The 72,089-nt window shown below is 33.5% G+C and overlaps 3 protein-coding genes across 3 annotated transcripts; all 3 read right to left on the bottom strand.

The window, feature by feature from the left end:
- Window positions 1-12,249: 12,249 nt before the first annotated feature.
- Window positions 12,250-16,769, bottom strand: LOC131036873 (potassium transporter 26). The gene is made up of 9 exons (XM_057968880.1): window positions 16,684-16,769; window positions 16,287-16,531; window positions 15,635-15,857; window positions 15,278-15,532; window positions 14,449-14,499; window positions 14,073-14,333; window positions 13,863-13,915; window positions 13,402-13,771; window positions 12,250-13,233 (listed from the first exon to the last, which is right to left on the bottom strand). Exons 2-9 carry the CDS (start codon window positions 16,470-16,472, stop codon window positions 12,317-12,319), a joined length of 2,316 nt encoding a protein of 771 aa, XP_057824863.1. The 5' UTR covers window positions 16,473-16,531; window positions 16,684-16,769; the 3' UTR covers window positions 12,250-12,316.
- An 11,089-nt stretch (window positions 16,770-27,858) lies between these two features.
- On the bottom strand, window positions 27,859-31,265 carry LOC131036848 (potassium transporter 26-like). The gene is made up of 8 exons (XM_057968838.2): window positions 31,092-31,265; window positions 30,656-30,878; window positions 30,283-30,540; window positions 29,935-29,985; window positions 29,516-29,776; window positions 29,312-29,364; window positions 28,851-29,220; window positions 27,859-28,757 (listed from the first exon to the last, which is right to left on the bottom strand). Exons 1-8 carry the CDS (start codon window positions 31,263-31,265, stop codon window positions 27,859-27,861), a joined length of 2,289 nt encoding a protein of 762 aa, XP_057824821.2.
- Window positions 31,266-56,049: 24,784 nt separating this feature from the next.
- On the bottom strand, window positions 56,050-59,413 carry LOC131036876 (potassium transporter 26). The gene is made up of 8 exons (XM_057968883.2): window positions 59,206-59,413; window positions 58,899-59,121; window positions 58,504-58,761; window positions 58,264-58,314; window positions 57,852-58,112; window positions 57,648-57,700; window positions 57,187-57,556; window positions 56,050-57,096 (listed from the first exon to the last, which is right to left on the bottom strand). The coding sequence occupies exons 1-8, from the start codon at window positions 59,377-59,379 to the stop codon at window positions 56,198-56,200; spliced, it is 2,289 nt and encodes a 762-aa protein (XP_057824866.2). The 5' UTR covers window positions 59,380-59,413; the 3' UTR covers window positions 56,050-56,197.
- Between the last annotated feature and the right edge of the window lie 12,676 nt (window positions 59,414-72,089).

Here is a 72,089-nt window from a genome sequence, read left to right on the forward strand (position 1 = left end):
CAACAACAAAACAGTTCAACTTTAATGGCACAAAAGTGATATTTCTACTTGGTATTTGTAGATGATGTAAATTGATGAAATGTGTAAATCTAGATGAAGTTTATGCCTATTATTTTTTTAAAAAAATTGGAACAAGAATTGATATGTTTTTTTAATTATTAAAGTCAATTTTTCAATTATTGAAAAATACTACAAATTACGGGTCTCACCTCCCACCACAAAACTATATGTAAATAATCTTGTTTTCCTCTAATTATGAAATACTTTTTAGATGACATCCATAGCCAGTACAAAAAAAAAATTCTGATTTTGATGTATATTTTCACTGTTATAACAATTCAAAGTCGAAGTTTCCCGAAATTGACAGTTTTCGTCTCCCACCAAGTTTCCCCTATCAAAATTATAGCAATCCCCAAAAAGATAATATATTCTTGAAGAGGACTCTCTCCTCTAGTGTTATATATAATTTTTAAATTTTTTTTATATGATTTACTATTTTTTTTGTTTTTCTGAATCAGAGTCTTCTTGAATGTTAATATACCTACTTGTAGTATTTTGTAATTTTAATATACTAATTCTGATTGAAATTCTATAAAAATTATATGTCAACGTTCCTCACTCCGAGCTCTCAAAAAGGGTATTTTTAGTTTAAAAATAAAAATAAAAAATTGATGGTCTAATTCTTAGCAGAACTTGAAATTTCTATAAATTGGGGGGAGGCGCGGGGGGGGGGGGGTGTTGCTGAGTAGGTTGCCATGTGGGATGCCACATAGGCAGCCTCGACTGAGTCTTACTTAGCCAAGTAGGGCTCGACCGAGTCCCTCAAGCGGCGAGACCCTCCTCGTGAGCGGTCGCGTGGGGAAGTGACCACTCACTTCCCCACCCTTTCCCTCATATATTAATGAGGTGATTTTTTAATTTTTAAAAAACAAAAAACAAAAAACAATTCATGAAATCTTCAAATTTTTTTCTAAGAAGTTGATTTGTTTCAAGGAAGGAGGCGATTTTTTCGAAGGAGGTGATTTTTTCTCGAGGAGGTGATTTTTTCCAAAGGAGTTGATTTTTTTTTGAAGAAGTATTCACTTGCAATTTTAGGAAAGCAAATTTAAATACTTTGTGTAATGGGGAATAAAAGAAATAGAGCAAAAAAATATGATCGTATAAGGGATGATTCAATGAAAGGTCATACAAAACGTAATCAAGAGCAACCTATTGGTGCTGAAGAAGATCTTGTTGATGTTGAAGATGATGCAACTGAAGTAGCAGAAGAAATTGGTACTAGTCAAGGTACTGATTTTTCTTCTGTCATGAGAAATTTGATGGAGATGAATGAGGATTCTCTTTTTAGTCAAACTTCATCTGAACACATGGTACCTGAGAGCACAATTAAATTTCATTGCAAAAACATGTGGGAGAAATATTTTGAAAAAAAATCTATGGTCGGGAGAGCACAATTATTTGTAAAGTTATTCAGGAAAAGAGAAATGATTCCTGTTTTGGAGTTGTTGGGTGTTGATAATAGGAAAAGCTCAGGAGGCCATGTAAAAGAAACACTAGTTGAAAATTTGCAAGATGCATTGAACCTTATTAATACCACAAGTCGAGGAGCTGATTCAAGTGCTGCATGCAGAGCATTGATGACTACGATTTCTAGTAAGAGGTTGTTACACAAAAGACAAGTTACAACAATTTTTGAATTTCTGCATATATCTAGAAAAACTGGTCAAAGATATATTGGGAGGAGAAATATGTTAGATGAAAACATTGAAATGAATTGGGTAAATATTTGTAGACTTCCTCGAAAAGACAAAATTTCTAAAGATGTAAGAAGACTGGTCATTGAATATTGGACTAGCCACTCCCGTGTTTCTTCTAATAGAAGGGACACTATACATATGAAAGATGAAGAGACCTATATGAAGATTTCACATCCTAAATATTTTGTAGATACAACACAAAGTGAACTATTTGAAGAATTCAAGGAAGAATTTTCAGATGTGAAAATATGTCAAAGAATGTTTGAGAGGTTGTGCCCTTGCTTTGTATGCATAAATAAGGTACATGAAACTTGTTGCTGTCAAAATCATGTTGAGTTTCATCTATACTTAGAGTCATATAAAAAATCTATGGCAGTACTTAATCCAGATATGGCCATCCTTGGAAGTACGACACAATTTGTGAAATCAATTTTATGTGATAAATTAGAAGATTTAGATGACTTCAATGTACAGTGTATAAAAAGTACATGCATTGATTGTGGAGATTTGCAAAAATTTCCATTACAAAATGAGAATATTGATGTTTTATGGAAGAGATTTCAATATGAGACATATCAAACTAAGACAGGAGATGAATCCAAAAAAATTGCATTGAAGGAGAGTGAATTGCCCTACCTTGAATTTATGAACAAATTTCGTACTATGATTTATCCACATATCCAACATTGTCATGGTGCACGATGACAATCTAAAAAATTTCGTGATTCCAAAAATTGTTTTCAACCTAGTTGTATTCTTTCAATTGTAGATTTCTCTGAGAACTATACATTTTCCCCTCAATTGCAGATTCAAGCTCAATATTATCATTTTGATCAAGTTGTAATATTTGTGCAAGTGACCTATAGACACACACAATTTGATGTGGATGGGGTAGAAAATTGTACTGATCCAAATGAATGCATTATCATCAAGGAGGCTCATTTCTATATCAACGATAATAATGTTCATGATAGGAGCTATGTAGCTCATTTTTTTGCAATATTTTTTGAAGATCTTGCAAATCGCGAGATAAATGTTTCACAACAATGGATCTGGTCAGATGGTTGTGCAGGTGAGTACATAAGTTTCAATTCATTTTCATTTATATGTAAATTTGTATTTGATTTCAATTTGATAAATTTTATTTTAAATGTTCAATTGTACATGTACATGACGTACAACTTTACATGGAGCAGGACAATTTAAATATGCAAAAGCCTTTAATTGGCTATCCATGCAACATGCTAGACACAATGTTAAGTTTATGTGGAACTTCTTTGAAAGTGGACATGGAAAAGGAGAGCACGATGGAGCAGGAGCACGTGTGAAGCGTGCACTTCACCAACATGAACTTGCAGAAACTGTTAATTTTGTTTTCAATTTGTTTGTATCTATTTCTTAATATAATTTCATTTAAAAAGAAGTGCACATAACAACATATCTAAGTTCTTTTATGTAGCTAATAGCATAGAGAATTCAAACAAAATTGTTGAATGGTGTCAAAGTCATTTTGCTAGTCGGGACACGCCATACAACAAGCATATTTTTTGGGAAGTGAAAGGTAAAATATTTTTGTTCTCAAGAATTCTTAAAAAATTTCATCAGCTTTGCATTTCACTTTTATCCTAAAGTAGTTGATCTAAAAATGTGCAAATTTCATTTCATATTTGTAACATGTATTGATCGATCTAATCCTTACAATTGTCAAATAATTGTTGGTATTATAAGTTTACATCAAGTAATGACTACAGGACACCACAAGCCTCCATTGATTCAAGTAAGAGAAAAACCATGCTTTTGTGCTGACTGTGTTGAGGACAATCCAATGAGTCAATTCGAGAATATTGCAAATGGATATGTCTCATAATGGGATATGAAAGAGTTAATCAAAATGCCTCCTTATGAAGATGATGAAAATGACATAGACATTCATGATCCTATATATCCAACTGATTATGAATGTGTTTTCGATTTAGTCATTATAGGTGCGTGTGCGCATACATGTTCTTTTATTTAGTTTTAATTTAGATCATTTAGTGATGTTCAAATTTTGTCTACATCTTACTTTTGTTTCAAATTTATATGGTGTCATCTAGATGTACATACATAGGTGATATTTATGCTGTGGTTGCGGATCCTGACAATGTGGAAGGTGTAGATTATTATCTACTAAGATGTACGAAAACAAAATTCAAATTGCCAGAAGTAACTGTAGACGGTGATGGACAACCATATCCAACTGGTTTAGTTGTTATAGAAGGAACCGATTATCAACAAACTAAGATAGACAAAAATGGCATTCAATTTATTGAATACATGCTTGGAAAAACAATTCTACATTATAGTCACTTGGTTATAGTGACAAAGCTGCAATTTGAGACATTGCCAAAAAAAGGACGTGGCAACCAAAAGTGAAGGTTACCTTTTGAAGAACATGAAATTGTTTTGGAGATAATAAAAGATAGAGAGGATCCAGACTATATGTATCAGGAGCTAACTTAGGCTGTCTAACTTGTTTTTGTAGCTCATACTTTTATATTTGAACTAGGATTGGATATATATATGGACCATATTAAAACTTAGAGATGATTTTTTAATATTGGATCATATCTAGGATTTTTTTTTTGACATGGTGAACAATGGTTTTATAAACATGTAACACAACTAAGTAGACAAATTAAATAATAACGAGTTCGAAGAAATTGAATACTAATTTAGCATGTATTATGATCCCCTTTAGACATCCTCTTAAGACATCCCTTTTCGACTAAATTATGCACTAAATAATACATTATAAATATTAAGGAAAGGTGTTGATGAATTAGGAGAGTGAGAGAGCACCTAATTTAGAGTGAGAGCACATTGTAACACACAAAATAAACATGTACAACACATGAAATGTCTATAAACATGTAACACATGAAATGTCTACATAGATATGTAACATGTATGAAATGTCCAGGTATAATATCTAAAATAAGGATACAAATGCAATGTCCAGAGTTCATGTATAATATCTAAATGTCCACAACATGTATAATAGAAATTGAGTGCATAATAGAAATTGAATGTTCACAACATGTATAATAGAAATGTCCACAACATGTATAAGTATCAGATATATCCAGATAATAGAAATGTCCACAACATATACATAATAGATATGTTAGATATATCCAAAATAAAAGAAGCAAGCATGTATATAAAAATAATGAGCTATGTCGCGCCTTGTCCCAATCCCCGATCTGATCTGTCACCTACTCCAGGGGCCTACATTGTGTACATAATTTTCATGTTAAAAAAATAATATATAGTGGATCCTGATGAATAGGAAAAAAATAAGACACATCAATTTAAATTTAAATTTAAATATAAATTTACCTGTGTATCCTGATGAATAGGATCACCAGGTGCCTGCAAATCTCCATATCTCGCGGCCATCATAATCTCCTGTAATATATATTTAAAATTAAAAAAACATGTCAGTGGTAGTGGATACATAGAAACTTTATATATACAACTAAGTTAAAATCAAAATTTGGTTTCTTACCTTATTCCTCTCCTCAAATGCACACCTGATGCCAAACATCTCTAAAGAGTGTAATGACATAGCATCTAGATCAATAAAGTCATCCATAAGAAGAGATGAAAAGCCTCATCGCCGAATTCCTGGAGTCTGTGGTGTAGGATACACTGTAGTCTCGGGAGTTGTAGGAGGTATCAAAATATCCTCCTGCCTGGAACTACCAGGCTCTAAATCTCCTCCGCCATTGCTGGTACTAGTCGAGGATCTTTGAAGTACTCGTCCAATGAACTCAGGTAGCTGCTGAGGAGTGATCCCATGTAATGTAGAGAGAGCCTAATAAGCATCCACAAGATCACTCACTAAATAGGAGCTCATCAGGTGCAAACGATCCTCCAGTAACTATGTGATCTTTGCAGGCGACGGTAGCTCATAACGAATATATGGGTCATAAAATGGATCCGTCTCATCAAGAATAGGGGTAGTACGAGAACACAACATATATTTCCCCACACGATCAGAAGTCATCTCATCAACCTGAGTAGCAATGTTGGCAATGCTATAATACATATCAACGTGGGCCTCCTCAGTTGCCATATCACTAGCACCACCTGTGACCAAATCCAAACCTTTTGGAAAAACCAAAAGGTTATGACCCACCATTTCCCTCTTACTAGGGGGTTGTGTATCACAGTGTCTAAATCTGTCTGCAAATCTGCCCCTACCTTGCTCAACATGTCATGAAAAGTCTGTGTAATCAACATCATATCCTAGATGAAGTTTTGCATACAATTGCTTTCAAAAATACTGTAGCAGCTCATCCTTTTGCGACCACCTATGATGTTTCGCTAACCATCTAGGATATATGAATGGCGCGACAATAGGATCCTCACATCTAGTGACCCGATATCCTCTAACCACAACCATTTCCATGTAAAATGGGAACATGGAATTCACATTCACTACAAAAACATCTCTATCTATTGTTTTCCATTTAATTGTGCCATAGACAGTGTGAGATAAAGTCCTTTAAAAATGCTCAATGTGAGGGTCATTATATGGGTTGTATGATCAACGCATCAACTCATCTATAATATGTTCTAATTTATCCCTATTGGCTAGCACAAGAGTGTTATTTAAAGTCCGTTGTAACTGCACTAGAGAGGACTGCATTCTCAAAATAGTCTGAGTACGAGCAATCTTTGAATTCTTAGGAGTACTCTCAGGATTCTCAGACCTACGTGAGGTCTGCTGAGGATCACGATGCACACTCTGCTCAGAAGAAAAATGTTGTGAACCACTAGAAGCCATATCTAGATGTGATGTGAAATATATATATATATATATATATATATATATATATATATATCTGTGTGTGTGTGTGTGTGTGTGTGTGTGTGTGTGTGTGTGTGTGTGTGTGTGTTAATCCACATGTATACATTAAGTTGAATTAAAAACAAGTTCATATACAATGTATTCCACAAACAAGATGAAACATTGTACAAATATGCTTTAAACATTTTAAACAAAATGAATCAAATGAACTGGGACCTATAGACATTGAAACTTAAAGATTTCATTGAAAAACAAATTACATGAACATACACATTAACTTATTTAACATAAAAATTATAATATGCATATGCGACTACTCCATTATAGATAATGATTATGATCATTTTATTAAACTAGAAAGTTACGCCAAATATCAATAATAATAATCATTCTAGCATAATTGTACTTCAAATATAAAATTTCATAATAGGTATATAATGTTGGAGTAAAATAGACAATCACCTGATTTATTAATAAATCATTAATTAGGTCTCCTTTTACTTTATCTAGGGTTTTCATTTTGCTTTTATAAGCATTCATTAGTGTACAATGTAATCTAGTTAATCTAGTTCAATTCATATTCATTTCAATATCAAATGTTTTACTAGACCAAATCTCAAAGTTGGATAACCTACATTCATAGCTTTTTCTCTCTAGATGTGATTGGTGTTTTTATTGTAAGTGATTCTCTGGAGTTGTGAGGCTCAATATCAACTCCAACATTCAAATAGGGGGTTGTCATGACAACCTCCCACATAGAGGTTGTGTCCTCATGATGCTTGGTAACCAAATAAGGAAACATTACTGAAGTATTAGCTACATCTACTCATGTTGCACTTCACTCAACATACTAGTCCTATTATACCTTATACTAGGAGATCTCACTATTGCACAATGGAATTGATGCGTCTCAAGCATGTTCAATATTTTTACAACCAAAACAATTTTTGGATCTTAAAATTGAAAAGCATGTTATTCAAGAACATAGAACTCATGAACATCATGTTTCTTGAAGAGCGATACATGAAATATATTATAAATTCAAATTAGGGTTAGTGGCGATGTTAACCTATAGGTGACAAGCAAAGTAACTTCTAGATTTCATATCTAACTATATAGTAGTTATTGCACAAAAGGGTTCTAGGATCTCAAAAGGTTCCACAAAGTGAGATGCAAGTTTGGAAGACAAAAAATAATCAACCTTGCCAATGACTAATTTATTAGAAACACTCTCTGATACATGACTATTTTGACATATTTTTTTGTCATTTATAAATTTTCTAAAAATCCTCTACATTTCCCAATTGCTAATCAATAGAAGTTTGGTCTTTCATCTTTCCTAGTTCATTTGGATCCACAACTACCATGTCCTCCTATTTGTTAAGCATACAATACTTGCTTACGAACCTCCAATGAAGAAATGAGAAGTGTGTTTATGGTTAGTGTTATCATATGCAAACTCAATTAATGGTAAGTAAGTTCCCACCTTTAATAATGAATCCTAGATTCTACATCAATAACAAGTCCTCAAGAATTTGGTTCACTCTCTTTTTGTTGATCAATCTTAAGGTGATGGGTTGATCTATAGTCCAGTTTACTTCCCAATTCTGTGTAAGGTTTTCCAAAACCTTGACATTATCCAGGTGTCTCAAATATGATCTTATCAAACTTACCTTTATTAAATATGACATTCTTTGGTACTCCATGAAACTAAAAGATCTCCTAAACAAACCACCATTTCAAACCAACAAAGTACTTAAGGTTCTTGAAATAATTTTGTTAGGATTAAGGCACCATTGACTATACAAATCTTTATGTATATGTTATGTATCTCCAACACTCTTGGAAGGTATACATGGATGCCTGAACATAATTAGATAGATTGTTTGTAAATTATATTCTCTTATATTAATGGTAATTGCATTCATAAGGGAGATGGATCTCACTATAGTGGCACATTTATATTTAACTTTGGACCCACAAAAGATATATTCTCAATTTTGGCTAGTAGAAAATAAAATGGAGAATGTTGTCATAAAGGATGAGGCTTACATATTTGGTTGACTCCAAAACGAAGCATTGTACTTGAGGATCTATGAGTTGTCAGGAAGTTATAGATCAAATATGTTTTTTGGTTGTATTTTGCATTTGAGGATACATTGATTGAGCCATTTAGAATCACTGATTGTATTTACTATTGTTGAAAGATGCTTTTGAAATGCCTCCAACCTTAATTTAAAAAAATTAAAATTATATATATATATATATATATATATATATATATATATATATATATATATATATATATATATATATATATACATATATTAAATTATTAAAGCAATTAAAAAAATTAAAAATGTATACATATATTATTAAAACAATTAAAAACAAAAAAAATATTAAAAAAAGAAAAAAAAGCCTTTCGGCCCTGCCTTGCTCGGCCGAAGGACTTCTTAGCCCCCCTCCCGCTCCAGCTATTTCAGACTGTGGAAATGGGGGGCTAAGTGTAGTCGGCAGGTATATGTAGGGCCAAGCCCTACTCGACCGAGTAGGACTTGGCCGAGTATACCCCGCCACTCGTCCTCCACGTAGGCGCCATGGCGCCACACAGACTCGGTCGAGTAGAATTTTTTTTCTTCCGTCGCACTTAACCTAAAGTGCGACACAACACTATACTTTCACCCGTACAAATATGCAGATCAAAGACTTAAGCGGATTGGATGATTGATGAGAAAAGAGCGTTAGATTATACTAGGGGAGAGTTGATTAGTCTGAGCATTGATAGCAAAATATTGAAGTGATTGAGTGTTAGAAGAAGAACCAGCAAGAAGGGTTTAACTGGAAAGGTTTAAGGTAATTGGTAAACTGTTACAGAGCATAACAGTCTATCAAACCGACAAAGATTGAACCAATAAGATAGCCGTTGAGAGTGAAGGAGAGTAGAGAGAGTGTGAGAGGATATCTGGCTAGGCAGAAGCTGAGTTAAAGAGGATTCAGACAGAGAGAATTGAGATCCGATAGAGAAGAAGCAGTGTGACAGAAAATAGTTCAACCGACAAAGTGAATAGTTTGCAAAGGTTACAAAACTCATTTGTAACAAGGTGTTTAAATCATTTTCTTCGGATGCCAGTGAGGATGGCTCAGTGATTAAAAATGCTTGATTACAGGATGTTGTTGTCTCTTCTGCTGAAATTGGTTTGCTGTCTCTTACCCCACCAGCAGCTTCATAGGGTGCTGTTTCTTCTCCTGCCCCATCTGCTGATGGTGGCCATGTACCTGCGACGGTCATAGCTCCCTCTCTTCTCGCTCTTTCCTCCAATTTGGATAGATCGGTGTTGGGCTCCTTGGATTGGTCTATGTCGACTGCTAGAGTTGAAGAGGGTTGGATTACTATAAAGGGGAAACATTCAAAGACGTCCAAGTCTTCCTTCGAAATGACTCTTTGATCCCACAAGGCTAGTTGTAAATCTTGAGGGCCCTCGTTGTGGGCTTCTTGGGCTAGTTTTTCTAGCCCTGTCTTAGGTTGGGTTACTTGCTGTCTTTCGCAGCAAACTCTGTTTTTTGGTTGTGGCTCTCTCCTCTTTGTTGAGAAGTCAAGTTCTTTCCCTAGTTTGATTTTTATGGGTAACCTCTTGTCTTTCAGAGTAGTCCTTGTTTTTTTTGGTTGTTCTATCTTGTTGGGCTTTCAATGCTATATCTATTTTATATTATGATGTAAAGGGTTTCAGGGGCCCTTCAAAACATGTTTTCCTTTAATAAAAAACAAGGTGCTTATCATTGTATTGATTTTATATCTCATTGTATTTCACTGAGTGGGTGCTCAGTGTAGGGGTTGGTGCTCCTTGAGTTGGTGCTTAGAATAGATCAGGGGTTGGTGCTCCTTTGGATAGGTGCCCATAAATTGTTAGGGGTTGGTGCTCCTTGGTTGGTGCCCTAAACATTGTAAAACTATTATTTCATTGTGAGGTTGGATTGGAGCAGTAGATCTCCAACAACATTTCTCACCGAGGTTTTTCCTACATTGGGTTTTCCTCGTATATCCATTTTTATGTGATGTGCTCTTGTGTGTGATTGCTTGTTACTGTTTTCATTATTCTACTAGTTGCACACACTATTTGAAATTGTTTATAATCACTGATTCACCCCCCTCTCAGTGATATATTGTGTTCTACAACTTGTTGGATCAGACATGAGAAACCATCAAACACACCATACAACAAAAACTATGCCCCAATGAACACCAACCCAAAACATACCAAGATATAGAATGATCAAGGCAACCATGAATAGGTATAGTCCTATGACAAAAAAAATTCAAAGCAAAAAGATCATTCTAGCAAACAACTCGTTTGGACAACAAACATCTCTTGCCAAGAGTTGGACATGGATTTGGATAAGCTGTCAGGCATGGGATGGATGTATCTCAATGGGCATTGATGAGGATAAAGTGATGATAGGAAATAGATTAAGCTGACTGGGAGATATGCTAGTCAAGAGGATCTCTACTTGGATTTGGTTAAAGCATCATGGATGGGTGTTTGGATTACGTGCAAGTCAAGGTAAGCTTAGATGGATGGGAAAAACTCAAATTCGATGGGAAAACTCAGTGTACTGGGGGAAAGCTCAGTTTGATGGGGATATCCTTATTCACAATAGTGGATTAGCTCATCATCCCATTCAAAATGAGGTAGTGATAGGATGAAGGTGGTGTGTGCTGAAAGTGCATGACCAGGGCGAAGAGTGCTTGCACAAATGGGTAGGACGAGAGTTGTGATAGAATATGGGATGACGGGCTAAAATGGAATGGGAGTGAATGAGTGAGGATGTGATAAGTGTCCAAATAGATGGTGGATTTGGTTTGAACCTATGTACATACAAGTTGATTAAGAAGTTGGGATTCTCTAAAGACCTTGTGGACCCTACAGGAAAAATTACTATCAAGGCATATGATGATGCTCAAAGAGTCTCCACAGGCACCATTAAACTTCCACTTCAGGTTGGCGCAACAATATTGGATACAACTTGTCAAGTATAAGACCTTGATCTCCCATACAACATCCTTCTTGGTTGCCCATGGATCCATTCCATCCAAGCCGTCCCCTCCACCTACCATCAACGCTTAAAGTTTCCCTATAATGGACGGGAGCTCACCATCCTCGTAGATTCCCAACCTTTCCAATATTGTAAACTGTTAGAGGGGAAACACATCCATCATTGCCCACTAAATTCCCCTGCTTCCACATCATCCACCACTCCTCCCACTGATCCTTCAACCTCAAAACCTACCCCACCCGAGATCAAAGACACAATAATTGACAAAGGTTGTGGAGAGTATAGTCTAGAAAACACACTCTATGTGAGGCAAATTTCATTGTGTTCTCCATTGCAAATTTCTTGCATTGTGTTGTCTTCATTGAAAGCTTTGTATTTAAAGAATAGAGTAAATTTATACTTATCATATATAAACACTAAAAAGAAATACAAACAAAATAAAAAATAAAAAATATACAATTATTATCTCTACACATATAAACTATAGAATCAAACAATATTACAATTGCAAATGCTCTCTTTTATCATTATAATATAATTCTGAGAGAGTAAGCGAATTATACGATGAGATATGTGCAGAGAACTTGTTTCTAGAGCATAGAGCACTAGTCACTACGGGCCCCCCCGGTTATTTTAGATCTAACCATTAGATTTCATACAACATTCCAATTTGTAGGAGCTGGGCAGGTGGTACATGTAAGGAGGACATAGCTGACCTGCAATTGTTGTGTAGCAAAGTATAGAGCTTATCAATCACGAATCTTTCAAAGGCACCTGTCTTCTTATTTGTTTTCAATATGGTTTTTCCTGTAACAAACACAGTTCTTACACTCTTTGCTTGTTCTAGTTTCTGCACTTCCTCATATGTACAGTAGTTATTTTCTATCAATGAATTTCTGGGTTCCTTTTGAATAACACCTGAACTATTTATACCCTGATTCACAAAGGTATACTGGTCTTCTCTGGTTTTGATATAGTCTTTTATGTTATCAATAACCTGATTCAAAAATTCTGGCCCTTCCAAGCTTGGGACATCCAAGTAGCCATATTGAACCAAGCATCTGTATACACCCTTTGGTCCAAGTCTTCCAACCAGGAACCTCTCCTCTAACAGCACACTCTTGATTGGAATCATTCTTATGGTAAGAAAAATGACAACTTCGTGAAGAGAACCCACTGTATCCACATAGTGCTTGAAAATTGGTGGCAAACCATAGAAAAGATCAGTACACATGAAACAAATTCCTGGGACTCTGCACCCCACATTGGTAACCAATCCATGCAGATCTTGTGGATCTAATTTCTTCTCCATTGCATATTTATACTTCTTGCTCCTTCCATAGTTCCAAGAGAACATTATGGTCAGGAAGAATCCTGATATTACAATGGGTGCCCAACCACCCTTGGGCACTTTATTCAGTACAGCTGAAAGATAAACACCTTCTATTGCACTAAAAACCATGAAGTAGGGTAGTACGAGCAATATATGCAAGTTCCAGACTACTAGCATGACTAAGGTCACTAAACATGTTGTAATGAGCATCACAGTAATCACAGCAACACCTGCACCACAAAATCCACATATAAATGTTCAGATTACAATTTTTTTGAAGTAAAAAAGCTCATATGCGATATATGTTTTCAGGAAGCAACTGCACAATTCTTGGTCAATTGTATTATCAGATGCGTTGAAGCTTTTCCCCAATGTAGGAGTTAAGGAAATTTTCTTACCATAGGCGTTGCCAATAGAAGAACCAGCTCGGAAACCCAAAAGAACTGCAAGGCAGAGAAACATCAGTATGTAGTTTATCTCTGGGGAATAGATCCGACCCTCTTTTGTTTGTGAGGTTTGAACAATCTTCACCCGAGGGAAGCAACTTAGAGCCATGGATTGTTTTATAATTGAGAAGGTTGCTGAAATTAATGCTTGACTAGCAACTATGGCTGCTGAAGTAGCAATAACAAACATTGGCCAATACACAGGTTTTGGTATTGATTTGTAGAATGTACGACTTATGTCCTCTGGATTCTTGATCAAATAAGCTGCTTGCCCTGAGTATGTCAGCATCAGAGCAGGATAGACAAGAGTAGAGAAAGCAACCTGCAATGCAAAACCCCGATTTTGTTATCTAAACAGATACCAAATAGTAAATTGAAATTGTAATAGTTTGATCTTCTCAAATTAGTAGAACCTGGATAGAAGGCCTATTGAAGTGGCCCAGGTCAGCAAACATAGCCTCAGAACCTGGTTTAAATTTAGAAACAACAGATTTCTCTTAGGCTCTGTTTGCAATTCTTAACTTAGTAGCTAGATATGAACTCTCTGAAAGAAATTTAGGATTGCTCGAGCTAAAAAGTTTGCTAAGAGAGCATATATCTATATATGAAAATTGGGTACAAACCTGTTATTGCTAAGACAGTGCCTCCAAGCAACACCCATCCATGCTTGCCATTTTTTTCAAAGAAATGGACTATGTAATAAGGGCTGACTGCCTTGAATACTGCCGGATAATATTTAACAATATTGTATACTCCAATAATGGCATTGCTGACTAACCAGACAATTGTTATAGGGGAGAAAAGAAAACTAACTTTTCCAGTACCAAATCTTTGAAGAAGAAAGAGTAGCATAAGAATGGCAGCTGACACACCAACAACGGCACCTGCATTCAATTTTGCACTTATGATGAGAGGTATTTTTGACCAGTGTACCATTCTAGTCCTCGCTAAACTATGAAATGGAATTAAATGTACATGTATAATTTTTGTTAATCTTACCATCGGATAGGCTAGAGTTCTGTGCTTGAATTCCTTGGACAGCTGACAGCACTGCTCAATATTCATTAGAAAAGGAAAGCTTAGGACAAATTCAACCCATTTAATAGATCGAAAAATCTCATAACAAATCAAATTGAATATCCTGGCGAATTTGGCTTGGTGGCTAACACAGGGCAATTAGTCATAAGAAGCCTAGAAGCTGTTGGAATAATAATTTCTCCCACGATAAGGATGTCAGATCAAATCTGATACAGAAATATGATAAGATTGCCTAACTCTCTTCACCGTCTGTGCGCTGTAACTGACTCACATCACCGCAGGAACTCAGATTTGATCTCAATCTTATCTTTATCTTTATCCTCATGTCAGTGCCTTGTCCACTGACAGCAGTAAAATAAACATCCTTCTATAGTTAATAGTTATAAATAAGTTTGTTGTATCTCTTAATCCAGATGGCAGATATCTAGAGAGATCACTCTGCAGTGCAGAGTTTTGAATATGTAACTGTTTTCCATAAATGAAATCTATTGTTGCAGCAGCAACCTGTTCGAATTGTGTTTTGTTATGGTTTATTGATCTGAATATTGTTTGCTCTGTTTTTTATCTTCTTTTCTGCAAATTGTGAATGATCCATGTCCATCCACCTCCTTCAGAAGTCGTTCACAAAAAGGAACAATTCAGTCGTTTCTAGGCTTTTTATGATTAATTGCCCACTAAGTGGCCTCATGAAAATAATGGAATTGCTGTGTGTACTTTAAACCCCCTGTGCTTTCTCTAAAACAACAAATGACGTAGAATATATTAAGAATGGAAGGAATTCTTTTCAAACCTGAAATTGCAGGAGTGAGTGCTCCATCACCAATCACCATGCAGGTGCCGAACATCACAACAATAAGCAGGATTCTCTGTGCCATTTCACTCTTTTCAAGCATTTCCTTTATCTTGTAGTTGATATTCCTCAAACTATTTTGTTTGCCGAAGTATTTCAAGTTTGAATCTGATGCCAAACGATGGAATCGATTGCCAGCATGCTGACCCACATTCAGATGTTGACATAACAGTGAATACAGAGCAAATGTGCCACCTGCACAAGGCAAGATGAAATATGGGAATTGTATCATACAAATGGCTAAACTGTACTTTTTGTGAATACCATCATCCAAATATATAAGAATATATTGCTTACCTTCACCGTGGTCATCTGCTCTGATAACAATTAAGACATACTTGATGAGGCCTATGAGTGTTAGTGACCAATATATGATGCTAAGATATCCCAGTATATACACTTCCCCTGGATTTGGAATATCAATGGAAGCAAAGGTGTAAAGGGGAGATGTTCCAACATCTCCATATATGATTCCAAGTGTTTCATACGCGAGCCACAAAGTTCCCAACTTTCCAACAACCTGCATTTGCCATGTCCCACAAAAACAAATACAAATCATTATCTCTTGTACCTCAAGTCTCATAAAGACAAATGAGTACTTTATAAAAAAGAAGAATTCAACCGTTCCAGAGGAGTAGTGGGAGGCAAAAACTATCTAATCCACAGTGTCTGTCCCTACAAACAGGAAAAGAAATCTTCGCTCAATCAAGAGGAAAAGAACTCCTGCTAGACCAACATGAAAGGGAATCTCCTGGTAGGAAAGGGACATTCTTTGCTTGACCAACAAGAAAGGGACTGCCCTGTTCAACGACCAGTAAAGGGAGTTGCAGGCTCAAATGTATAAATTACCTAGACTGGCCATTAATCACACTTACTGGGTATTCATCTCAGCTCGAAAGAAGGGACAGAGCCTGATAGAATCCTCTCTATAAGTTAAGTGGCAGCTCACCTTGGCCTTAGGAAGACTAAACAAATAGGACTGTGAAATTGTTCTTTCCGGAACAAACAATTTCTTTGGCCCTTCATTATGTTCATCATGTTCATCGCCAGCATCACCATCAGCATCACCATCACCTGCTTTTATTATATTGGACATCTCTACTCTGTGATCATCTTGGACCTCTGGACCATCCATCTCTGTAATCAGAGGATATAAACCCAGATATTTTTTTGTTTTCAAAACACTAAATGAATCTGCATCAACAACATCACAGCAATCATCTTTTCAATAAAACGTTCTTTACCTCTTAATAATTTCTGGAAAACAATCTAACAATATCATTTTCTTCTTTAGAAAACAACGGAAAAATCTGAACTTCAAGAACTCTTTTTAAAAATAGACCAACCTATAAGTATCAGCGAAGTCTCTTGTAATTATCTCACTGTTTGATTGAAGCCAATCCTACGATTTATAGCTGTTAAATCGTGAAAGAATGGAACAGATCACATGCAACACACAGTTGAATCAATGCCTACAGCATTCAACGTCATAGAATATTACCGACCCTAGTACTTATAGTTATTATCATTTTTCTGACTTGTTTAGTTTTAAAATCCTGCCTGTTGTTTCATTTGGACCATTGAAGAGTGATTTTTTCCACTGCCTTCTTTTTAATATCATTAGTTAATGATAACATAATCTTTAATTATTTTAAAAAATAATTAACTATTTTTTGATAGAGTTATTTTATAGGAGGTCTCCCTTTCAATTAAGAGTTAAAGTTTGAGGGTATCCCACTCAATAGGACTTGATTCTTAGTAGGAGTATTTAGAATCTTTCAACTTCACCAACAAACCAATAATTTATTGACAAAAAAATCAAAATTTATTTAGAAGCACTATTTAAAAATCGACTTTTATTAGAAAGTACCTCTTATGAAAGATTAAGTGTCTTCATTTTATGACTTGTTTAGTTTTAAAATCTTGCTGTTGTTTCATTTGGACTATTGAAAAGTGATTTTTTCCACGGCGTCATTTTAATATGATTAAAAATGGTAATATAATCTTTAATTATTTTTAAAAATAACTAACTATTTAATTAATTTAAATAATTTCTTCTTTTTAAAATATTTATAAATTTATTTATTTTTGAGAGAGTTATTTCATAAGAGATCCCCCTTCAACTAAGAGTTAACGTGTGAGGGTATCCCACTCAACAAGACTTGATTCTTAGTGGGTTTATTTAGAATCTTTCAACTTCACCAACAGACCAACAACCTACTGACAAAAAAACTAAATTTAGGTTTCTACAATGACAACTAATGTTATAACCAATTAAACTCAAGCACTTAGACGAAAATACTTTATAATTCATAAACATTAATATTTATTTTTTAAAATATTAGAATTTAAAGAAAAATTGATTTTTAAAAACACATTACCTCCACCACCTAGAATCTTCCTCATATACAATGTTTCAAGGTAAAATAAAGTAAATATTAAAATAAAGATATGAACGTGGGTTTTACAAAAACGAGCAAAATATTATATTAATTCAATATAATAAATAATAAATAATAATAATAAACGTAGCATCTGGCAACGTAGGGGAATCGGTAATGCTGGAATTATATATTTATTATTCTTAATTATAATAAGACAAAGACATTTAAAAATGAATACATTTAAAATAAAAATTGGGCATTATTTGAGCCTGCTACCAAAATTTCAACATCACTCCGTCTATTTCGAGGTCAATTAGATTCTCTTTGGTTTTATAATGTGTAATTAGTCGCTGCCCTACTCATTCAACCTATTTTATGAATGCACCAATTAAATCCTTCTATTTTTGTCTTTAATATGTTATTTGTTTACCATATGGGGAAATTACTTATAATCTTTTTAAGTACTTTCATTCAGGTTAGCAGCTTGATTTTAGTGCCTAAAATTGTTTCATTCAATAATATAAGTTTTATTAGTTTTTTTTAAGAAGTCCAATCAAAGTGAAGGAGAGAGAGAGACCTGAAATGAGTAATAAATTGTTTGATTTATTTTGGTCTTTCTAGATTTTGGGTTATATAAAGTGATGATTTGTAAAGGTGTATTTATATTATTTTTCTTAAATATTTGATATTTTATTGTGTAATTATTTTGAATTCAAATAATTAAATTTATTTAACTTTTGTGAAGTTTATATAGATTTGAATTGATTGACAAGAAATGTCTAAGATTTAGATGGTCATTATATTTACTTTATTATTAAAGAAGTTATGCCTTTCAAAGTCTTTTATTACATTTATTGATAATCTTACTAGTTTTTGGAAAACATTTTTTATAAGTAATATTAGACTAGGGGTTTGGATCCATTGTATTAATTTGTAGAGAGATATTACATCAATTTGGCTCATTCTTGTAGCTACTATGCTACCACCTCAATACAAAAAATTATGCATAAAGCCTCGTACAAGTCTTTTTGGCTTATAGACATAATCATTTATACATTGGCATAGACCCGATTCGACCATAAAACCTCACCCCAACAATAATTTAAACAACTTTGTTTTATTTGTTCCAATGTCCCCATCTACCGCACTCTACAACTCCAACCACTTCAGCGCCTCCAACATGTCTTTCACAATTTCTAACCTTGCCATCATTTGTTCAAGTCTTTGATGGTCTTCATCTATGCTTTTTCATCAAATGATGAATGCCTACATGGAGGATTGAAACCGTAGTACAAATGTGGCCAACATCCATCCTTTGACCTAAATCTTACACCTTGTTTCACCATTTGAATGAATTCCTCCATCCCAGCCCTCCATGGGGGCCAAACACACAACTCCATTACCCTTTTAACTTCTTCTTTTCCTTCCAATTCTAGCAACCATTTAGAACACCGACGCAATATCCACGTTTATCCTATATTTGTAGTCCAAATTCAAAAATCTATCCTCAACAACATTTTAATTGCTTGCAACATCATTGGGAAATGTCGTTTGAAGATATTCCTCAATCTTTCATAAAAAATCTTGCCTCTAAAGGAAATCTAGTGCTCCTTAGCCCATAATCTAAAATTGGCTTCCATTCTCCTTGTTTCTCAAGCCCGTTTAATGCTCAACATTGCCTCCTTTGTCCTTATATTTGTGGACACTAGCTCAAATCGCCCCATTGAGACTCGCCCTTGTCCATTCATCCAAGTACCATTCACTCCCCATTAATACTATTTACTTTCACACATACTTCACCACTTGAATTTGTGCCATATATCCCGCAACAACATTCGGTCCTCCTCCTTTTATCTTTCCATTTCCCATCGTGCAAACCGGTTTATAGTTGTATTTTCATGTTGCTATTTATGGCTTACTCAAAAGTAATTAGAGTGTCACACTCATCGAAGAGTTTCCAAATTGGTTCCAAGTATTTATTTAATTTCTAATTGGGGCCCCTCCTTTATTTTAGTGACATTCAAAATAATTTGGCAGTCTTCCTCTAAATGAGTTTTTCTAAAACCAATTTGTTTGTACTCACTTTCCACGCGAATTAGGCCACCTATATATTTTCTTCATTGTTGGTTCCCTCCACCAATTCTTTGGTTTCAAAGGCTATTTCATTCCCTTTTCAATAACCTGCCCTTGATGGCCTTGGATTTCCTCTTGAGGCCCCATCAAAATTTACTTTCGCCCACCCTTCCCCTAGGGGTGTCCATATGACTTTGTTTATTGAAACGTTCTATAGATTAACCTGCTCCATATCATTTACAAGAAAATGTGAGTGTTTTCTGGATAACATTAAATTATATAGAATTATAAAGTATATATATATATATATATATATATATATATATATAATTTTTATGTTATTGAATTTTTAATTTTTATCAAATAAAAACTTATTTAACAAGAAAAAAAAATGAATATACTTTTACAAAATAATACATTGTTTATAAAACTAGATTACTCACACAAATCAACATTGAGATAAAATTTAGTTCAAAAAAAGCAGCAAACTATTTATAATATAAAATATCAAGTAGAAATGACAAAATATTGTAAGTTTGAGATGAACAAGTGTATATAATCAACATCTTTGACCTCCTCACAATCACCACAATATGTATGTACACAAGGAGAGTTCTTGTGTTGAATTCTCTTCCATGAAAGATAATGAAGATTGAAAGAAGAGTAACGTACATATAGGTTATTTTGCGAGAAGAGACATTTGAATATGATTCACATAGAGCTATGACAAACTAAGTCCTTGTCATTGCTAGATTCTTCTCACCATCACTATCTCCATTTGCATAAACATATGGTAATTGTGCAACATTTAAAATACTTAAATATAATCTTTTGATGGGAGACCATTTAAGTGAACCTAAAATTCTAGGACATTCCCTTCCTCGAGTGAGCATTGCATAGCTAAATGATAATGATGTTTGTAACTAGAAGAGTATTCCACCGAGTGCGACACCATAATTCTACTATCCTAACTATGCCTCTCCCATTCAATTTGAATCTTAATTTGTCATATATGCTACACTCAAAATTTGATTTCATATATTCGACCATCATTAACGCTAAAGATAGGGGAGTGATTTTCTTGGAGTTAAACAAGCACTAAATTCTAGTTACTTCCTCAAATCTGTTATCTAAATTGTCATGATTTTTTGTAATAACATCCTACTCTTATAAAACTTTATTTCCCCTCTTTTAAAGAATCTTTTCTCTCACCTTCAGGTTCTTATAAAACACCTCCTACTCTTTTATTGTAACATTCTTCTCCTCTTAATACTTCTCCTTCAATCATACATCCTAATTCTCATCCTGCATAATGGGGGCTTCACTTAGTGAACCTGGGTTATATCACATTCTTTCATGTCATACTAAAGAATTCCCCTATTTTCAAAAAAATATTTTCATAAACACCTTTTTTGTCACTCCCTCCAAATACATAGCTCGAATTAAAACCCCCCTATTCTCCCCAGATACTGCATTTTTCATAGCCCAAATTTAAAACCCCCCTATTTTCACCAGATAGGCAATATATTGAGCTCATTTTTTGGGATACTAAATCCCCCAATATGAATGCATGTGATATAATATTGCCTAGCCAGTGAAGCCCCTGTGTCCTGCATTGAGTTCTCCAATGGTTAACATTCCTCCACAAATGGATTCTCAAAAGGGTTCACTAATGGTATCACCTACTCATCATGCTAAGATAATTTCTATTCAATTTCCCATTATATCATCTACTCCACCTCCTCTCAAGAAGATTATAGGGACTTCTACTAAAAGAGCACCTCATGTCCTCTCCAAAAATATCAAGAAATAAAAATGCCACAACAAAATTATAAGACACAATAAGGACTACTAGCCTCACAAGAAACACTAATCTAGTTCAATAAAATCAATCAAAAGATGAAGATGTTGAATAAACCTATAACATGTAATCTTCAAAATTGTCTTCCATGTTTGTGAAGCCTTATTCTCCCTAAAAGGCTAAGGTAGAAAAATATCCCATTAATTTAATGACACAAAGAATGGATAATGACAAGGCTATAATGGAAGAATTAAAAGATAAAACTTTTCCTATCGTACTTCCTAGATATATATATTATTAGCTAATTCCAATTTCTTTTTAATTGTAACCTCTTCGTTTGTTTAAGAAATAGAGAAATATATTCCTATTGTAGAAGAGTTGGGTAATATATTCAAGGCTACTACAAAATTGAACACCAAGTTACTAGATTTGGGCTATAAATTCATGGAGGAAATTGTTGTTGTAAGTGATAAGATGAAAAAAATATGAATGGTATGAATTTTTTTAAGGAAAAGATATGTATGGAGTTGTAAATCATAGAAAATAAAATTATACCTAAGCTGTTGAGATGATCATTTAGTTGAATTTTAGACGTTGGTATTTGGAGATATTTTCAATGGAAGAGAGCCTTATTTACATAAGAAGTGGAAGGAAGCATATGGGTATATTATGACATTTTTGAAAGGTTGTAGAGAAAACTTTAAAGTATCCTATGCCATAGCCCAAGGTTTCTTCATGATATGAAGATCTTGTAGAAGAGATTTTCTAATTGGTTGATAATAAAAAATAATTTTAATCTAGGTTTTTAAACGTTAGTTTGAAGAGGTAATGAAAAGGTAATCTCCTAAAGAGTCAAGTTTTGATGTAGTTTTAATCATTTGAAGCATGAAAATAGAGAACTCTAATGAGAAATTCTAAAAAAAGATGGTTTATCGCAACCAAGTAGACTAGAAACTATTGAATATATTTATCAAAATAGATGTGAAATATATATATTCATATGGCCTAGGCCTTGATTAATTTTAGTGAATTTATATAATTTTGCTTCATATTTGTAGGAGAGTCACACGTTTGAAAAGGATGCAAGAGATAGTTATAAGGTTGTCACAAATCATATTATAATACATTTATATGTCAATTTTTTAATGAGGTGTAATGTAAAATTGTAAATCAAAAGTACAAGTCAAATGAATTTTGAGACTTCTTTATAATTAAATTATCTCACATCTTTTTGGAGGAAAAAAATCCCATTCCCTTACCAACCAAACCTAAAAATATGTAATTGCAACTCTTTTTAAGGGGTTGGAATTTAAAAAAAATAAAAATACAATTCACTTTTGTTTGGCTCTATTTCTTTATCTTTTCATTTGTTTTTGTGGTTTTCCATGTTATTTCTTACTTTATAGATTTGGATGAGTTAAATTGTATTAACATCATTTGTATCTTTTTAATGGTGGGATGCTTTGTGTGGTCAAATTGAGTACATATGTCTAGTTTAGAACTAAATTTTATCTATCACCTTATTACTATGGAAAATAATTTCTTTACTAGAAGTAGGACCTAAATCATAAGTCAAGTGGCCGTGGGAGTGATTTTTGTGGTTCATTTTTATCCCTTTAAAGATTGCACCATCCTAACTATTGCTTGTGGTAATTTCTATCATGTTGATAATGGTTTTAAAAAAATGTCTATCTAGTAAATGGTTTACAAATTTTAGGAATAATAGGTTGAGGCTTTCTAAACCTTCATTCATCACACTTGTTTTTGCTATGTTTTATACTATTATTATAGTAGTTTTAAAATTTATTTTCTAACTTATGGGATTAGGGTTTTTAAATAAACAAAGTGATGAATCTTTTTACATTAGAAAAAAATTAAAATATAATTTTTGAAACTTTTTATGAATTACAATTTTATTTTTTTAAATATTTATGTATTAATAAAAGATTTATAGATAAGTATTCTTTCAAAATTTACTCAAGCATTCATATTCTATAATTTTGATATTTATGTTCATGTGTTGTTACAAAGCTTGAATATGTTTCTTTTGAATTAATGCTAAAATTAATGGTGGTAAACATTTAATTTCAATCAACACATAAAATTTGAAACATACTCATGGGGATGGATCTAAATATGGTTAAAAATATTTTTTATTCTACATTCAATGGAGTGTACCTTTGTTTGGATCATTAGATTTTGTTTGTAACTCTTAGTAATCAATTGAAGCCCATTGGAGTTCCATAGAACTCTCCTACTTGGTTATTTTGAGAAAAAATGCAAGTTGTAAACTAAAAATAGAGAATATTGAGGTTAATACCTTCCAAGTAGGGGAATCTTTTTTCATTCCAATATGTTTGTGTGATAAAAATGTATTAATAAGAATACTATGGACATAGGTAGCAATGGGACTAGCAATATAAAGTTACAAGTAAGTGAGACACTCATAGGAGGGGATGAAGGAGGAGTAAATGCATAAGGCTTGAGATGGTAAGTAGGTATAAGGACATTATTTAGTATGAATGAAGGGGACGTTGAGAAAGACATACCAAAATAAGGAAGAAAACTAGGAGGCTAAAAAGTGAAAGTGGATTATGTAGGATGGGAAGAGGAAGATGCACCATTCAAAGAACTAGAATAGGAAACCTTAGAACCAATAACTTAATCATTAACATATAAATCATTAATGACTTATCCAAATAAGTAGGAATATTAAAATCAAATAAACTAGAAAGGTTGTGTGCAACATTGAATTCTTCTAAATGTTCCTTTTGATCAAAGATCTCAATTTTAGGATACAAAAAGTAGTAACAACAATAGTAGTGATACCTACATCAATACCATAAAAATATTATGCTCATCAAATTGGTGCATTTGTGGATTTAATCAAGGGACACTCCTTATGTCTAAGGAGGATGTGCATGATGCCTTGTCATGCAAAATAAATCAATTTTACAACCTTAAAGGATTCAAACTGATGCTCTGCAAAAAGGATTAGAAAATCTGTTTGATGGCAACACACACAAGAGCACAAGAAACAAACGTTAGTGTTAGCAACAAAAGATTATCCTAAACAGGCATATCAAGAGAGATATTAAGCATGAAATAGAAAGCATATAAACATAGAATGAAATAGCTAATCAAGATGCTCATAGTTGCTCCTCCCTTGTTCCTCTCCTCTCCAAGTCCCAAATGAGTGTAGCTCTCAGCTTTTAGCACTAGCCATGGATGCCATATGGAGATTCAAGATGGTTGAATATGATAAGCAAATACTATGCAAGAGTAGATAGTGATGCTATGAAAAAGCTCTATGCTAATGCCAGTATAACAACAATACTCTAAAATGCTTCCTCCTTTTGCTTGAGGAGAAGAGTTCTATTTATAGAAGAAATAGGGAAATGAAGGGTTAAGATTGAGCAATCTTAACAAGGGTTAGGATTGAAAGTTGGGGATCCATGTGCACAATTGGCACCAATAAAATGGTGACAAGTTTCAACATAGGATTGGGTTGAGAGAAGAGGTTGGAGGCATTAAAGGCCTGAGAAGACCTCATGGTTATCTAGAAGGTAAGGGTCAAGTCTAAATTAGGATTACCCACTGGATTAGGAGTTAATGCAAGGATAAACCTTTGTGCAAATGATTAAGAGATAATCATGGTCAAAGCATTAAAGGCTTGATGAGACCCTTGGGTTGGGTAGAGGTTGAGTCAAAACAAATGTTTTAACCATGTGGGAGGGTTTGAGGTAACCATTAATGGTTATTGGAGACTTTGGGGATTAAGTGGTTGAAGGTTGAAAGCCTTCAATGGTTATCAAAGACTTTGAGCCATTTAGTGGTTGAAGGTTGGAAGCTTTCAAAGGTTATCCAAGACTTTTAGGCTTTGAGAAGTGACTCCATTTTGCTTAGGAATGTGACAATAATTAGGGGATGGATTGAGTTAATTAGGAAGGGGTTAGAAGAATCTAGAAGGGGATTAGATTTTGCAAGTGGATTTGGTGGGTGAGGGAAAATAGGATTTTATTAAAATAAAAATTCATTTATTTCAATAAATGTGTGCAAGTTGTATTTGGATAAATATTCAAATAAATATTAATTTATTTAAATGAGAAAAATGAAGATAAAGCATTTAAAATGCTTGAAGACTTTGAGGGAAACCATTAAAGGCTTGAAGACTTTAAGGAAAACCATTAAAGTCTTAAGAAGACTATAGAAGGAAGCCATCAAGTTTGAAGACTTTAAAGCCATCAAGTTTGAAGACTTTAAAGCCATCAAGTTTGAAGACTTTAAAGCCATCAAGTTTGACTACTTTAAGGGAAACCATTAAAGGTTTCAAGTGGGTGAGGATAAATAGGATTTTAAATAAATAATTTATTTAAAATAGTTGTGCAACTTGCTTTTGTAGGAAAATACAAGTGGGTGGAGGATAAAGGTGATTTAAATAAATGATTTATTTAAAATAATTGTGCAACTTGCTTTTGTAGGAAAATGCAAGTGGGTAGAGGATAAAGGTGATTTTAAATAAATGTTAATTTATTTAAATGTGAGAGGTGGGATTTTGGGGGATTTAAATAAATATTAATTTATTTAAATGTGAGAGAAGATTTAATTAAATAAATATGATTTATTTATTTAATTAATGGTCTGAATTTGGTTAAGTGAATTAAATCAAATAAATTGAATAATTTATTTAATTAATAGGAGAAGAGGGTTAAGATGAATTAATTAAATATTAATTTAATTAATTATTAATTGATGGTTAAATAATCAAATAAATACTAAGTATTTATTTAATTAAGTGGACAAATTTATGTGACTACACAAACAATATAAAAAGGAAAATAATATTTTATATAAAATTAAAAATTTGGCAAAGCAATCATAGTTGTAATTAACAAAAAACTCTAATGGCCAAAATTAGAGTATGTAGGGTATGATATAAGAATGATAACACAATGAAAATAAAAAAAACTAAGGAGTATACAATAATGAAACTAGCAAAAGGTCAATCCAAAATCTAATGACATTTAAAAAATAAAATATATAATTAGATAAGGTAGATCGAACACCTTAAAAGAAGGAATAATCTAACTTCACCCAAACCCTAGACGATGCAAGATCTTTGAGTTCCCAATTTAAAGTGGTGGTAAATAAATATACCTCACATAAATATCCTAGGGCAAATTATTTAATTAAAATGATATACAAATCTAACCTAGGACAAAAAAATGTGATTATAACAATATATGTTAAAAAACTATAAAATTCAAACTAATTTTAAATGTGATGTTTATCTGAAAATCAAAATCTCAATAATTAACTTGCCAATATACACAAAAATTGAATATTTTAGATGAATCCCTTAGAATCTATAAATCAACTTCAACTCATACTATTTTAGATTCATATCTACAAAATTAATCTTAGATCATATAGAAGTGGGTTCATGGCATGTGAAAATGAACCTAACCTACATTATTAAACTCGAAAAGATTTGACAATCATAGAAGATGTGTCTTAACTCATTATACCCATATTTAAAGTGGGGTGGTGTTAAGAGACACTATTTAGAAATTTCTTAAGAAAAGGTTTGTTCTTCTTTAATAAAGTCCTTAAGAAATTTGATTTAAAAATGATGAACCTATATCAAATACAATAAGAAAACATACAATATACCTTGGACAATGATGCAAGTTGATAAGATAATTATCAATGATTTATAATACTCTTCATTTCTTTATTTGTAAATTTTTTTTGTAATATCAGAAATTCATGTCATTATAAATTTTATGTTATATTTTAATCTTGATTTAATGTTAATATCCCCTATAATATTTAGGTTCATTCAACCTTGTCTTAACCTTTTTCTTCCCTAATGTCAACTTGTGTTATGTGTTTTCTCCTTTTCTATGTAAATTATTGTTACTTATATTTATCTCATGTCACACCAATGATTTAATTCATGATAATCTTGTCTTAACCATAATGTACTCTTTTAAAAAGGATTTGTATTGGAGGTGAGAAATGTATTTTAGGATTACAGCAACAGAGAGGAATGAGGCCTCTCCAAGACTTCAATTCACTTTAGTGGATACCATTTGATAAGATAAACAAAATATTGGATACCGTTTAATAGGATAAACAAAAATATATTATAAGGTACAAAGACACAAGATTTTACATGGAAATTTACCAAGCCCTTAAAGCTTACAAACTATAGATAAAAAAGATTCCTCGACTTATTATTGTTGGGGTGCTTGTAAACATCAGATTTCATAGACCATTCCAACTTGAAGCAGCCGTGCAGGTGGTACGTTCAAGGTGGAAATAGCTGACCTGCAATTCCTTTGAAGAAGTCCATATAAGTTATCAATCATGAATCTCTCAAATTTACCAGTCATCTCACTGGTTTTTAGTGTAGTTTTCCCTAAAACAAACACTGCCCCCACATTCTTTGCCGATTCAAGCTGCTGCACTTCCTCAACTGCAGACAAGTTGTTTTCTGCCACTAGAGTTCTTCCATTGTTTTGAATAACACCTGAATAATTCTGGCCTTCTCTGGAACTTGTCTTGATATAGTCTTTTATGTTTTCAATAACCTGGTTGACAAATTCATCTCCTTCCAAGGTGGGTGCATCCAAGTAACCATATTGAGCCAAGCATCTGTATACACCCTTGGGTCCAAGTCTCCCAACCAGAAATCTCTCTTCTAACAGCACACTCTTGACTGGAACCATTCTTATGGTGAGAACAATGAGAATTTCATGAAGAGAACCCACAGTATTCACATAGTGCCTCAAAATTGGTGGCATACCATAGAGGAGGTCACTGCACAAGAAAGACACTCCTGGAACTCTGCACCCCACATTGGCAATCAATTCATTCATCTCCTCTGGACTTAATTTTTTCTCCATTGAATATGCATACTTCTTATTCCATCCATAGTTCCATGAGAACATTATGGTCAGAAAGAATCCTGAAATTACAAAGGGAGCCCAACCACCCTGGGAGATCTTATTCAATACAGATGACAGATAAATACCCTCTATCATAAAATAGACTATAAAGAAGGGAAGTATTAGTGATATATGTAAGTTCCATACTACTAGCATGACCACGGTGACCAAGCCTGTCGTAATAAGCATCACAGTGATCACAGCAACACCTGTGCCATACAATACAAGATTAATATTCAGACCCCAAAAAATGATGTAAGTGTATCAGCTATCAAATGCTTATAAACTTTTGATATTCTTACCATAGGCATTTCCAATCTTAGCACCATCTCTGAAACCTAAGAGTACTGCAAGGCAGAGAATCATTAGTGTGTAGTTGATCTCTGGAGAGTAGATCCTACCCTCATTGCTTTTTGATGTATGAACAAGGTTCACCCGAGGGAAGCAACCAAGGGCCATAGATTGTTTTACAATTGAGAAGGTTGCCGAAATCAAGGCCTGACTGGCAACTATGGCTGCTAAAGTGGCAATAACAAACATTGGCCAATACACGCTGTGTGGCATTGATTTGTAGAATGTTTTACTTATGTCTTGTGGATTCTTAATCAAATAAGCTGCTTGCCCGGAATATGTCAGTATCAGAGCAGGATAGACTAGACAAGAGAAAGCAATCTGCAATGTAAAATCCCCATTTTATCATCAAAATACAAATCAAGAAATAAATTGCAACTGGAATAGTTTAGTCTTTTGAAATCAGTTGAACCTGGATAGAAGACTTATTAAAATGGCCCAAGTCAGCAAACATAGCCTCAGATCCTGGATTAAATATAGACACACACAAGAGGCTTCTTTTAGTTTCTCTTTCTAATCTTTGTTTCATGCAAACGAGTAATGAACTGTATAAGAGAATTCTAAGATTGCTGTAGTCAAATTGATTTTTATCTGTAAGGGAGAATCTTTTACAAACCTGTTATAGACAGGGCAGTGCCTCCAAGCAACACCCATCCATGTTTACCGTTTTTTTGAAAGAAACGGATTATGTAATGAGGGCTTAGTGCCTTGAATACTTCCGGGTAATATTTAATAATGTTGTATACTCCAATAATGGCATTGGTAACGAACCAGACAACTGCTATAGGGGAGAACAGAAAACTAACTTTACCAGTACCATATCTTTGAAGAAGAAAGAGTAGTAGAAGAATTGCAGCTGACACACCCACAACAGCACCTGCATGAATTATAGTATTCAGTATTGTAGGTCTTACTTCACCTTATACAAGCTACGATGTTAGTGCATTTATGATGAGAAATATTTGTCCCGAGTGTATCATGCTAAGATCCCCGGTACTCTATTACATCATATGGAGCTAAGTTAATCTTACGTACCTTTGGTCAGTTTAGAGTTCTGTTCCTGAATTCCTTGGACAGCGGATATCACTGCTCGAATTTAAAAAATAAATTAGCAAACAATTTTGAAAACACGTATTGTATTGATGAAAAAACTATCACACAATCTAATCAAAAAACAACTGTCAAACAATTTTGAAAACACGCAACATTATATTGATGAAAAAACTATCACACAATCTAATTAAAAAACAGCTAAAAATTTGGTACAATCTTTAATTAGAATTGAATCGAGAACTAAAACAAATTCTCTATCACCTCATCTTCAAACTCAAAACAATACAATTTTTGAAAAAATATGACAGGGAAGAAATTCATGTTTCAGACCTGAAATTGCAGGAGTGAGTGCTCCATCGCCAATCACCATGCAGGTGCCAATCATCACAAAAGTAAGCAGAATTCTCTGTGCCACTTTACTCTTCTCAAACATTTCCTTTGTCTTGTAATTAATATAATTGCTCAGATTATTTCCTCTTCCAAAGTGGGTCAAACTAGAATCTGAAGAAAACCGTTTGAATTGGTTGCCACCATTTTGCCCCATATTTACATGCTGACATAACAGTGAATATAGAGCAAACGTTCCTCCTGATAAAAAAGAAAGGGAATTTCAAGAATTGTATTCAGAAAGGTTGAATTATACTTTCGATGAATACCAACATAGAGAAGAGATCAATCCTTTCAAAAACATTATATTGCCTACCTTCTCCGTGATCATCCGCTCTGATAACAATCAAAACATACTTGAGGAGGCTGATGAGTGTTAGTGACCAGTAGATGATGCTCAGGTATCCCAAAAAGTCCACTTCCTTTGGATTTTCAATGTCCATAGCAGCGAAGGTATAAAGGGGTGAAGTCCCAACATCTCCATAAATAACTCCAAGCGTTTCATAAGCCAACCACAAAGTTCCCAACTTCCCAATAACCTGCATTCCAAAAAAAAAAATTGAAACAAGATAGAAGTTTGTCTATATGAGCTTCTGGATTTGATTGTGTGAGCTTTTTTGCATCAACATTTCAGATCACACTCTATGATCCACCATCAGAATGAAAGCAAAAAAAGAACACAAGAATATACAACATTCTTCTCATAATCATATTGGTAATGGAAGATGGAAAAGAATAAGGAAGCACCATACCTTTTTCTTTGGGTGGCGAATTGAATAGGACTGTGAAATTGATCTCTCCATAACAAGTGATTTCTTTGGGCGTTCACCAATGTCATCTTCTTCACCGATATCTCTTACAGCTCCTGACATCTCTACTCTATGACTCTGACCATTATCAACAACATCATACTCTGGACCATTCATCTCGATCGATCTAAGTAATTAGAATTTACAGTGTACACCCAGATTCACACAATAACTTTGCCTGCATCAAGACTCAATACCAACATTAGACAATCACTTCTCCATTAGATAAAAGCAAGCAATTCTTATAATCTATAACAGTATTCTGTTTTTCTAGAATAATGAAGGACCTGAGCTGCAGAGTTCAAATTCCAACGTTGGCTGAGCTTTTCATTGGAATCCCAACTTTTGTTACAGTCGTCCTTCTCTGGATTTAGAAAGATCTTAAGAAATCCTTAAGGAAAAGAGGAATAAGCCATTGGTAAGAGATTTATAGAAATCTCTACCCTGCAAAGAATTGTGCACGCTGTTAGAAGGCAAGGATGGTAGTATTTGTAGTAGTTTGCCATCTCTTTGCTTGATACTTAATAACTCGTGGGGGGCCATCAAAACCTCCTATTGCATATGAGGAAGACTGTAAATATTAATTCAAAACTGAATACCACAAACCATGTTCATGAGCCAGTGAAGGCAGGAAAAATTAAGAATAAAATAAGCAGCTAAAAGTCGAACTTGGCGTGCGTACTGTCACAGCTTATTGTCGGGTAAGGTACATGCTCCACCTACGAATCTGGCTTTTAACTTTTGGTCAATATCATTTAATGATAGCCAATTATGCAGGGCCTATAGTATTATTATATTCAACATATTTTGAATATATGTGTATTATTATTTCTTCATAAATAGTAAAGTTGACATTATTTATAAAACAATAATTAATTAGAAATAAAATTTACAGATATAGACAGATTCCACTCTATCTGAGATTGGAGATCACATAAATAAGTAATACATTAAATAAATATTTGAATAATTTTGTAGGCTTATGTCATTAAAAGAATTTAATTGGGAGTGAAGTTTATCAACTTGTGTAGTGAGTTCAATTTCATCTAAAATGATATACACATAAAAGATAAAGTTTATATATATATATAGACTTGAGTATTGAGTTCGATTTTAACTATGGTGATATGTATAGGATAGATTTATGATAACTGCGCGCTGTCAAGGGGGTAGTTCCCTTATATAAATTGAAACAAAAATACAATTTTTTTTTACTCAAGAATAGAGTATGCATTATACATATTAATTAATGATGTAACTGAAGAACCTCAGACACCTCAAATTCTTGCTCCACCCTTTAGGTGGAGAGGATGTTTGGAGGATGACCAATTTAAAAGTTGAAAACGTCCATGTTATTTTGATTTAGGCCATCACTAAACAAATGGACTATCTTAGTGACAATCTTGTTTGATTTGGTTGATTTGGAATTGAAGAGTCTCACTAGTGAACCTTCGTACAATTTTTTGTTAAATGCTAAAAATTGCTCCATAAGCTTTCTTCTCAATTCATTTTCAATGATGGCATGGGCAGGAAGCTTTCCCATCATTTCCTCCCTAGGTTCAACACCATGTTTGTTAATAAATCCTCATATATAAAATACCATCATGGAGGTAGTTTTCGTTGAACATGAGCAATCCAATAGTCTACTAGATTGTATTCACCATCCCCACTTTCTCAATATTGAACAATCTTTTGATCTAGGTCACTGGATCCTCTAGATTTTATTTATATTTGCACTCAAGACTCTCATTGTTCCATTTTGTGAGCAATGCAAACCACCACCAAGATAAATCATAATGTCATACCCAACACAAGGCCCTTGAAAGAAGAGGCAAGAGACACAACGTCTGATTCTACCCAAAAATATTTATTCTTCTAATGTGTAATCATCCTATTATGAAGAGAGATGTCTATCTACCTCCAAAATATTGCTAAAACTCGTCAATTCTATATCCTTGCTAGATACCTTGAGCATATCACTCTAGTCAATTCCTTGATTTGATAGATAGTCTATGACCTTGTTTGATTATCTAAAGTGTGTGTTAGAGTATACTCCTCCAAGTTATCTAAGGATCACCAAATCATATCAACCCATTTCTATAACTTATAATTCAAAATGATTTTTCTCCTTAATTGCATTAATACTTATCATTGAATCGCCCTTGATATCGACTACCTTGAAATTCTTTTGTTCACATAATATTAGTCCCTCATATAGTGCTTCCATTTCAGCTTCATTGTTAATAGTGTGATGTTTGAGCTTCATTAATAATGTCTATATGAGGATTTCCACCTCATCCCTAATGATGTATCATGTACATGAGGCCTCGAGATTACCTATTAGGGCCCCATTAAAATTAAGTTTCAATTTGCCTCTTGGAGGGGCCAACCATTTTTCCAATTTCCTATTCTCTTTTGAATATGCCCATTTTTCTTTATTAAAATTTGAAGGAAATTTTAAATTAGGCCATTTTTTCATCATCTTGTCATCCTAGTTCAGGAATGTTGATCTTCTTTGTCTTGAGTTTTGACAATAAATAACTTATTTATATCTAGTCAATGGGTTTGTGCTCAAATGGCAAGGCCATTGTGTTCTCATGTTGGAGACCCATGTTCGAATCCCCCAAAGTGACATCTATGTGCCTTTGTGTCTTTATGACATTAGCATGGCTTATAAGTTGACTAATTGTCTTATTAGTTGATTATGTTGAATGAGGAGGAAAACCCCCTTGTGACCTCCTTTGGGGTTGGGCTAGGCTAAAAATATTGATCTTTGCCACTTCAGTTGCGATTTATGGATCAATTTTGTTTTACTTATATTTAACTCCACAGTTTGGATAATCTGCTTAATGTTGCACTCTAAATATTTGAATACTCTTGTTATGCTCTTTTCATATATGACATACAGGAACATTGATGAATTGATAATCCCGCTTACCAACCCAAAGTGTATTATTGTAGATGCATGGACAATTGAGAAAAAAATTAAACAAATCCAATTAGAAGGCAACCCTCAACTCATTTTCTTGCATAATCAATTCCTATAATCATAGGCAAAAGGGTTGTTCAACATCAATGATTAGGTGTTTTCTTCATTACTTTTGCACATATTAGGCATCTACAAGGGATAGAAACACCTATGGAATGGATGTGCTCACTAGTAAGAATCCTCTTAAAAACTTTAGCCCATGCAAATGCACGAACCTTAGAGAGGATCATGCTATTCTAGCAAAGATCTTTAGGCCACCCAATGATATTGAATGATAATTTTTTAGATTTGGTAACCGAGATTTACTATGTAAGAGCGTGATTTTTAACCACAACAAATTATTTTATCCTTCTCCTAATATAAGATAATCTTTAAATGCATACTTAGTTTATCTATTATCTTGTTGATGGCCTATTCACATACTAGGGAATTTCTAGAATATTTTCATTCCCAATGCAAGCCATATTCATCTTTCTTTTCTCTAAATAATCTACAACTTTGTCACCCCAAATGTCTTCTGTGACTTATTTGCACTCTCTTAACTCCTCTATTTCCTTCAAAGGAGCTGGTATATTTGAAGAATTCAATCAATATTTAGCCAATTTGTCATCATTAATTACCCATTACAAATGATCCATGATAAAATAGATGAATCTTTTTTGGTTAACTAGAGGCACAACATTAGGTAGATTGGGACTATAGATAGTACAACCTTGATAATCAAAATTTGACCTATTAGGTATAACCATCATCTTTTTTATGCTTCATCCTTGGATTTACATGTGTTGATTATGCTCTTCCAAAGGTTGGATTTAATAGCTTCTTTGAAAAGAGGGACACACAAATACTTGCATGAGATGGAATTGATGCAAAAGCCCAAATATTTTTAGATCAGATCCTCTACATTTTCTTCTTACTATGAAAGAAAATTATGCCATAATAAGTCAATTCACCTAAGGCAATAATGTACTTATTAAGAATCTCCTCCATTTCTCTGATCACTTCTAAAATTGCTATTTGATACAAAATAATATCATCTACAAATTGTTGGTGTGTAATTAGTTCTACATTTTATGTGACTTGCATAACTTTCCAATGGCTACACAAGTTGCTATGCTCGACAACCCTACCTAATGCCTCTGCTATAATAACAAACAAGAAAGTAGACAAGGGATCGCTTTAACTAAGGCCCTTAGAGATTTTGAAGAAACCACATAGAAAGCTATTACTCAAGATGAAAAATTTGATAGAGGATATACAATCAAAAAGCTCTAAATCCAAATTTCTTTAGAACTATCATTAGTAATCACCATCAAACTTTGTCGTATGCTTTACTTATATCTAATTTTACCATGATTCTCCTTTGATTTGTGTAGGCTATATAGAGTGTATAATTTCAATTGCTTTGCCCAACATGAATCCACTTATTTCTATTGAAATGATGTATGGGAGAATAGTCATGAGCCTCTTAGTGATTACTTCGGAAATACTCTTATATATTTTACCACAAAATCAGATTGGCGTATAGTTTGCAAATGTTTGGTAATCCCAACTTCTTTAGAATGAGTATTATTCAAATCCTTTAGCATTTGTTTTTCTAGAGAAATTAGCAATTAATCAAGAAGAATAATGTAAATATTAATCCAAAACTCAATACCACAAACCTTCTTCTTCAGCCAGCGAAGTGAGAAAAAATTAAGAACAATAACAATAAAATAAGGAGGTAAAGATCAAAAGGCGTGCGTGCTGTCACAGCTAGGGACCTGCTACGCCTACGGATCTGGCTTTTAACTTTGTGTTTATTTTCCATATCATTGAGTAAGAAGAAATTATGTACGGCCAACAGCCTTAAAGTAACTAAGTTTATTTACTTGGATATTTAATTCAATTTCATCCAAGGTTATGTATATGTAAGGGATAAGTTTTAAATTTTTTAAATTTTATTAGAGGTGATATAAGTGAGCTATAAGTTTAATGTTTTAGTTGAAGAGTATCATATTTTAATAACGGTCTATTCTTTATACATCCAATTTCTTAATTACTAATTTTAGAAAAAAAATAAAAATAAAAATAAAAATCTATTAATAAATTTCACATGTATCAATAGTTGTTCATTTTTAGTATTTTTGGATCATAATTGATCTATTTGTGTACCATTATTGGTACCCATAGTGTAAGACTACTGGAGTATTTGTGCATAAGTATTGGCAATTTTAAGTGAACGGTTATTGGGGCATCTTTATGCAGGTATTAGGCGACACTTTGAAATGTGTACTTTTTGACCCTTGCACGCATAATGGATCCCACAACATGCATTGTTACTACCTAGAAGCTAGAACAATAGCTATAAGTAGTTAAGTGCATGCAGAGACAACAACAAAAAATCATCAAAATTTGATGTACAATTTAGAATATGTGGGTGCGTGAAGTTAGCTATAATGACTACCAATATGCTTCCCCTAACATATTTGTATGATACTTTGTTGCTTTATTTTGTAATTTGTTTGATTAGAAAGTTAATGTTATTAATATAATTATAATATTATTGTAAAGCATTTATTTTATCTAATTTTTATCTAAAAAATATTTTTTATTTATTAAATATAATTGTATTTGTTTTGATAATTTGGTATATCCTATAATATACATTGCACTTCAGTAACATTCATTTATATTCCTTGTTACAACAACCCTAAAACAAATGAATGCAGATGGTCTACCATTTCCAATCCAAGTTCACCAACTAGATTATGAGAGACAAGGTTTACTTGTGAACATGTATCAAAAATATCATCAATATTCTTAGGTCTCACTTGAACTTCAATAGAGAAAACTAGAATAAGATAATTCCCATCTTGTGAGCTAACACCATCATGGGAAATACCCTTGCAAAGATTAGCAAAGATAATCTATCAGATCCACTATATAGTTGCACTCAACTTCCTTGAATTACCTTCATATAAAGTGTTATTATATTCCCCCCTCTTAGCTCAAGAAGGAAACAACTCTAGTTGTAATTTAAAGCAGTTATCTTCTTCATACCCATCCTTTCATAATAGGAATAATGAAGATTCTCCTTACCTAAGTTGTCCCTTGTAAAGTGGAACCCACCTTGTTATTTCCCTTATTAAAAATTCCATCTTTCTTATCACCTTTTTTGTTTCTCATCATATTGTTGTGTGCACTTATAGGAAGAGGTTCCTTTTATATCAGACTCAAGATAATGGGTTTGGGCATATGCTTCAACCTTGGAATTTTACATAAGCATATTAGGTTAATTGATGCACGATCAAATAATCCTACTATGTACTTTATCAAGAGAAATCCATGACATCCTTCCCAAGCTACACCATTTTTTTCTAAATTCATTCAACTATAATCTTAGACACTTTACCCTTTCCTTGTCTTAAAATAATGTCATTCCATCACCATTTATTCTTCATGATAAATAGGATAGAATTTTTCGTATGGAGTAACCCATAAAGATAATCTCAGTTAAAGATGTTGATGGCACATTCTTGATTTTTGAAGTGTTTGCATAACTCTCACACCACATAAGAGAATTCCCTAATAATTTCAACCTAGCAAAAAAATTGTTGATTTAAAGGTATTTTATGAAGGCTAAAGAAAACCTCCTTTTGAGAGACTCATTTATAAAGATTCTCTACACTTAATCCCACCATTATAGTGTTGGGTATTTATGCTTTATTCTACTTTGAAGAACCTCCTACATGAGGAATCTCCTTTCTTGTGATTAGTACATTCTCAAGTTCAGCTTATTTCTTGTGATTAGTACATTCTCAAGTTTAGCTTATTTTGAATTAGCTTTTTTGGGACTCTCATCTCTTCTATAAAGTCTAGTATCATAGTCTCAAGCCTATTAATCTTCTCTTTGATGTTGAAAAACATTCTAAATTTTCTTCCAACCTTATGAAACATGTATCGCCACCACCCTCCATGTCCCTTTCCATACTAAAGGGACATCCAAGTAACCACTCTCTTATTTCTATTTTAGGATAAAAAGGAATCAAATAACCATTGCCACTTGCTCCAATAGAGGGCATACACTAAAGAATCACAAAACAATTGATAAATTCCACAAAATCAAGTTATATGAACCTTCTCTAATGCTAATATGATTTGTACAAATAGGGAGGATATTCCTCATGCATGTTTACTAGCAATAGATACTACTTGAGTAAATAATGTGAAGAATTCTAAAACATAGACCACCAAATAATGGTTAATTTCACAATGTTTCAAGTTTTATGGGTTAGAGTACCAAGTTGAGAGATAATTTAGTGGTCAAAGATATGTTTAAGGAATAATTTCTATTTGTTATATAAAACACGTATGAGCTACAATATGTATATTCTATAGTGTGTATTCATTATGTGATGCAAACAAGATTGGGGAATCTTATCAAATTACCCAATATTACAAGGTCTTAACATGTCATCTAATCCACTATATGAAAACAAAATATGAAACATATATTTATTTCAACCATCATACATACATTTGTACAATAAAATTACTCAAGAATATTTACATCTATTAAAGATTTTATCAATAAACATAATTCCAAAATTTTACAACATTTCTAGATACATCATGCTTGCAAGTCTTCAAATCTTCATGCCTTCAAATTGCTCATGGATTCACTCCTCTTTAAGAATATGGTATTTTTCTTCATCCTACAACTCCCATGGCTACGTTGAATACCACCAACACACCTTCAAATTCATTATTTTTTATAACATTAAAATTACATATAGTTTTATATTAGATTATTATATTTTATTGTTTATTGATATTTTTAAGAACTACGATTCTTATTAGAAATATTGAATTGATTTAAATTATACATAATAATAGACTTTAAAATAATAACTATAATATTTTTTATTTCTTTAGTAGCAATACTATTGCACTAAGTCAATTAATCAATTATTTTTTATTAAGGGCAAAGAGGGTTTTGAAGGGACCCAAAAACCCTATTTACAAGAAGTTGCCATAAAGATACTCAACCAATCAACAACCCAAAACCAAAAAGAAAAGCATGAATACACTAGCAACAAAGAGAGAAGTCTTTAATAAAAAGAGCACAAAAAAACAAACAAACACCACTAATGGAGGTTTTTGAGGGTCTCAACAACCTCAACCTCCAATTGGTTTATATTCCGAAACACTTCATTTATATCCTGCAAATCATTTTTTAGCTTGCTCTGCAAACTTCTTTAAGTTGCACTGACTGCATGTAGACATGCTCTTCTCATCTACTACTTCATTATCCTTATCAAATTTTTCTAGATCCTTATAGGCCTCAGAATCCTAAAGCCTATGCGACTTATTATCCAAACATTGAAATATTTCGGCACTATTATGAATAGCCTTATATCTCATGTTGACCAGATTTATCAGATTGTCATTTTCCTTTTTCATCTTGGCCTCGAGCCTAACAATACAATCTTCATAGTTTGTCTTAAAGGTGTTAACATCTTTGGCAATACTTTCAAGAATAGAAAGCATCTTCGTATCCTCCTCCTCTGACTTGGAATTGCCATCTTTGCTCTGAAGAGAAGCAATGTTATTTCACATAGACCAGATTCTAATATTGATCTAATTAATTTAGAAAAAAAATCCACTTGGACATTTTGAAGTGATCAACCACTACATTTGTGACCACCCCAAGTAGATCATTTGGGTCTTCTCTATCAAGATTAAGGAGAGGGAAATATTTTAATAAATCACAAGGGAAGGGAGGATGACCACTCTATCCTCACTGGTCTATGGGGGAGAGGGAGAAGAGGAGGTATCCCCCAAAAAATTTTGCCCAAGGGGGGAGTGTTTCAGACCCTAATATTATCTTTCTCTTCCCTTGAATTACTCTTTTCCTCTGAGCCATCTCCTATAGAATCCAAGCCATTTGACTAAGAGGAAACCACATTGGCTCTTTTCCTTTTAATTCTCTTACCCTTCACATCAAGAGAGGGAGAGGCGTGAATCTTTCGGGACTTAGACTCATTATCCTTTGTGTTCCAGCCCTCCTCCCCAGTCTCCTCATCCCTTATTTCAGTGTCCATGTCAATTAATCAATTGTTTTGCACCAATCAAAAGTTGATTATTATTTTCAAATTTTATCAAAATAAACCTGTTTTTTATAAAGTTGAGATTTATATTTTAAAACTTACTATATTTTAAAAATTATTTATTTACACTATGATTGGTTTAAAAAGGGTCTGTTTCTAGGAATGATGGATTTTTAATATTTTTTTGGATTTTTATATTTAAAAAACATATATATTTAATTGTTTTTCTATTTTTTATTTATAATATTGTAAATAAAGCGATTTTCTATATAGATATATAAATTTTAATAATTCTTTAATTTTTCAAACGATAGGTAATAAAATCACTTAGCTATACTATTGCAGTAACTTAAAGGGACCCTGAGCACCTAGTGCCAATCATGTAGCAACCCTACCCTAATCAGACCCTTTTTGACCTCGTTGACCATGGTTGACTTTTCAACGACTTGCGTGGATGGTTGATTCATTTTGATTGTGATGTTTTATTCCAATATTATGCTTTGGAGTGTGATTTGGTGAATATGACTATGCATTATTGTTGATTGAGGAGTAGACGTTGATTAGGCATTATTTCTTTAAATAAGTAGTTGTTAACTCTGCTTATGCATTGTATTTTATAAATAATGAAATGTTAAGTTTATTTATGTGTTACTAACGATGGACTAACACATTTACTACTTGTGTGAGTTGTATTATGTATATGCCATCATGTTTGTGTGGAAAGTGTATGGGGTGCGAGGAGATGATTTCCCATCACTCACTTCGGTAAGACACAAAAAGTCACGATTCTCCTTCACCGGTGTGTTTACCGTGTTTGTGTATATATATGTGTGTGGTTCAGTGATGCAGGAATTGCAGGTACAAGGCACCGACTCCACTTGGCTCCACAGGTCTAAGCGTACCTAATTAACCTGATGGAAGTGGATGAGATAGTTCTAAGGCCCTAATGTCATCCCTACCCTTGCTCGATTGTGAGTGTCGTTAGTCTTTTGGCAACCCCGTCGGATTGCCAAGTAGGCCACTTTTTCGACGTCGGTATGTGGGTCATGTTCTTATTTTGTTTGAGTTGAGTGCCGCGTGTTATGCGTTTTGTGTATTTAATTATTCTCTTCTTGTGTTAGTTAATGAGTAATTAATTATTAATACCGTATGATTATTAATAATTAATGCGTGTCGTGTTTATTAAATTGAAATTAAGAATATGTTAAGTTTAGAGCACTTTTATGTTAAACAGATAATCAACTATTCTTAATTGTTTAGTTAAAGTGATTGTTGAATTATTAGTGAAAATTAAATTATGTCTTGAGTAATTGTTGTTAGAAAAAAAAAAGGAGAGAGAAAGAAAGTTGATTTTTACTTATTAGTTATTAAAATATCTTATGACTTTTGTGTTAAAAAAAAAAAGAATAATAGAATTTTTAAATGAAAAATGTAAATGTTGTAAAAATTAAATTAGATTTTCAAATTTTATTAAAAAAATGAATTTGTGCCCTAAAATAGATTTTGGGTGAAATGGCTTTATAATTTGGGGAAATTTTTCAAAAGGGGGATTGGTTTTCATTTTGGGAATTTTTTTTCCTTCTCTTTTGGTGATTGGGGTTTTGGGTGAAGGCTATGGCATTTTGGGAGGATGGGGAGCTCTTCTCAATTTCTTCTAGGAAAGCTATGGAAGGTTGGAATTCTAAAACCTCTGTTTGTTTATTTGTGTTTGTTTGTCAGCTGTTGTGTTTCTAGTTTCCTCTCTGTTTGGGAAGAAAGATTGGATGGATAATTTTGTTTCTCATTTCATATGATGTCTTTCCTAGCTTTTGTGTAGTGTTTTGGGAATTTGGAAATGGGGTTTTGAAATTTTCTCAGTTTTCTATTTGGGAAGAAAATTTTGGATTGTGAAACATCTTTAAAATTTTGGCAATTGAATCTTTGATTCAGACTGTTTAATTTTTTTTGTTTGAATGTATTACCATTCTATTTGTTGGCAATTTTCATGCCTTGTTTCTGGACTGGGGACTATTTGTTGTTGTTGCTGGAAATTACATTTTGGATTTTTTTATTTTTTTTAAAATTTATTAAAAAAAAATTCATTTGTTTGAAAACCCAGAGAAGGGAATATTTGGATTTTTTTTTATAAAAATAAATTTAAAAAAAAATAATTTTTTTTTTCGAGGGGGTCGGGGGGGGGGGGGGGGGGTGTATGGAGCCCAAACCCAATAACGTAAGGAGATGGTACCACAACTATGGTGCCTCTCAACCCACCGTGGTAGGGAGAGGGCACCACTGCTGTGGTGTCCCCTCACCTGAGCCGTGGGGGGGGGGGAGACTCCATGACAGGTGGAGGCTCCTCACCCCACACCATGGGGGGAGCCCTCCACTGTCGTGGAGGCCCTTCCTCCACGCTATAGGGAAAAATCCCAGGGCACTTCATATGTTTTTGTTTAATTCGTTGTTAAAAAAATTAATACTGCCATGTGGTGTCCCCTCACCTGAGCCGTGGGGGGGGGGGGAGACTCCATGACAGGTGGAGGCTCCTCACCCCACACCATGGGGGGAGCCCTCCACTGTCGTGGAGGCCCTTCCTCCACGCTATAGGGAAAAATCCCAGGGCACTTCATATGTTTTTGTTTAATTTGTTGTTAAAAAAATTAATACTGCCATGTGGTTTTTGATATATTTTTTAAAATATGATATGTGTGTGTGTGTGTGTGTGTGTGTGAGTTGGTAATTTTTAAATTGATATGACGTTTAGTGGATATTGGCTTTTTAAATGATTTTTGGATTTTAAATTTAATAAGTAAATGTGTGTGTGTGTGTGTGTGTGTGTGTGTGTGTGTGTGTGTGTGTGTGTGTGTGTGTGTGTGTGTGTGTGTGTGTGTGTGTGTGTGTGTGCGTGTGTGCGTGTGTGCGTGTGTGTGTGTGTGTGTGAGTGTGTGATATGTATTTTGGAACTAGTAATATGAAATTAAATGTCAAAGATTGATTTGATGTAATCGTAATTTATTTTGTGAAAATAAAGGTTATATGAATAGTCATCAATTAAATTTAGTCAATATGATTTTTAATTGAAAGGTTTATTTTGATTTAAATAGTGAATTTTGTATCCAAATGTATTTTATTGTTATTTTCATTAACTTGAAATTTGAATGCAAATGAAAATTATTTATAGCCAAATTGGCTTTAATTGGAAAAGATTTATATATTTGTTTAAATGATGACTTATTTAGCTTATGAGTTGCTTTTATTCTTATAAAGGATGTATGGTTTTTAAATCAAGCATTGTTCAAGTCTATTTGGGGTGTATGTTTACTTAGAAACTTTTTATGTGTTATTCCCTATTGTGGATTTTCTTATAATGAAAGAGTCAGTTATTGAAAGAGCTGCAACTAGATAACATTAGCTTTTAATCATATTGTGAGTGATCTTTATGATTCCTTAACATGGATGTGTTTAGAGTGCAAGTGTACCCTTTTGAGTATTTATTCTGATTGGTGGATTTTTTGTGTTTATATGAAAGAGTCATTCTTGTGTCATGATGGCACGTTGTTGAATGTAAGTCTATCATGCAAGTTGAATTGGTTAAGTGTTGAATTGTGGTTGTACTTGCTTCATTTTGGTGGTGGTCTTGACTTGTGAATAGACCAGTTGTTCGTTTCACACCTCCAATTGGTTTAACCTTGGTAGAAGGTTTGTATAACCAAGTTGTTCTTCAGTTTTGTTTTTTGAACTCCTCGTGTTAGTTGGTTTTTGTGATTTGCCTTGGGGTTCTTTGGAGGTTGTGTAGTGTCATAAGGAAGAGTGACTTCTAAGTGGGGGTCAGGGCCCAAAGTGGCTGCCAAGATAACTCTTTGGAAGTTGATTAATAAGTGATAACTTAATTAATAAAATGGGGTTGGGTTTCAAACATTAATCAAGATTAATTGTGCCCCACTCATGGTTGAGTGCTAGTACAGATTCAAGATGCAGTGGGAAGGCCTGGAATGGCAAACCAACTACCTTATCTTCACAAAATGTTTGTTGGGTTTGCATGAGTCATGGATAGGGGCCGGGGGTTCGGGAGAGGCTACCAGGATAACCCAGGATGGGGGCCGAGGCCTATGGAGGCTTGCCAGGATAACCCATACTAGCTATGCAATGACACTCTTCCCTTATGCTCACTAGTGTGTAGTCATGTGTTGGCTTTACTTGGAGCACTCTTGTAGGAGTCCTATTTGTATGATTATTCCTTGTGTGAGTACCTGATGTACATGTTAGACCATGTGATGCTTTGTTGTAGCTTTCTTGAGGGCCTTATTACTATCTCCTAGCACGAAGGGGTGGTTCCTTTTTGGGCCACATGGTCAGGTGGTAGTGCCACTTTCCATTGGGTATTTTGTTCGTGCCTTCTTGTGAGGGATTAGCTTCGCAGGTGCTCCAGATGTATCTCTTAGTTTCACTTCATTCCGTTGTACCAGTTGGATCCTTCTTATTCTTTTCGGACCATATTTGTATCTCTTGGACCCTTATGTGATCGATTGTATCATATGTTATATGTATGCCTTAATGATAGTTGTAATTTGATGTAACCATTATGTAATTTTTATGAGACTCGATGTATTAAGTGCAATTGTAATACTAAGTTATCCTTGCAATGTAAAAGAAATGTATTATGATGTGAGTTAGATGTTAGGATTTCTATCTTTAATGAATTCATTAATGTAATGTATTTGAATGTTTTATCAAAAATGAATTATAAAAATGATAGTGTTATCTTGTGCAAAGAATGAAAGAATCATTGTTTAGTGTAATTAAGATTCTAATGGTTAAATGTATTTCTTAAATGGATTAATTGACCTTAAGGAAAGATTAGTTTAATTAAGTTATTCACATTGGGAAACCCTTTAGGAGTTTGAGTTAAGTCTTCTACATGTGCAAGTTCCATTTGTAATGTTTATCTTTTACGTTTATGTGTTATGTATTGTTTAAAAAAAAATATTTTGCTCTCTTTTCGAGTGTTTGTAGTTGTATCCTTTAGGGTTTCTTGGCGGCACATTACAAATCAACCAAGCCACCTCATCTTTCGTTTCATCTTACATTGATCCCTTATGATTAAAAATGGACTATTTAAATTAAATTAAATAGAAAAATAAAATAATTCATTACAAGCATTAAATAACAAATATTTCTATTAAAAAAAACTCAATTATTGTATTTATAATTTTGTATAATTTTTGTTTTAAAAATCATTCTATTTTTTAATTATTTAAAATTATAATTTTTTTTAATCATTTTAATATATGCAAAATAATTTGATAAATTTTAATCATTTCATTTAGTCAGTTAAAAACACTCACTCTAATGTTTATATTATGTAGACTTTTTATAATTATTAATAATTTTATTAAGATGAGTTTAATTAATATTAAATAAATATAATTAAAATAATATAATCTTAAATTAATAATTAATAATTAAGTTCAAGATTAATTTTATTATTATAATTATAATTATATAATTTTTTTTTTATTAAATTAGGATTATGTTTTTAAGAAAAATGTTCTTTTCAGTATAAGGTTTATATGATATTATAACTAGTATAGATATCTTAAATATATAATTTTTTTCATAAATTAGATATTTTTTAACAATTTGTATTTTCTTTAAAACGTCAAATAAAAGACATTTAAATGACCAAACTATCATAAAATTTCAATATAAAAGGTAAGGGTGACTCTCTAGTAGCACAATTTTTATATATAAATTAGAAAATGAAAACCTACTCTTCTCATCATTATCATCACAATCTATGTCAAATGTTTGTAGATATTAGATTTTCTATAAAATGTTTGTCTTTATTCAATACCATTTAAGATTAATCAAAATATAATTTTCTTTCGAGTTCACATAAAATTATTTTAAAAAACACTTCAAACTTGCAATATTAAAAGTCTATTTTGATTGACTTCTGTTTATATTTACATCTGTCCAATTTTTCCAAAAAAAAGATAGTGCCAAAAAAACATTCACTGAATAAAATAAAATGGAAGATAATAGGCACGAAATATAAAAATTATATGTGTCCAATTTTTCTTGAAAAAGATACCGAATATTAATGAAGAAGATTTTTTTGTTCTAAATGACTTAGAAAAATGGTCATTATTGAGTTAAATTGTTTATACGTGTACCTATTCTGAAGGCGTAGGTACGTACTGATAAGGACGTTTAGCTTGTGATAATGATGACGTCACACAACCTTTCCTATCTATGAAGGGACAGGTGCTAAGTAAACATTTAAGTACATGAGAATTTGAAAATAAATATATATACCCAAATAAATATAATAATACCCAAATACTATTTGAAAATGAGGAATTCCCATCAAACTACGCTATGATTATTTCATACCAAACTAACCTAAGGTTCATTATTTCATACCAAACTAACCTAAGGTTATTTTAGCAAATGTTTCGAAAGAATTACAAAAGCTAAGAAAATTAATCTTTTATATAAGATTGGTCAAATTATTTATGTATATGTAAATTTGATAATTAAATTACAATCATTTTCATTTTAGAAAGTGCATACCACTAAAATAATTGGCTTTAAGTTAAAGAAACAATAACATTAAATTTGAATTGAAAGGACTAAGAGATTATAAAATTTCCTTACCATTATTGAATTGAATCTTTAATCCTGTCACTGTCATTGTAGAGAGAGATATTAAGATGCAAAAAAGAAAGCAATTAGAAACAGACAACATTGGAAAGAATGAGAAGAAGAGAAGGCCATTTGAAAAGAGCAACAAGGTCTTAGATAAAAGAGACCAAGATGATCAAAAGGAAGGAGAAACATTTATGACAATTCTTCTAAAAGAGATTACTCTTGAAATATTATTTAGAAAAATTCTTGATGTTCTTTTAATAGATATAAACAAAATTTGATTGATGGACTTTGGCATTGGCTGTTTCTCCTTAAATAAAGTGCAAGAAAGTTTTAGTGATTTAATTACCTTCTAGAGGCAAAACCTTTTAATGGTGACCTCTCCTCTTTTATCCTTTTTCCTTGAATGATCTTCAAAGACTACAAGCAAATCTTCGCTTCAGTGACCTTTCTATCTTCCACCGATTTGTCTTTTTGGTAGGAGATGAGATTTTCATTGATATTCATGGTTATGTGGATTCATGTATTTGAAGAGTACCTCATTCTTTATGTCATCATGGTAATTTGATAGGAGATTATATTTTCCTTGATATTCATGGTTATGTGGATTCAAACTAGGTAGGTGACGTTGAGCAGAAGATCCACTAGTGCTTACATGTTGACTTTATTTGGTAGTTCAATTAGTTGGATGAGTAAGCAACATCATGTGGTTGCTTTATCCACTATTGAAGCTGAGTATATGGCATCTACTCATGATTGTAAAGAAGCCATTTGGCTTAAGAGATTGTTTTTAGATATTGAAATAAAACAAGGTGCAATGACAGTTTATTTGTGGTTCTATCACATTACCACATCACACTTGTATTTGTGGTTGTATTAAACATTCCATATTATATTTATGCATTGAATAGATAATTATGTATCACTTGCCATATAGATAGAATTTTCTAACCCTTCCCCCCCCCCCCCCCCCCCCCCTCTCTCTCTCTCTCTCTCTCACACACACACACACACACACACACACACACACACAGATGAATTAACTTGTAGATTGTTCTTGTTTTATTCACGCGATAAAAGCTACTCATTGCATGTTTTTTTATTTTGTTGGTTTCTATGCAACACTCATTTCGAGGAGAGGAACATTAAAGGAATTCAAGAATAGTGCATTACCTTATATTTACTTTGCATGTTAGTTGAGAATGTCCATGTATACTTTGAACTACATGCTCATATTTAGATTCACATGCACCTCAAAGTGGAGGCAAAATGTAATATTAAAATTAGCAACCCATTTTGATGGAACATCTTTTCTATTATTATATATTGACAATTGAGACATGTTTTTGTTGGATTTAGGCCATACCTTGATCCTTATCAATTACCATTTAATCCCATTTACACTTATTACAACATGTATTCACCATTCACCCTATTCACACTTACCTCAATACATTTATTCCTTGCCTTAAGATTATCTTTTTACAGCCCATTTATTTTTGTGGCACTTAAGACCAATCATGTGGCATGCAAAATGAACTTCAAATTAATTTTTTAAAATTCAAAACCCAACATGAACTTGCCCCTTCCTACTAGTCACTGTGAGCTAATTTAACACATGTTGGATGCGATGTTTTATCAAGATTAACTATGAAGGATTTGAATTAATCTCATTGACCTATATATCATGAGTAGTGTTTCACAAAAACCCATCTCGCATAAGGATTAATGATCTAGTAAGCACTTATTGCATCCGCTAGATGCTCATAGAGGTGAAGCAATGAGATTTTCTAAGAGGTCACACATCTCAGTACTACTCGCAACTTAAGTATGCTTAATCATGGGGTTTTCTCCAAGATCAAGTTCATTGAGCATATGTTTGTGTAACATGTTTCTATGTCTTGATTTTCAAAGATAGTCAATGTACCATAAATTTATATGTTGAAAAAATATAAAATAATTAATACATAATTTGATTTTTAAAGAGACAAAAGGTTAAATTTACGTCGTTTGCATATTAACTACTTACACACACTTGATTACGATATATTAGAATTTTTACTTCGACCCATAAAAATAATACATCTAAAAATCTAACGTAAAAGATCTTAGATTGTAATGATCCAAATCCCCCTCCTACCTAATCATCATCCAAAAATCTAACCCAAGAGAACTTAGAGTCTTAGACTATACTGATCCAATTAATGATATTAGATTTTCACAATCCATTTTGTTGATTCGATTGTGTGAGAGTTTTTGCATCAACATTTCAGATCATATTTCATGATCTCTTTTTCCTTACGCACTTTTACATTCTGATGATGGATCACAGAATGTAATTCAAAATACTGATAAAAAATTCTCGCACAAACAAAATTGAAAAAATCACAAATTATCAATATACTGATCCTGTCTCCCTTTCAACCATTTTTTAATTTTCTTCTCGATTGCAAGTTGTAAGGTAGTTTGACCTCATTTAAGGCTATTCAAACGTATGCAAAGAGTTCCACCAATCAATGGAGGTATCGTTTATAGTTGAAAAAGTAGTAGTTCCATTATTGTGTCAACTTGTACCTTACTAACGCAATTGTACTTGAAAATATCTGAGTACACACATGGGCCTGCTGGTGTAAAGAAAACGTTGAAATTTTAAACAAGGTTATGCTCAGAAAGTCGTCTAGGTAGCATGAACACGATGTTAACCTTATTGCTTGTTTATTTATTTATTAGGTGAAGTCTCCTCTTTCCTCTGCAACTTGGGTGGTGAGATTCCAAGAATCATAGATTTCAATGACGTTCATTGTCCCTGCATTCATTCTGATAGAAATGGACTTTTAGAAATCTTTGAGCTGAATTTTGGATAAGTTTGTGTTCATGTTCTTTCATTTTAGGTCTATTGTATGCTTTCTCATCTTTAGCGTGTATTTTGAATTCTATGGGTTCATGTTTTCTTTGGTCAAATTTCTAGGATGATAGATTCAATGAATTAAGAATAATGATCGAGGATGATGAGAAAGCATATGATGGATCTAGGATGATGCACATTAATGTAATGTTTTAGAATATTTTATGAATTTTATTTTATTATTCTTTTATTACGAAATTTGTGAAATTCACTAGAATTACTACAATGAATGTTCGTATCAATGAGCCACACAGGACAAGCAAACACACACTCAATCGACAAGATTGACAAACAAACTATGCAATGCACAATAGAATAATATTTGACACAATAGCTAGATGAGATTATCTCATAATAAGATGTACATACGTAGAGCAAAGGAAAAATAATTGTTGCCTAGATTAATGGTGAAGGAGCCTAAAAATAGGCATGTAACTCCACTAATCTAAATATGGTGGCATGCAACCTCATGCATCTCTAAGTAAAAAAGCACACCTCGACAAGCTTAACTCCACTTTAGGAGTAATCCTTGTGAAATATAAGTGTAGGGATATTCTACACTAACAACCCACCTTAAGCATAAGTTAGGTGGGTACAATAAATTTGAGTCTTGACAACTACACCGAATGAGCTACACTTTATAAAGATTGATTGAAAACATAACGTGTATTTGATATGATGATGAAGAAGAAAATAAATCATATTGGAAAATACAATATCTTATTTGAAGTGGTCTAAAATTGCAATTTAAACCATGATATAAGATATGGAACAATTATATCTCAGTTAATATTTTTGAGGTTTTTAAAATTTTCTATTTTTAAGTTGAGTTTTAAAATTTCATACAAAACAATTTGTGCACCAAGGTTTTCAAAAAGTCTTTAAAAATTCATTGAAAACAAAATGACATGCTAGAATAGAAATTACCATTCAAATTGGGGTTTTGAACAATTATGGAAAACGCTTTGAAAAGGAAAAAACCCCTTTTCTCACAACCCCTCTATATCCCCTCTCCATAGTTCCAAAATTGAATGACAAACTAGAAAACACACTCCATAGTTCCAAAATAGAATGGCAAACTAGAAAACATATTTGGGTAGATATACCTACCTCCTAACATGGAATCCAACGTCCACAAAATAGACTAAAATATTCCTCTACAAAAACCATAAACAATCAATCAAGAAATCCATTTAATATGATAAAAATAGGAATTGAAAACCCCATTGTACCGTAAAAAACCTAAACTCCAAAGTAACAATTTTAGTAATTTTTGCTATTTGTTGTTTATTGCAAACTATGAATAATAGGAGGGTTATCATTGTTTCTCCATAGCCATAGATAAATGACACCTCCCTATTCCTCCATACAAAAAAAAGGATATGTTTCCATTTCCTTCATTTTATACCTCTTTTTCATATCTCCACTAAATAGGACACAAGGAAAATAGCATGGAACCTACTGCAACATCGTAAATTGTATTCCTTTAGTTATGGAGTCCAATTTCATACTCTCCTAGAACTCATTTTAGCATTTCTCATTCCTCTATGCATTATATAACCTTTTATTGATTTAAATTAATATAATTTAATACAATACTATTTGTCCTATTTTACTTTAATACATCAACACTTTATTATTTGGGCCCTTAATTTTAGGTGTGCCCTTTGGGCATGTGCACCAAGATGGTGAACAAGAAAGTGGTCATACACCAAAAAAAAGCCCAAAAATACAAGTAACGCGTTTGGGTTATTTGATTTTCAAACAACCTGAACGCATTAAGGCTTAAAAAATCTAACCCTTAACGCATACGGGGTCTTAAAATTAAAACCATGTACGCTTTAGACTTAAAATAAAATAATAATTGGGTTTTAAAATAAAAGTAACTCAATCACATTTTTCTAATTATAATTTTAAAAAAGAAAAACCTGATTGGGTCATTTTAACCCACGACCACAATGTTTTTCTTCAAAACCCTTCCAAAACAAGTGATAAAAACCTGCGTCTATTCTTCTTGCTATCAACCAATTCATCATGCCACGATGTCACATAGGTAAGTCATCATTCCTTTTCCCATTTTTAGTTGTTTTTTATTTAAAATTTTATTGAATTTCATTGGTTTTGATTAATTTTGTTTCATTTTTTAAAATTGTTATCAGATGCTCAAAACAATCCCCTTGAACAAAATTTGCCTCTTGATAATCCTAATGAAAATCCCGGTGATATCCCTTAGATGGGCAACCCTTCGAATCCTCCAATACAGAGCGAGTGTACAAAGATGTGGGACCAAAAAAGTGACAAAAAACTTTATGGCCCCCATCAAGCCTTTTGGCACACACCAAATAAGGCATGCACTGAATAATGAGACTAATATAAAAAAGTTCTCAAAATTCGCATCTCATCCTCATTTTTTCTATCAAGCTCGCGTGTTCAATTGTGTTTTTTGCCTTACAGACTGCACATGCCAAATAGAGACATTGTTTTTGCTCCCAAAGGTGTGAGATCTTCATCAAAATGGCACCACGACGTCGAGGAGGTTGAAGAAGTATGCATTTCTATTTTTTTACTCTCAAATTTTGTTTAAAATATGGATTAAATTAGGTTTTTAAATTGAAATTTGTTTTAAATTTCAGGAATCCAAAATCCATCTGAAAAATATTGAAAACCCATCACCACCTCCTCATCAAGAGCTTTCTGAAGAAGAGGCATTACCAACTCCTCCCCCAATTGCTAGACATCCCCCAGGCACACAAGAAAACATATTAAGGCAAATTTAAAAATAACAAAAAACAAATTGAGGAGTTGATAAATAGTCTTATAGATCCTAATTGAACAACGTCTCGTAAGACAAGCCTTGCAGAGTCTCTACAATCTATTGTAGCTCATTTAGGTTGAGTGAGTGGTCAAATTTATATGTGGTCCAACAAAAGAGAAGAACACAAATATTTTTATGCAAACAAGTTATCATATGTTGCAGTAAAGAAAAAGAAAATAAACAAAGTTGACTTGTGTACAAAATACCTTGGATGAATCTAATGCAAGTTGATAAGACAATTATCTTGAATGATTTATGATTCTCTTCATATCGTCACTTCTAGAGTTTTTTTCGTAATATTAGAAATTCATGTCCTTATAACTTTCATGTTATATTTTCATCTCCCTTTAGTGTACATATCCCCAGTTATATTTTTATGTTCATTCAACCTTGGCTTCGCCTTTTTCTTACATAGTCTCAACTTGTGTTATGTTTTTTCATGCATTTTCTCCTTTTCTATGTAAATCATTGTTACTTTTATATTTATTTCATGTCATGCCAATGATTTGAGCATTTAACTGGCTTTTTGTTTTTGGACACTCATGTAATGCATGGATATCTATTCAACATACTAAAATTTACTAACTTTTTAGTCGTATATTAGTCATTTTGTTCTATATTTTCATCTTTTTCTTTATGATCAAGGTATATAGTCAACTCATACTGAATCTCAATAACCAATGTAAACCTTGTGACTTTTCATATTCAATTTTGGCTCTCATTTTAAAATCTAAATTTAATACTTAAAGATCACTACTCTCTTAGCAAGCACTATCTTGTTGTTTTGAAGTGTCTTAATGATCTTACTAGTAGCATTCTCGATCCCATTTTGAAGGATTAGTTAACACTTTTTTTAATATGGTTTCCTTATCATCCTTACATCCTTGAGAATATCTAACTTGTGATTCTTCTACATTTTGACTTCCACTCACAATATTCAATGATGGTATTCCTGTCTTTTCATTTTATTTTTATTTTGCATAAACATTGAGAACTATTTGATGTTATCAACACTTGTTGGTTTCCTCATTCCCATTTGACATTCACACATACTAGTTGATTTCTTTTTGTAGAGGTAAGAGTGAAATTCATAGCAATTCATTTTTTCTCTAATTCTAGATACCTTTAGGATAAGATTACACACATTTTAGTTTATCTACATCATTGAATAGCAATTAAATTTAAACGGTAAATAGAGGCTCAACCATTTGTGACAAGATCCTATTAGTCCAAGCCGTCTTTCTTGTTCAAGCTATATATTTTTGAGATATGTTCAAACACATCTAGAGGTTTGATCACACTCTTTCTTTCTCTTTGTTGTTTCTTTAATCCACTTAGTGTATGCGTTTACATTCATTTTATTATTTTTATTAATGATATCCCTTGATCTACTACCTTTTCTCTTGTTTTACCTTGTAATGTGTAAGGGAGCTTCATCCTTTGGTACTAGGTTCTATTTTTTTCAATCATTTATGGTTCTATATTTATTTTATCAACTTTGTGTTTTGATTTTTTTTTTAAATAAGCATTTTTCATAAACCTATCTCTCTTTCTTTCCTCTTACATAGTTTAAGTAGGAGGAATAATTTATCTATCTATAAGTTTCTATTTAATTTTTTTGTTATTGCAATAGTAGATAATTTTTTTGGATAAAATCACAAACATTATTTTTCATTGAAATCTTGTCTAGATAGTATAAGGTTGGATTCAATGCAAAAACCTAAATACACATAGCTAAACAAAGAAAAAATTTCTTAGTTACATCTGCATCATTAATCTACGATTTCAAATGGTTAAGGAATGTCCTAACTACAAAACATAGTAGACTACCTCACAAAGACTAATAAGAAAAGATTGACAATATTCAATTTGAACTTTGAGATCTAAATTTGAATTCACATGCATAGAAATAACAAAAATCAATTCTACACGCATAAATCTAAATTAAAATAATAATAAAAAAGTCTAAATATTCACTAATTTCTAAAAATAAATGATAAAAATATAAAAGAACTAAATTATAAACTAAATTTAACACCAAAAAATCACTTATAATCTTATTATTATATAAAAAATAGTCTAATAAAAAATTAAAGTAAAACATAAACAAAAAGTAAATATATAAATTTCAACATCATAAATATATTTAAACTAAATTGATTTGTTCATCCACTATTTTTAATGCTTTTTGCACTTGTTTTATGATATCAAAGTCTTTTCTTAACCAACAATTTATCTCTTACAACATTAATCTTAAGTTCCTTAGCCATAATGGCTAATTAATTTGTATATGAATAGGTATGTTTGATTCTGCTAATTATAAAATATACACATATTCACCAAAAAGAATAGTACACAAAGTCACTCCCCAAAGTAACATGGGTGGTGCTTGAAAAGAAATAAACAATAATAATGATAATAGCCGCTAAGCATCGAGAGAAACACTAGCATAAGGTGGAGGGGACTCTCGTTCATCTAGTTTACACCATATATCAATGGGGTTCTGGGTGATGTTACAAACAGACCACACCCTATCTATCTTATCATCTCCCTCTTATTTGTCTCTCCATTTCACACCAGAGAAATAGCCAAAGCCAACCGAAAGAGCCACTTTGAAGACTGTAGTCAACCACTGCCACAACCAAACAATGACAAACCGCTACCACCACCAATCTCTACCCCAGCCCACCTGGGGGTCGCCAAGGAGGCAACACCTCCAAGTGGAGGCAAGGCTAAGTGACACCGAGATGAATCACTCTTCCCACCACTGCAAGGCACCTGAGATCGGGGGGCCATGAACGCTGAGCTGAGAAGCTTTGGTCACACCACCGACCATGAGGGGGAGAATGGTCGGAGGAAGCAAAACTATTTGGGGAATAATCTAGCAGCTCCTAGAGGTGGGCGACCTCCAAAGCCACCTTTTGGCTTGAAGTTGAATATGAAGCATTACATTAGAACAATTAGTAGCTTTAGTGAAAGGAATTCAACAACAATATCAATAGATTGTAATAAAAAAAAATAGCATTGGGGTGAAAATATCATGAATCCAACTCCAGAGTTGTTGAGCATGGCGACAAAACCAGAAGAGATGCTTTGAAAGACTCAGGTTCCACAAAACAGATAGTGAGAGTTTGAAATGCCCATATTCCGTAGGCGAGAGCCAACAAACAAGCCTTGAAAAAACAAACACCAGACAAAATGGGCAAGCTTAGGCTCAATAACAGCTAACCAAAAACTGATATAAAAGACTGTTCAGAACAGGCACCATAGAGAGGTGTGGAAAAAGCCAGCGATACCCTAAACATGACATGTAGTTGCAGTAAGCGATGTTGGGAGACTCTATTCTCTTTTAGGTCCGATCTTTATTGGAGAAATGAATTTTAGAATTGCAGCAACAAAGAGGTACGAGGACACCATTTTATATAATAATAATAAACAAAATATATATAATTAGGTACAAAGCCACGAGATTTTACATGTAAAATAGTAAAGCCCTTACAATTTACCAACTGTAGATAAAAGGATTCCAAGACCTGTTAAGACGATAAAGGACGAAAGCACTCCGTACCCTAATAAGCTTCTGCCTCGACTTATTTATTGTTAGGGTGCTTATAAACATTAGATTTCATAGACCATCCCAACTTGAAGCAGCCGTGCAGGTGGTACGTGCAAGGTGGACATAGATGACCTGCAATTCCTTTGAAGAAGTCCATATAAGTTATCAATCATGAATCTCTCAAATTTTCCAGTATTCTCACTGGTTTTCATTGTAGTTTTCCCTAAAACAAACACTGCCCCCACATTCTTTGCCGATTCAAGCTGCTGCACTTCCTCAACTGAAGACAAGTTGTTTTCTGCCACTAGAGTTCTTCCATTGTTTTGAATAACACCTGAATAATTCTGGCCTTCTCTGGTAGAGGTCTTGATATAGTCTTTTATGTTTTCAATAACCTGGTTGACAAATTCATCTCCTTCCAAACTTGGGACATCCAAGTACCCATATTGAGCCAGGCATCTGTACACACCCTTGGGTCCAAGTCGCCCAACCAGAAATCTCTCTTCTAACAGAACACTCTTGACAGGAACCATTCTTATGGTGAGAACAATGAGAATGTCATGAAGAGAACCCACAGTATTCACATAATGCCTCAAAATTGGTGGCATACCATAGAGGAGGTCACTGCACAAGAAAGACACTCCTGGAACTCTGCACCCCACATTGGCAACCAATTCATTCATCTCCTCTGGACTTAGTTTTTTCTCCATTGAATATGCATACTTCTTATTCCGTCCATAGTTCCATGAGAACATTATGATCAGAAAGAATGCCGAAATTACAAAGGGAGCCCAACCACCCTGGGGGACCTTATTCAACACAGATGACAGATAAATACCTTCTATCACAAAATAGACTATAAAGAAGGGTATTATTAGTGATATATGTAAGTTCCAAACTACTAGCATGACCACGGTGACCAAGCCTGTCGTAATAAGCATCACAGTGATCACAGCGACACCTGCGCCATACAATACAAGATTAATAGTCAGACCCCAAAAATGATGTAAGCGTATTAGGAATCAAATGCATAAACTTTTGATGTTCTTACCATAGGCATTTCCAATCGCAGTACCATCTCTGAAACCTAAGAGTACTGCAAGGCAGAGAATCATTAGTGTGTAGTTGATCTCTGGAGAGTAGATCCGACCCTCATTGCTTTTTGATGTATGAACAAGGTTCACCCGAGGGAAGCAACCAAGAGCCATAGATTGTTTTACAATTGAAAAGGTTGCCGAAATCAAGGCCTGACTGGCAACTATGGCCGCTAGTGTGGCAATAACAAACATTGGCCAATACACACCGTGTGGGATTGATTTGTAGTATGTTTTACTTATGTCTTGTGGATTCTTGATCAAATAAGCTGCTTGCCCCGAATATGTCAGGATCAGAGCAGGATAGACCAGACAAGAGAAAGCAATCTGCAACGTAAAATCACAATTTTATCATCAAAATACACATCAAGAAATAAATTGCAACTGTAATAGTTTAGTCTTTTGTAATCAGTTGAACCTGGATGGAAGACTTATTGAAGTGGCCCAAGTCAGCAAACATAGCCTCAGATCCTGGTTTAAATATAGACACACACAATAGGCTTCTTTTAGGCTATCTTTCTAATCCTTGTTTCATGCAAACTAGTAATGAACTGTATAAGAGAATTCTAAGATTTCTGGAGTCAAATTGATTTGTATCTGTAAATGAGAATCGTTTTCAAACCTGTTATAGCCAGGACAGTGCCTCCAAGCAACACCCATCCATGTTTACCGTTTTTTTGAAAGAAACGGACTATGTAATGAGGGCTGAGTGCCTTGAATACTCCCGGGTAATATTTAATAATGTTGAATACTCCAACAATGGCATTGGTAACGAACCAGACAATTGCAACAGGGGAGAAAAGAAAACTAACTTTGCCAGTTCCATATCTTTGAAGAAGAAAGAGAAGTAGAAGAATTGCAGCTGACACACCCACAACAGCACCTGCATGAATTATAATATTAAGTATCAGATAGACTTACTTCACCTTATACAAACTATGATGATAAGAAATAATGAGATTAGTGTACTATAATGCTAAGATCCCGGGTACTCTATGATATGGACCTAAGTGAATTTTCTCTGCGTATCTTACCTTTGGTTAGTTTAGAGTTCTGTTGCTGAATCCCTTGGACGGCGGATAGCACTGCTCGATATTGAAAAATAAATCAGCTAACAATTTTGAAAGCAGTAAAATAAGAATTGAACCTAGATTCTAGAACTGCCTGTTGACAACCCAACCAATTCTCTATCACCTCATCCCCAAACTCAAGACAATTCTTCAAAAAAAACATGACATAGAAGACATTACAAATAAAAGGAATTCCTTTGAGACCTGAAATTGCTGGAGTGAGTGCTCCATCGCCAATCACCATGCAGGTGCCGATCATCACAAAAGTAAGCAGAATTCTCTGTGCCACTGCACTCTTCTCAAGCATTTCCTTTGTCTTGTAGTTGATATAATTGCCCAGTTTATTTCGTCTTCCAAAATGGGTCAAACTAGAATCTGAAGAAAACCGTCGGAATTGGTTGCCAGTTTTTTGTCCCATATTGACATGCTGACATAACAGTGAATATAGAGCAAATGTTCCTCCTGATCAAAAGGAAGTGAATTACAAGAATCGTATTCAGAAAAGTTTGAATTATACCAATATATAGAAGAAATCAATCCGTTCAAAATTTAAAGCATATAGATGATGGGGAAGAAGAAAAATATATTATATTGCTTACCTTCTCCGTGATCATCCGCTCTGATAACAATCAGAACATACTTGATGAGGCTGACAAGTGTTAGTGACCAGAAGATAATGCTAAGATATCCTAAAAAGTCAACTTCCCCTGGATTTTCAATATCAATAGCAGCGAAGGTATAAAGGGGCGAAGTTCCAACATCTCCATAAATAACTCCAAGCGTTTCATAAGCCATCCACAAAGTTCCCAACTTCCCAACAACCTGCGTTCCCACAAGTTCGAATCAATTTGCAACTTTCTTCTCTTAATTGAATGAAAAATGGAAAAGAATAAGAAAGGATCACACCTTTTTCTTGGGATGGCGAATTGAATAGGACTGTGAAATTGATCTCTCCGCAAAAAGTGATTTCTTTGGGCGTTCACCAATGTCATCTTCTTCACCAATATCTCTTACAGCTCCTGACATCTCTACTCTATGACTGTGACCATTATCAACATCATCATACTCTGGACCATCCATCTCGATCGATCTAAGCAATTAGATTTTATACCCAGATCCAAACAATAACTCAGCCTGCATCAAGATTCAATACCAACATTAGACAATTACTTCTCCATTAGATAAAAGCAATCAATTCTTATAATCTATAATAGTATTCTAAAATAATGAAAGACCTGAGCTGCACAGTTCAAATTCCAACGTTGGTTGAGCTTTTCATAGGAATCCCAACTTTTGTTACAGTTGCCCACGCCCTCTTTGCTTGTTTTCTCTGGATTTAGAAAGACCTTAAGAAATCCTTAACGAAAAGAGGAATGAGCCATTGGTAAGAGATTTATAAAAATCGCTACCCTGAAAAGAATTCTGCTGGCTGCAGTTCCAAGGCAAGGAAGGTAGTATTTGTAGTAGTTGGTTTTCTTAAATAAAGCCTAGGGGACCACAAAAACCTTGTATTGTAATAAAAACTCAATACCACAAACATTGTTCCTCAGCCACTGGAGCCAGAAAAATTAACAATAAAATAAGTAGTTAAAAAGTCAAAAGGCGTGCTTCCCGTGCTATCAGCTGTCACAGCTTATCTCCGCCTACGGAACTGGCTTTTAACTTTTTGTTAATACAATTCAATAGCAGGCAATAATGCAAGGCCAACAGCATTAAAATATTCACCATATTTTAATTCAGCTTAAGCACAAGGTTTCACTGTCAGACAGAATATTGAGATTGTTCATGCAACCAGAATCGTCTAATACTAATGGAGATCCTGAAGATACGGAAGATGTTTATTCCTACTTGCTGCTGTTGTATTTTTCTATTGCCAGCTTCAGCATCTTCAGCTCTTTATTTTTTGTGTTCTTTGACTGAGTTTAGGTTGAATCAGTTGTTTTCGGAATAGACTGTGTAATTTTTTGCATCAACATTTCAGATCACACTTCGTGATCTATCATCAGAATGAAAAGCTAAAAAGCATACAGAGTGATACTATTACCTGACTGAAGATTTCAGTGCTATCATGACTGCTGATTTTAGTTGATTTTCTATGTGGTGCTGTTAGCTAACTGTAATCTTCTATTGTCAGATTCAGCATCTTCAGCTGGTTATTGTTCTACTTGTTACAGTGAAGGGTGGAGTTAAAGTTTTTATTGCTATCTTGCTTGCTGTAACTTTCTAGTGGGATGCTAGAATTGCTTTTAGTTGATATGTAATTTGTTGTTCTGTTCTTATGAACTGCCCATGTAATTTATTTCTTCTGTCTTTCAATAAAAAAGAATATTCATCTTATTCTCTATGATTTCTTTATAAATAGTAAAGCTGACATTTATTCATAAAAATAATTTAATTAGAAATGATTTTAGCTTCACTAAGATAATATATGTAAAGGATAAGTTTAATGTTGTAAAATGTTAGCATGATTTGATTAATGTCTATTGTCACTTGAAACATAAATATAAGAATAAATGCTTGGGAACAAAAAATGGAATATACATATTAATTAAATGGCATCTTAAGATGCATTAAAAAATGAAGATCCTTAGAGACCTCAAATTTTCATTCCATCTATTGAGAAGAGAGATGTTTAAGTGATGACCAATGTAAATGTTGAAAACCTTCATAATATTTTGATTGAGGCCATCACTAAACAAATGCACTGTCATAGTGAAATTCTTGTTTGATTTGGGTGATTTGGCTTTACAGACTCTCACCGTCTTCATATGGCTTTCTTATTAAATGCTAAAATTGCTCTATAAGTTTGCTCTCTTAGTTAATTTTCAATCATTCAGTCCCTAGGTTCAACACTATGTTTGTTGATAAATCGTCATATATAATCTACCATTGTGGAGTTGTTTGACATTGAATATGAGCCATCTAATAGTCTGTTGGATTGCATTCACCACACCACTTTCTTGATACTGAAAGATCTTTGAATCTAGATTATTGGATCTTCTAGATTGTACTTACATTTGTATTTGATACTTACGCATTGTGTCATTTTGTGTGTAATGCAAATCACCACCAATATATATATCATAATGTCATATCCAACACAAGGCCCACAAAAGAAGAGGCAAGAAACACAATTTTTTAAGATATATGCTTTTAATGTATAATTATTATATTTTGAAGAGAGATGTCTATCCAAGGTTCTCAAATATTGCTAAATCTTGTCAAATCTATATCCTTGCTAGATACCTTGAGCACATCAATCTAGTTAATACCTTGATTTGATAGATAGTCTACGACTTTGTTTGGTTATAAAAATGTGTGTTAGAGTATGCTCCTCCAAGTTATCTAAGGATCTCACCAAATCGTATCAACCCATTTTTATAACTTCCAATTCAATTTTTATTTTATTTTTTAAAGCATTAATGTTTATCATCGAATCTCCCTTGATGCCAACCACCCTTAATTGTTTTATTCAAATAATATTTGTCCCTCACATAGTTCTTTCATTTCAGATTCATTGTTAATTTTATGTTTGAGCTTCATCAATAAATTTTATCTGAGGATTTCCAACTCATCATTAATGATGCATCATGTACCTAAGGCCTTGGGATTGCCTCTCAAGACCTCATTAAAATCAATTTTCAATTTGCTTCTTGGAGGGGCCAACCATTTTATAAATCTTCCATTGTCTTTTCAATAATGCTCATTTATCTTTATTAAAATATTAAGGAACTTTTAAATCGAGTTGTTTTTTCATCATCATGTCATCCTAATTCATGAAAGTTGGTCCTTCTCTTTCTTTAGTGTTAACGTTAAGCAATAAATACTAATATTTGAATCCACCTTTTGGATAACCTACTTAATGTTGCACTTTGAGGCTTTGAATTATCTTGTTATTCTCTTCTAATGTGTGCCAAATGAGCATTGATGAACTGAAAATCCCAAGACTGGCCCAAAGTGTATTATCATGGATGCATGGATAGTTGAGAAAAAATTCAAACAAAACCATTTGGAAAGCACTCCTTCATTCCTTTTTTACATAACCAATCCCAACAATCTAAGAAAAAGGGTTGTTCCACAACAATGGTTAGATATTTCCTCATCACTTTTGCACATTGGGCATCTATAGGGGCTCAAAATACCAATGGAATGGATATGCTCACTATTAAGAATCCCTTTGTGAATTGCAATCCATTCAAAGGCCGCAACCTTAGGGAGGATCATGATATTCTAGCAAAGATGTTCAAGCCACTCAATGATATTGAATGGAAGGTTTTAAATTTGGTTACCAAGGTTTACTATGTAATAGCATGATTTAGAACCACACAAAATTATTTTATCCTTCTTCGAATTAACATGATCTTCTGCATACTTACTTCATCTATTATCTTGTTGATGGCATATTCACACACTAGGGAATGTCTAAAATCTTCTCATTCCTAGTGCTATCCTTATTCATCTTCCTTTTTCTCTAAATAATATAAAACTTTCTCATTGCAAATATCTTCCATGAAGTTTCTTTGTAGTCTCTGAATTCCTCTATTTCCTTCAAAGGATCTAGTATATTCCAAGGATCTAGTATATTCCAAGGATCCGACCAATATTTATCTAATCTACCATCATTAGTCACCTAGGACAAATGATCTATGATAAAATAGATGAATCTTTTTTGGTTAACTAGAGGCATAACATGAGGTGGATTGAGATTACAAATAGTACAACCTTGATCATGAAAATTTGACCTACTAGGGATGACTATTGATATTTTTGTGATTCATCATTGGATTTACATATGTCGATTGTTCTCTTACAAAGGTTGGATCTGATGGCTCATTTTAAAAGAGGGATGTATGTAAATACTTGCATGAGATGGAATTGATGCAAAATCCCAAGTATTTTGAGATCCTCCTCTATATTGTCTTCTTAGTATGAAATAAAAATATGCTATGATAGATCAACTCACCTAAGGAAATAATGTACTAATTAAGACTATCCTTCGTTGCTTTGGCCACTTCTAGATTAACTATATGATATCGAAGGATATTGTCTAATAAATGTTGGGGTGTAATTGGTTTGACATCATATGTGACTTGGATACCTTTCCAATGACTAAGAAAGTTGTCATTCTTTATTACCCTTCCTAATTCCTCTTCCATAATAATAATAATAATCCAAGGATATAGGAGATCCTCTTAACCAAGGTTGTTAGAGATGTTGAATAAACCACATGCAGAGCTACTAATTACGATGAAAAATTTGATAGAGGATACATAATTAAAACTCTATTGCATCCATTCCACTTTGAATCCAAATTTCATTAGGACTATCATCAATAATCACCATTGAATGCTAATGCATGCTTTAAATTTAATTGCCATTCTCTTTTGATTTGTGAAAGCTATAAGGTGAATCATTTATTTTATAATAAAAATGCCATGTATAACATCTTTGCCCAGTGAGAATCCACTTTTTTCTATTGAAATGGTGTCTCGGAGAATAATCTTAAACCTATTGTTGAACATAGTTGTGTCATTGATGTCAATGATGTTGTCAAAGGGTGTCAAATGTCATTGAGATTGTTGGACAATTTCTATAGGGTAGATACTATCATTGATATCATGATGGAATGCTAATAGTAGAATTTTAATGTTGTCATTTTTATATCAACACAGGGATTATGTATCCAAATCAATTGTTCCTGAATGGTTACCATAGGTGTTGATGTCTAGAAGTGTCTATGTCAAGTTTTTGAAGCCTATTGCTTAGAGATAGTAATTGTACCAAGTTACATTGTTAAATTATTTTTGGTACTGCATACGATTGTCAATGGTTATTTTGTCTTTTATTTTGGAAAGTAAGGCTGCACATAGTATATTATATTAAAGTTTTAGAGGATTTTCTCCAAAGGACAAGCAATTAGATGTGACAAAGTGCACATTGTGATAGCTCAGTGACTATGTAAGACCTTCTGTTGGATGCAATAGAGAAAGGAAACATGGACCAGCTAAAAGAAGCATGTGAAAGTAAATTTGGACCACTTGAGTTCATGATAGGATGTGTACTTGACATGTTCTGACTCTTGTGTTAATGCATAATTTATTCTTAGAACTGAGCCAACTACACGATACATGATGTTTGAATTAAGGATTTATCCTTGGCCAACATTTTAAATTATAGATGATGTAAACTGATTGTAGTCCAGTTCATAAATATGTTAATAATGACATAGAATGTATATATTGCCAACCAGTTTCATTCCAAAGTAGGAGAGAGTCAATGATGATGTGAAGAAAGTGGTGAATAAATATGCATTGTATAGTGTGTGAGTGAAGATGCAATATCATGTCTACATTGTGATTATATTATGAAGCATATTTGATTTGTTAGATGATGTAGACTATTAAAACATTTTGTAGTTCTATTGGTGTCCCTATATCTTCATTGTAATTGAGGTTGAAGTCTCTTGATCTAAGTTGGTGCTCAGTGGTCGCATGTTGTAGCTCAATTTAATAAGATTTGTGTCTCTTATAGGTTGGTTCCTATAAATCAAATTGTGAAGGTATTGGTATCTTCTTATTGGGATGTTATTCCTATGGGTTGTTTACCTACAAAACTATTGTAATTTCTATACAATTTTTGTGAGGCTGGATTTGGGTAGTAGAACTAAGTAGTTTTTTCTCACTAGGGTTTTTCCCTCATAGTTTTCAACGTAAGTCTATTCATTACTTGAATTGTTATTGATAATGTTTATGATGGTATTATCAATCTGATAATTTAAAGAAAAGACTATTAAATACTGGCTCACCCACACTCTCAGTATTTGTGTGTATAACACTTGTTAGCAATGACCTTGAAAATAATCTTATATATTGTATTGCATAATGAGATTGGATTATAGTTTGAAAATATTTGTCTATCCAATTTTTTTTGGAATGAATGTGATAAGAGTATTATTCAAATCCTTTAGCGTCTTCTTTATTTTTCTAGATTCCTCCACAATCACCTAAATATCCTTTCCTACAAAGTTCTAGCATTTATGATAGATGAGGGTGAGAAAGTCATCTTAGACTTGTTCATAATATAGATATAATTGTAAATTCATTACCATAATTTCCTCTTCTATGAACGATGTTTGGGTAAATGCACCAAGAAGGTGAACAAAAAGCGGGGTATAAGTGGCCATTTATTTTTTGAAATCAGCTAAACTAGAACTTGGAGGAGCAAGTTAGACTCGTCCACTAAAACTTTGAAGATACCGATAGAAAAAGAATTGTAGTACTTTGAATCTAGTTTCAAAACTACTAAATTTATTCAAAAATGGATAAGATTGAGGGGGTCAAATAATTCATGCACATAAAAAGTGTTCCTATTTTTTTTTTGCTAAACATAATATAGTGTCTGGTATGGGCATCAAATAAGTTATATAGTTGCATTTAGTATTTTGAAAAATCCTTTGGTAGAAAGATAGTTAAGAATGAGTACTAGAAGTTGTGTATTTTTTTATAATTTCTTGTTATGTATTTTTTTCTTTATGATTTTTCGAAGTGGATGCATCCTGAAAATTAGGTACCTATTTGTGCACATCACATAACTTGCACCAAAATGATTAAAAATTCAATTTATTATTTTAAGTTTAAAGAATGAAGTGTAGAACAACAATCTATAATTTTTTTTAAAAATTTGGACAATTAGTTCAAAATTTATTAAATAATTGGTACACATACATCTCTTAGAACTTTGGAGACATTGGTAAAAGAAGTTAAAAATTAATATGCTAATGTTGTTTAATTCTTTTTTAAAATTATATGGTTAGAAATCTCAAAAAACGTGTGAAATTGTGCTGGTAATTTTACTAATACCCACTTGCTAATGTGTAAACCTGATGACAATGAAATTGAGAAATCAGATTGGAAGAAGAAAACACGTAAAAAAGAGAGAAATGAATCTCCCAACTTAAGGCTTGTCATCCAAGGCTAATACAAGATGAAATGCATACACATTCTTTGAGTTAAGAATGCATACATGTTAGTTTAAAAAAAACACACATACACACTTTTATGAGAAAAAAACACGCATGCATTATAATGCATACATGTTATGGTTAGCAAGCAAAACACATACACATTTTTCTTTCATTAAGATAGACAAGAAACATGGCCTTAGATGCTAACTGCTTTGGCCTTCCTTTAGTTTTTTTTATCGGGATATATACATAAAATATAACATTTAAGTATAAGTTATATTTTCTCTGTCTTTTATCTTTTTTATACTTTAAGTTAGTTTTTATGTATATATCTGTAGGATGTTTAAGAATGGTTTTAGATATATAGGACTCATAGTTTAGATTCTATATTTTAAAAAATCTTATAATTTTTTAGAATTGGTCAATTTTAGTAATTAGTGAGCTCCTATTATCATTCTCTTGCTATTTCTCTATCTCGTGCTCTTTGTCTCCTCAATATCTATACCTATCTATTTCCCTATCTCTCTCCTTTTCCTCCATCTCTACCTCTCTCCCCAAGCTCTAGATCTTATAATTTCTCAAACTTAGTCAAATTTCAATAATTGCTAGTAAGCTCTCTCTCTCTCTCTCTCTCTCTCTCTCACACACACACACACACACACACACACACACACACACACACACACACACACACACACACACACACACACACACACACACACACACACACACACACACATTCTCTTTGTCACTCTCGATATCTAGACCTATCTCTCTTCCCATGACTCTCCCTCTCCCTCTCTCTCCCCATATCTCTATATCATTGTCTCTTCTATCCCTAATCTCTAAACATATCACTCTCACCCTTCTACTTTGTACATCTCCCCTATCTTCTCTACCTACCTTAGACACATTCTCTCTTCTCTATCTCACCTCTCTCTCTTGTTGGCAAGAGACAATGTATTGGTGAAGATCCATGCATGGAGATTGCTTAGGGGTTGTCATTGATGGAAACTTAGTCAATAAATCCTATCCAGTGTATGAAGATTTGAGTTATTGGAAGACTTAAGGAGTTTTGGTTATTTATTAGGCACAAGTCTGGACGGTGGAACATAGGGTACAGATTCACTGAGTATCACTCATTTTTGGTTGTATGTAGTTCTAGTTGTGGTATTAGAGATAGATGATTGGATGTTCGAGGCATCTTACTTCATATTCTTGACCTTTGGTGTTGATTCATGAGCAAGATTAAAGGTTCGATATCTAATGATTTCGAAAGAACAAAATTATCTTTGGGTTTGATGGTGTAACGTGTGATCCAAAATACGTGGGATGATTTCAGTGGTTATTGTCAAGTTCGAGATGATTGTGTCGATGTGTATGAATCTTGTTTCCATACTGTTTAGGTCAGCATATCCATTTGTGGATAGATTGAGCCGACAAGTCACTACACATTTCATATTTTGCAGTTTTGTGAAGCCAGCTTGGTTGAGATCTATTTTATTGGTATGGATATATAATGTCGATCCAGATGATCATTTTTATGGATATAAATGTGTGAAGTGTGAAGAGCATCAGAATGCAAAATTGGTGCTCTGGTAGATGACTATGCAACAGAACAGGGCAGAAAGGTAGAGTAGCATTTGACAGTCAGATTGTGCTTAAGTAGAATTGATCTTTGGCATTTGTAGATGCTATATTTCAGTTCAAAAATTGTAATCTCTCTTGTATTTCATTTGTAGGACAGTGAGTCCTTTGCCTATTTGTTTCCCTCTTATGTAATTGAGCACTGAGCTCTAGGCAATGTGCCTGAATGCAAGTGCATTCCATTATGTAATATTATCATACTCCTAATCAAAGTAATAATATCGAGGGTTCTCAATCCCACCATGGTTTTTCCCTTTCCAGGTTTTCACGTAAAATTTTTGGTGTTATGGTTTTGTGGTTGATTAGTTTATGTTTGTGTACTTTGCTTTGCTTTCATTTATTTTTATCCTGTGGTTGAAGAATTAGTTTAATAAGCTTGTTAACTGCAAAACATTGATTCACCCCCCCCTCTCAGTGTTCATTGATTCCAAAATATCTACCCCTCCCCACCTCTCTCTAATTATCTCTATCTAATCTCTCACTCTCCCTACATACCTCTCTCTCTCTCATGATCCCTCTCTACTTATCTCACTCTCAACCTTTTCCTCTATACTAACCTCTATCTCCCCTCCCCCTTTCTCTACATACCTCTACATCCCTCCCTCCCTACCTCTACTTATCTTTATAAATTTCTCTCTCTCACTCCCTCCCTCTCTCCTTCCCTCTCTATTTCTCTTTATCTTCCCCAACCTTATACCTATCTCTCTCCCTACCACTCTCCCTCTCTACCTCTCTCTATCTTACTCTCATCTCCACCTCTCTCTCTCTCTCTCTCACACACACACACACACACACACACACACACACACACACACACACGCACACACACACACACACACACACACACACACACACACACACACACACACACACACACACACACACACACTCCCTTCCTCTATTTTTTCTACATACATCTCCTTCCCTCCTCTCTCTCCCCCTCTATCTCCCTTGTCCCTCTCTTTATACATACCTCTCCCTCCTTCCATACCTACCTCTATTTCTCTAAATATATGTCCCTCTCTCCCTCTCTCTTTATTCTGACATCCCTCCCTTTTTCCCTCTCTCAACCTCTCTACTTATCCATCTATTTGTACTCTCTATCTCCCTTCTCCCTTTATCTATTTATCCACTCTCTCTCTCTCTCTCTCTATCCATCTATCTTCCCTTCTACTCTCTTTATCTCCCCTCTCTCTCTTTCTATATCTCTACTTTTATCTCCCCTAACTCTCTAACTCCTTCCCTCCATACTAATATTTATCTCACCTTACTCTCTCTCACCATACCTCTCTCTTCATCCCCCTCCTTCTCTCTCTCTTTAAATACTTATCTCTATCTACCCTCTCTCTCTCTCTTCAAATACCTCTCTTTCCCTCCCTCACTCCAACTCTCCCCTCCACTTTTATCTATCTCACCTCTCTCTATCTCTCTCCTTCCCTCTCAAGTTATCACTATCTCCCCTCTTCCCCTCTCTTTTTCTATATGTATCTCCTTCCCTGCAAGACCTCTATTTCTATATTTTCCTCTATATCCTGAACCTTCCCTTGCCACTTCTATCAACCTCTCTCTCTCTCTCTCTCTCTCTCTCTCTCTCTCTCTCTCTCTCTCTCTCTCTCTCTCTCTCTCTCTCTCTCTCTCTCTCTCTCTCTCTCTCTCTCTCTCTCTCTCTCTCTCTCTCTCTCTCTCTCTCTCTCTCTCTCTCTCACAACCAACATGTCTCCCCTCCCTACATATTTCTCTACCTCCTCATTAATTTTCTCTCTACTTATCTATATCTACCTACCTCTCCTACACTCCCCTCATACTTTATTTATCTAAACAACTAGAGAGAGAGAGAGAGAGAGAGAGAGAGAGAGAGAGAGAGAGAGAGAGAGAGAGAGAGAGAGAGAGAGAGAGAGAGAGAGAGAGAGAGAGAGAGAGAGAGGGGGGGGGGAGGGTAGATAGAGACAAGTAGTTAGAGAGAGATAGAGAGAGCACATGAAGGGAAGGAGGGAGGGAGAAAGAGAAATGGATGAATAGGTAGGGAGAGAGAGTGAGGTGAGATAAATAGTAGTATGGAGGGAAGGAGGTAGAGATTTAGGGGAGATAAAAATAGAGAGGGATGGAAAGAGAGGTAGACATAGTGGAGAGGAGAGATAAAGAGAGTGAGATAAAGAAAAATAGAGAGGGAAGGAGGGAGGGAGGGAGTGAGAGAGAAGGAGAAAGAAATATTTATGTAGATGAATATAGGTATGGAGGGAGTGAGGTAGAGGTATGTGGAGAGAGGGAGAGAGAAGATAGAGGTAAGTAAAGAGGGAAATGGCAAGAGAAAGATAAGTAGAGAGGGAGCATGGGAGGGTGAGACAAAGAGAAAGGGAGAGAGGGGGGGAGGTATGTAGAGAAGTAGAGGTAGGAAGGGAATGAGGGGATGTATGTAGGGAGAGAGAGAGAGAGAGAGAGAGAGAGAGAGAGAGAGAGAGAGAGAGAGAGAGAGAGGAGAGAGAGAGAGAGAGAGGTAAGATAGAGAGGAGAGAATATCTATGAGTTAAGTAGAGAAGAGAGGGAGATACAGATAAGGGTGAGAGAGATAGGTTTAAATATTGGTGAGAGAGGAGAGAGAGATAGATATGGGGGAGAGAAAGGGAGACAAAGAGGGTGATAGAAAGAGAGATAGGTCTAGAGATTGAGGGAGACAAAGAGAGTGAAATAGAGATAGAGAGAATGATAATTGGAGCTTAGTGATTACTAAAATTTGAATGTCTAAGAGTTATAATATGTAGAGCTTGGGGAGAGTGGAGAGAGTGAGATATAGAGTGTTAGAGAGAAAGGAGGAGAGAGATGGGAAAATATATAGGTCTAGAGTTTGGGGGAGACAAAGAGCGCGAATTAGAGAGATAGCAAGAGAATGATGATAGAAACCCACTGATTACTGAATTTTGACTATCTAAAAAATTATAAGATCTCCTAAAATCTAGAATCTACATTATTACTCCTAGAGATCTAAAACCATTCTCAAACATCTTGCCAATATATACATAAAATATAGCTTAAACTCTTAATCTTTTATATTTATTATGCTTAAAAGTTATATTTTATTTGTATATCCTAATTAAAAAAACTAAGGGAAGGCGAAAGGAATCAACATCTAAGGCCATGTTCCTTTTCTAGCTTAGTGTAAGCAAACATGTACGTGTTTTGCTTGCTAACCATGACATATACACATTATAATGTGTGCACATTTTTTTTCTCATAAAATAGTGTATGTGTTTTTTTATTTTAAATAACACGTATTTTTTTTAATTCAAAGAACACTTATGTTTTTTGGCTTGTATTTCCAAGCCTTAACACGTATGTGATTTTTGAATTTATCAAAAATATGCACACGTTTTGTCCATTTTAGGCATTTTTTTTCCTAGTGGTCACCTTTTTGTTCATCATCTTGGTGCACAAACGTGCCTACAACATTTTTTTATCTACCTTTGAAATTATATGTGAGATATTTTTGAGTAGAGAGTCCCTTCCAATTGTATTTGTAGCACTTGAGGGGGCATGAAGGCTTTAAAAAGCATGACCACCTCTTTTTGAATATCTTCTCTATCATTTAGGAATTGGAATTGGATGATTAAATAGATTTAATTTTATTTTGGAATCTTTTGATCTTAGCTATAATATGAAAGAATTTGGTATTTAAATCTCCATTTGAGAGCCACACTTATCTAGCCTTAAACTTCCAAAAAATATCTTCTCTAGCCAAATCGATTCATGTGTCAGCATGAGTTCTTTTTCCTTCAAATAATCTACTTGAAACATACCTTTGAAGATGACCTTATTAAATTAAAATCTACCATTGGGTAAGTGTACCAAGATGGTGTGCAAAAAGGGGTATAAAAGGAAAAACATTTTTTTTTTTTTTTCTAAAATCAGCTAAACCTAAAATTGGAGGAGCAATTTGAGACTCGTCCACTTAAAATATGAAGATACTCAAAGAAAAAATATTGTAGTACTTTGAATTTAGTTTCCAAACTACTATTTAAAAAAAAAAATGGATAAGATTAAGGGAGTCAAATCCTTCGTGCACGAAAAATAGTTCCTAGTTTTTTCTAAAAAAACATAATGTAGTGTTTGGCATGCGCATCAAAAAAGTCATAGTTAAATGTAATATTTTGACAAATCCTTTGGTATAAAGATAGCTAAGAGTGAG

The sequence above is a fragment of the Cryptomeria japonica genome, chromosome 2 (genome assembly GCF_030272615.1).
Source record: "Cryptomeria japonica chromosome 2, Sugi_1.0, whole genome shotgun sequence".
Lineage (NCBI taxonomy): Eukaryota > Viridiplantae > Streptophyta > Pinopsida > Cupressales > Cupressaceae > Cryptomeria > Cryptomeria japonica.

What these genes read in the sequence shown, in the direction of transcription:
- LOC131036873 (XM_057968880.1), bottom strand. Translation starts at nt 16,472, where the DNA reads ATGGATGGTCCAGAGGTCCAAGATGATCACAGAGTAGAGATGTCCAAT. An exon ending in ACTCACTCCTGCAATTTCAG is followed by an intron (nt 14,500 to 15,277) that starts GTTTGAAAAGAA and finishes AATATTGAGCAG; the next exon opens with TGCTGTCAGCTGTCCAAGGA. An exon ending in TCAATAGGCCTTCTATCCAG is followed by an intron (nt 13,772 to 13,862) that starts GTTCTACTAATT and finishes TTTGCATTGCAG; the next exon opens with GTTGCTTTCTCTACTCTTGT.
- LOC131036848 (XM_057968838.2), bottom strand. Translation starts at nt 31,265, where the DNA reads ATGAATGGTCCAGAGTATGATGTTGTTGATAATGGTCAGAGTCATAGA. An exon ending in GAACTCTAAACTGACCAAAG is followed by an intron (nt 29,777 to 29,934) that starts GTACGTAAGATT and finishes TAATTCATGCAG; the next exon opens with GTGCTGTTGTGGGTGTGTCA. An exon ending in CACTGCCCTGTCTATAACAG is followed by an intron (nt 29,365 to 29,515) that starts GTTTGTAAAAGA and finishes TATTTAATCCAG; the next exon opens with GATCTGAGGCTATGTTTGCT.
- LOC131036876 (XM_057968883.2), bottom strand. Translation starts at nt 59,379, where the DNA reads ATGGATGGTCCAGAGTATGATGATGTTGATAATGGTCACAGTCATAGA. An exon ending in CACTGTCCTGGCTATAACAG is followed by an intron (nt 57,701 to 57,851) that starts GTTTGAAAACGA and finishes TATTTAAACCAG; the next exon opens with GATCTGAGGCTATGTTTGCT. An exon ending in TGCGATTGGAAATGCCTATG is followed by an intron (nt 57,097 to 57,186) that starts GTAAGAACATCA and finishes TGTATGGCGCAG; the next exon opens with GTGTCGCTGTGATCACTGTG.